Genomic DNA, 72,089 nt, shown 5'->3' on the forward strand with positions numbered 1-72,089 from the left:
TTGTGGACTCATGTTCATTATAATCAGCAGCCTCAAGCATAAGAATTCCATTTTTTGGGTGGTGGGGTTTGGAATTTGTTTTCAAATAAGCTGTTGTTCATTTGTTCCTCAACAACGCTTTGCAGAAGAACAATGGGACAAGAGTGACAAGATCTCCTGGCATGAACTACCCATTTCAGAAGTCACCTTGTTAAGTATAGATCTGATGAGAATTTGCAGACTGGTTTGAGCTGAAATAAAGTGAAACAATGCAAACAAACTCTTTGCGCCAACGTTGAGCAGAAAGGCATCTCTGAATACCCAACAGGTTGAAGTTTGTTGCTCTACAAAAGTGCCGGGTTCACCTGGACAATTAAAGATAATTAGAACATTAGAATTAGGATATTAGAATTAATTTACAGTCTTGACTGATAGCTAGGGCCATAACAACAAATCAGGAATCAGGGGTAGCTCAGTGGTTAAGATATTAGACTACGGTTTGGAAGGTCCCAGGTTCAAATACCATGACCACCAAGTTGTCCCTGTTGGGCCCTTGAGCAAGACCACTAACCCTCAACTGCTCAGATGTATAATAAAAAAAAGATGTAAGTCGCTCTGGATAAGGGTGTCTGCTAAATTCCTAAATGTAAATCGTTGTTGGTGCCTTGAGCAAAAAGTCAGAGCAACTTGCAAGCATTCAGGTATGAGTTGGCAAGATGCACAAAAAATATATATACACCGATCAGCCATAAAATACCAAAACATTACGCCGAGTATTGTGTAGTTTCCCCTTGCACCATCAGGAAGCTCACACAATGCATCAGAAGACCTCTAGGGGTGTCCTGTGGTGTCCGGCATCAGGACATTAGTGATGATTCCTTTGGGTGGCGTGGTTCGCAGGCTGAGGCCTTAATGGATTGGACTTGTTGGTCGTATCCGACGCATTTTGCTCAGTCGGATCGAGAACTAGAGAATTTGGAGGCCAGATCAACAAATTTTTGGCCTGCTAAGCCCTATATGACGCAAGCTGTGACGCCCATGGGCTTTCCCATAGGATTGGACAGCAAGGGATAGCCTTTGGTCCCCACAGGCATAAATAAGCCTTGGGTGCCGATGCTTCTCATTAGTGTTATATCTGAAGCCATGCTAGCATATTTTCTCTCACTTAGAGAATGTTGGCCTTTATGCTCCTGGTTCTATTATTCATGCACATTAGTGGGTATCATGCTTTCATCAGCAAAATTGCTAAAAAAAAAAAAAAAAAGTGTAGCGTAGCAAGCCGTGATGCACCACGAAGTGCACTAAGGCTAACACGAAATCTGCTTGTCTCAACATCTGCGCTGCTGCTTTTCCCGCTCCTCAGTCAACATGTAAACACCCTGAGGGGTATTGTTCATGCATCTTTCTGACATATTGAGCACACAAGAGCCACCTCTACTACCCCCCACTCATCCTAGAGGTTGTTGTTTTCTTGTAGTTTATCCCCAGGATGCCAGCGACAGGATATGAGAGATGCAGAGATGGCAGGAGGAGCGGCGGGTGTTGAGACAATACACAGCCGATAGTTATCTGCAGCAACATAGAGTCGCGCGAGCAGCACACGGCGCTTCAAGCAGCATAATTCACAATGGCCTACCGAATGCGTTCGTCTTTATTGCCTGCACAAATATCCCAGCATGTCAGTGCGACAGCATCACGGGGTCACTGATGGGGCTATTTATGAGGGGCTTGGGAACTCAAGAGTGGGAGGACTGGGAAGAAGGATGAAGTGTTCATGAAACATAATGGGCTCGTGAAGCAAAAATAGATTTATGAAACAATCATGACCATCAGGAATGGGAAATTATGGAACACGACAATTTCATATAGAGGTTATAAAAAATTCATTTTTTTCTGGGGGGAAATCTAGGCAACATCAGTGGTAAATTGCTGTGACAATTTAAATTGTACTGTTGATCAATTTGAAGAAGTAACAGTAACACAACCTCCCTGTTCACTGTTATCCAATTACAGTAGGCCTTGGTATGATTTACTCTGTAGATACACCACTTAAAAAAATAGTCACCATTTTAGAAGAGTAAAATTATTTGGCAGCATCCAAACAAAGAACTAACTAGGAATGTTTGAAATTATTTGAAACTGGTTAAGAACCCTTCAACACATTATCAAAACCAGAAAAGATAGTGCTAAAAAAACATGAATGGAGATCACTTAAACACTTAAACACTTAAATTGTGAAACTGTGGTTCTCGAAGAATAAGGAATAATTTTTACACAATGGTGCATTATATAAATATGTACTTAAATGTACATCTGTGTTTATACATTCTATTATAACCATTATGGGTTTATATATTATATTATAAATTAAATGATTGAGACACATTGAGGCACTAACAAACTGATAATCTGCCTAAAGAAAACTACAATTAAAGTCTAAAACAGTTAACCTTTAGTAACACTTTCAGATCTCACAGTATGGTAAGATAGATCATAAGCCAGGATTAAAGGTTAGCCAACTATTGACATGAGAATTTAATTCCAACAGATGTCTTTTATAAGAGCCTGCACATTAGAAGAAGATTGAGATGAAGGTAAAACGGATCAAAGTCTACTGTTTTTAATCAGGGAGGGATCACAGCAAGTCTTGAGAGAGGCATTTAGGATTAATGGGGAGATTTATGATTAATCTATCTCTATCCTTATTGCTCCTGGGTGGCAACAAGCGGCAATTAAAATCTACTGATTCCTGATTAAATGTCACTACTGTAGATGACTGGTAGACTACAGTATGTTGGACAGTTTTAGAGATGTCTTTTTTAGAAAAAAACCCAAACATTTTGGTGGTGTGTAGACAGACACTAACATGATTATCAGGTTCAGACACAAAGTTGTCTAAAGTTAGCTATGTAATATATAATGCATACAGTATAATGCACCCATCATGCATAGTGGCCACTGTACAAGCCTCTGGAGGCAGCGTTATGATTTGGGGTTGATTTAGTTGTTCAGGTCTAGGCTTACCCATTACGTTATGAGACAATAAAATGACGTCTGCCGACGAACCTAAATGTGCTGAATGACCATGTTATCACTCATACGGAGTGCAGGCACGCAGGTATGTGAGAGTGGTTCTGGGAGCGTGAGGAGTCATTTTCATACATGAACTTGCCACCACCATGGCCACTGTTTTGCTGTGATCAAAGCTAAAGGTGACCGAATGAAATGTGTGAAAAATGTGCCCTTTTTTTATGTAAGGCAGTATATAAAGAACACAGTTGCTGATGTATTATTATCCTCATATCATTATTAATATTTTGCTGCTTTGTTTATAACTTACCTTGGAATGCTAAGTAGAATGCTAAGGTAGGTGATGCCTGATTATGCATGTTGGAACAGCAGGGCCGTAATCGTAATCACTTGAGTAAATATCTGTGTCTGTGTATTATTTTGATGTCCAAAAGTAACTCAAATAATTAAAATTAGGAAGCCGAAAAGGTCATAAACGTGTACAAAGAAGACAGAGATAAAAACAGTTGCCTTAGACGTCCTTGAGTCGCCTTGAACAATTGCAGTTTTAAGGAGGTCTTGAAACACTTTAAAATCAAACCTCGAAATGGTCCTAGTTGGTCTTGTCAAAGGCTTCAGTGGGGCTTGAAATTACTTCAGAAGAAATCAGGGGGTTTTAATGAGTCCTAAAGACATCTCCAATATATCTTTTGGTCCTGGAGGCGTTCTGTAGGCCTATCCGTGCCCACTGGGTTATCACAAATGTGAAGCACCGACCTTAACACTTACCTATCTTGACACTTACCTTTTCAGCAGTGCTTTTAACAGATGCAGAATATGTCAACCATATAGACAAATCCTTTACCAAAACAGTTAAAGTTCTTTATTTGTCAGAAGCAATGTCTGCATTTTCTTTTTTAGGTTTAGTCCAAAGACCTGGCTATTAACTGTGCAGAATGTCAACATATTTCTACTTTGCACATAAATTGCACATGTTTAAATAAAACAACATTCGATTTCCAGAGGGATAGAGGAAAGGGAAAACTAATGAAACAGAGTAAAACACACCACACCAGGAAAACAAGCCTTGAAGTTTAGGTCCTTTGGGTGCAAGCAGGCTTAAGTAGACCCTGAATTCTCCACATGTAAAGAGCGAACAGCGGAAACTCATCTGAAAGAGGGAGGATGTGTTTTTCCAACTGGGCTTGAAGGTGGTGCTGCTCAGTCCCTGATGTACCCGACCTAGTTCGAATCAGCTGCTCTAGGGTCCAAAAAAGGTAAAAGGAGTTCTCGTACCTGACCCAGTCTATGTGCTGCGGCTGCTGTCCCTCGGGCACTTTCTGAAAAACAGCAGAAAGGGTTTTAATGATCAGCAAAACTCACGTAAAACGAAATGTTTGGTTGCGAAGCAAGGTTAGGATACGTAAAAAATTTACAAATTTAAATATTAACATTGCCATAGTTTCGTTTCGACAGGTTTCTTATTTATTTACGTCATCAATTCATTATTTAGTAAACAGGATGTAACCTTGAAAAAGAGTATCAAAAGCTTACTCTTGGTTCTGTCCATAAAGCCAACTGAGTATAAATAAACAGAAGTCAAGCAGAAAACTTTTTAATCTTTTGAATGAATCCCAGAAGGTTCTTGTTTACTTGCTTGCAAGTCTGAGCTGATCAAAAATAATAACGAAGACAGCATATGAGTTTGTTTTATATACAGTTGGTTTCTGTACTACCTCGCTAACAAAACCGTTAAAAAGTCAAAAGGGTAGCAAGAAGACAGACAATTCCAAAACCCCCAGTCTATTTCATTAGATAAGATGGCTGTTCAACAGTCAGAGGATTTAATTTCTGTCAATTTCAACTTACTGGGTACGTCTTGACCTCAACACTCCATGCAAAGCACTATCTGCCCTCTTCTGCACACATGGCATATCATTGGTACACGAACTTCTAAACTCTACGTTGTGGTGCATATTGTTTCCTGTCCATTTTTTAAACCAACCAATCCATATAAAAGAATAAATAAAAAATAAAAAATAAATAAAAAAAACAGTTCGACCCACTTTTAAGCCAGAGGCTACCATAGACTCTGCCCCTTTTCTGTTTTACCAAGTCTCATGAGAATGCCAAAGCCATGCTCCCATGAATGCATAGATTGATTTTCTTAGTATAGCCTAATCAAGGTGACAAAGATGAAAATGTTTACCCTGGTGTTTAATTACTTCAAGAAGTAGGACTGTCCAAGGTTAACCATACTGGGGAAATAAACAACAAGCTGCAGTAAAAGTGGACGTATTGCATCAAATTGCATATCCTCCATTTCTTTAATGGAAGATTGATTGGCTTTAGTGGAGTGACATCTCCACAGGACATCATTCCACAAACCATGATCCCCATTCTGGATTTCTGTCCCATTTTCCTACACATCTGGAGAGACATCTTCTTCCAAGCTGCTGTTTAATGTCGCAGAACTGCAGAACACAGAATGTACTGTCTTCTTCCACATGTAGTGCATGTGCTCACATGCCCCGAAGAACGGCTAGTGCTAGTCTAGTGAACCACGGGGAAAGTAACACTATCCTTCACAGGATCTCATGTGGCCATCTCCAGGCCATCATCGGATTCAAACACAATCTCCATACCACACCCAGAACACTTTTCTATCACACTACCAGAAGCTTTTGATGTGGATGTGGATTTTGTTAGTGCTATGATGCAAAGCCTCATGTAGAATGTATTTTTAGATTTCACTTGAGTATAATAGATTCAACGTGTGTCTTCTCAGACGCTTTTCTGCTCACTTTAGTTGTAAAGAGGGGCTATAATCGACAGGACAGCACCATCATTCTCAGTAAGGTTGCGCGATATTCTGAACTTTTGAAGGCATCTCTGTATATTTATATAAGTAAATTAAGGACGAGACAATATATATATATATATATATATATCAGTGCACTTTGATTTTGTGCAAAACTGACAGTTGTACAATTTGTACTGTCTTGTCGAAATATCCTCATAGCGTTATACTTAAAAGTCAAAAAGTACAGTTGAAAAAATATTCTACAGCACAACATTCTACCGCACCGGTACAAAGAGGAAATAAAACTTTGTGCCGTGAAGCCTTCACAGCTTGAAAAGTCTTTTGCCATAAAATACAGCATGCTTCAGGCTTTATTCAACCTACGGAGTCCCAGAGGGATCGCAGATAAAAAGGAGACATATTGGGCCCATGTCTTACTACTTTGAGGGTGTGAAATGCTTTAATTCATTATGGTGTATTGGTCAATTTGTATGCATGACATGCTGAGATCTTGTTAATGTCCTCCTTAAAGTGAAACTTAGTGAAAACGTGCCTATACATAATATTCATGAGGTCTGTCCAGAAAAAGTCCAGCCATTTTTAATACAACAAGACTGGTTTGCTTGACATCGATGTAACCTGGCAGCCAAGGAGAGTGGACTGGAATGAGCATTGGTGAACAATGATGACTTCACTGTAGTAGTCAGCAGGGAGTGTGTAGTGTGTGGCTGTCACATGCAAAACGACTGAGTAAGTAGAGCAACGTATCTGCATCAAATTTTGCGTTCCTCCAAAAAAGAAACTATTTGAAAGATTTAGAAGGCTTTTAAGGGCCAGTGGAATGACTTCAATGTAAATAAAAGAGTGGCACAAAGGCTTCAAAGATAGTTGAGAATCTGTTATAAAGTTTAAAGTGATCCACATTTTGAAAGGCCTGCAACAAGCAGAACACCTGAAAACGTTGAAGATGTACGGCAAAAACTAGAAGCGCAATTAGGAGTTTATTATGCACTTCCAGTCAAAAGTTTGGACACACCTTTTAATTCCATGGTCTTTTTAAATTTTTATTTATTTCTACAAGGTAAAACATCATAATCTTTGGTATTGAACATTTGGTATTGAAACGAGCTAATTATGCTCCGTCAAGTTTTCATACCGGCTCTTAACTGATGTGCTGTTTGTTAAGTGGTGATTTCTAAATGAAGTTCTCCTCTGCAGAAGAGGTAAGTACTGGTCTTGCCTTCCTGGGATGGGCTTCATGAGGTTCATCATGGGTCTTGATGGGTTTTGCAAATGTAAAACAGCAGAACAACTCACCTTAATGTCCTAAAATGACAACTGACTGATGCTGTTGTAACCTAATTACCCAATTCCATGTGTGTTATTTCATTAGTTAATAAAAAAATCAAGTATTGTTGTAGATTGTAGGAAATAAATCCAAACAATTCAAGGCTGTCTAAAGGACTTTCTCATTTTTGGCATGCTTTTGCCCCGCACTTTCAGTCCAGTCCCTGGAGCTGACCAGAGGGGGAAAGAGATTGTTGCTGAGGTTGTTACATAAACAACCAATTTTGATCATTTTGATCATTTTATGAAGAATTATGACTTATGCACAGCACAGTAAAGAAATAAGACTCTCTCTCTGTATGTATTTAGTTATCTCAGTGGCTCTGTCTACCTCATTAGTAAACTTAACCGCTTAATCAAAGCAAGTAGGCCTGCTGTTATTTTTGCTCAGAGATTAAAATCACATCTTTCTATTTCATTTAGATCACAGTCCGTTTCAATAAAATAGCTTGTGACTTAACATGTGGCTCTGACACACAACTGAACAATTAGCTCACTTTGTAACCTTCTTCATCTTTAAAAAATATATATAGAGGTATAATTTTTGGTCATATTACTATGATGCTCTTCCTCAAAAATCTTCATGAGAAATTTTCAGAAATCTTCTTGAACATGAATGGCATCATCATCTGGAGTTTAATTCACAGTTTCTACATAAACATTTTTGTTGTTGTTGCACAAAAAGATTATAAAGGAATATAATATATTTTTACTTAGAATGCACTTTTAATTTTTTTTCCCTAGGAATATACCTGTGGTCTGTAGCAGTTAACTAAAATCATATATTTAAAATCAAATCATAAGGTAAATAAAATAATAAAGTGATTTACCAGATGCTGTCCTGTTCATCTCAGAGAGAAATTTAATTATTGACATTAACAATTTTAAAACTTTCAAGATAAGAGTTTCCATTTTCTCCCTTTTCTTTTTTTTTTTTGTCTTCTCCCTTTACCATTTTTTTCACATTACAGATCTTGGCTTTGAAGCCTCCTGCACCATTTTTTCTTTCATTATATGAAAAATGTTATTCTCATGGGAAGTTCTCCCTCATGCCCAGGCCTATAATGTGACTGGTTCTGCTCTACAGGTTTTATGATAAAGTTCCAACTGCGTGCTCCCGACTTGAACCTGCTGATAGCTTTCCTTTAACTTACTGTGTGTAACACCTAATATTGAACAAGCCCCTGCTGATTCATCAATTGTGCAACAAAAAAAAAAAAAAATCTCACTTCAGCACATTTGTTTTTCATTGGTTCTCTCCAGACAGCTTCTACAGAGACCAGTGATGAATGGACTGACCCAGGCGTGGGCATAAAGAATAAGACAATAAGAAACTACAGGGCCAAGGAGTTTAAACAAAAGAAGCAGGACATGTAACTTTAATGACAATAAAAAAAGACACTATCCCAAGAGGGATAATGATTTAAGAAAAAAAAAAAGAAATCCTGGAGGATGCGAATTAGAAGAAGAACAACAAAGGTAAGAATTTGGCCGTAATAAATCTGTGGGCGAAATGTTATATCTTTTAAATCTGGACCTCCTGGGACGCAGTGCAATAAGACTGTGCTTCAGGACGACTTATGGTGAGAAACAGGGGAGGTAATAATAAGAAGGAAAGCGTGAGAGAGATCGAGAGCGAGAGACCACAGAGAACAAACAGCAAATGAGACAGAAAGAGAGAGAGAGAGAGAGAGAAGGAAGATGGATAGCTTATTTTTTAATCTCTCCAAAAATGAAAATTGGAAGCCTTTGGTAAGCTTTGGGTAACAGAAGTTTTTTTCCCTGTATAGTGCAAAGCATGGTTAGATTTCTATAATTGTCAAATGTCTACGCTTTTGGCACGAAATAGACTGCCTACTTACACAGCCACCGCTATACCTGCTGCTTACACCTAAATGTGGCATGATAACAAGCCAGCCGCTCTCACTGCCTCTTCCCTTCACTATGGAAACGTGATGAGGCCAAGGGATGAATGGCAGCAACGGCGTATGTCACTGCAGTCTTACTGCTAAGTCACTCCATCTCAACCCACTATCTCTGGAGGAGTGAGAGTGATATGACAGAGAGCAAAAGCAATATAGAAAGAACATGATTTATTTCCCCAAGTGTATGCCTCCTTCTTCTAAACCGAGGAGGAATACGAAAGAAAAGAAGAAAAGAAAAAGAATATCCAAGAACCAGCAGGAAAAGCGATACGACAGAATAAGCAGCAGGATGCTTCTTGCTTATTCCCACTTCAAATTCAACCAATTTCAATCATGCAAACCTGAAAGATTGATCTAAAAGATATTTAGCATTTATCTGGTGCTGTAAAAAAAAAAAAAAAAACCTTCATGCAGGGTCATCAGGCAGAAGGGTGGACCTCTACTTTTTTTTCTTCCTCTGCAGAATTAACGCTCATCTAAATGCATGGGCTGTTCATTGTGCCTAGGACCGCTGTTGCTCTGCTTCTGCCACCTTTAATAGGCCAGATACCGAGATGGAGAAGAAGGAGCAGAGCAAAGCCCTGGCAGGCTGCAAACTGGGACAAGTAGCACACGCTTCATGGTTATTGAAAAAAAAAGGAGGTTCAAACACGACTGCGATCCCAAAACACAGAGGTCCATCAGTCTCTTATGGTTCAAAGTCTTCTAAAAAGCTTGACTCTAATTTTTTTCCACATCTCCTTGACTGGGCTTTTTTTTTTTTATTGCTTCAAAAGCAACGATTGTATTGTGAACATAAAATGGACAGCCACTGGAACTGGATAATTTGTAATGTACTGTTTGCCTTTTTGAAGAACAATTGTTTATTGTTACTGCTAAGTACAGTATGTACACTGCCTGGCCAAAAAGAAAAAAATCTACTTCAAGATTTCATTAAACCACCTTTAGCTTTGATTACAGAACATAATGTGGTGGCCAGTTCATGCGTGAACAAGATTACAATTTAAAAGGAAAAAACATGTTAGATGTAAAAACCTGGTGTCTAGGGATGGATAATGGATAGATGGATGGATGGATGGATGGATGGATGGATACAATTTTAAATAGGAAAACAAGTTATTTGTCTAGAAAGAACCACCACCAAATAAATACATAAATAAATAAATAAATAAGTTTGCAGTGTATTCCATGATCTATGAGCAGCCATGCCATCTGTTGTGTCAGTTTAAACTTGAAAACTGAGTGTGCTAGCTGCCACAAAATGTACCGTAGAAGTGAGAATCACAAGCTTTACTATTTTTAACATCCATCAAGAATTTGTATTTCTGTACAGCTGCTGTCTATTGTTAAAAGCGCTTCACGAATAAAATTCAGTTGAATTAAATATTGGATAACCAACCTTGATATATATAATTACATTTTATATTTTAATGAAGGTTTATAGACTATTTAAGAGTTTTCAGTGCACATTATATTTATTATAATTAATATAATTAATAATAATACGAAATGATAATCTTGGTGGATGACATCCTGGATACAGTACGTGCTACTCAGTAAAAATGTAGCTTTTTGCAAAATTTTATTTTAAGTTAAATCTTAAACTCAGATTGTATTTGAAGTTATTTTGTATTGTTTAAAAGCTGCGCCTGATTTTTAAGTAAGTAAACTAAAGTTAAACTAGTTTTCTGAATAACGGTTAAATTTAATTAGTCATTACCTTTTTTAAAATGGTAACAAAATCTGGGAAAAATTCATCAGAATATTTATAAAATTGTGATGCAGAATCGCAATTTTAATCAAATCGGCACCTAGGTATTGTGACATCCTGTTGGCGGTGCCTGGTGTTTCTCATCCCTAATACTTTGCCTGTACATACTGTATACTGTAGCAGACAGAAGAAAGATGGTGGTACTGAAGAAGAATGTTGCAAATCATCACTACAGTACGGTATCAAGCCAAAGACCTTGCTGGAAGCCAAGACCACCAAACAGAAATTAGCCTATTTTGGCTTCGTCATGTGTAGCGAGAGGATACTCATGCTGGAAATAGCAGTAGAAGAACATGTTGACTTAATACGGTCAAACTGGATACCAACATGAACATGAGAAGAAGTGGTGATCAACAGGACTGTATGGAGGGGAGTAATCCAGAGAATGACTGAAAATTGACCTCAAATAAACAGATAATTTATTAATAATTGATTAATCACCTTGCCAGCTGGGATTATAAAAAATAATAACAGACAAAATAAAATAAATAAATAATCCCGGAGCCCTTTTGTATGGGAATGAATATACAACCTTATACTTTATAATTCTATATTGTACAGCTAGGTTTTTCCTATTTTTCTTATATTTTTTTTATATGTTTCATATATTGTATATTATATATTTTGTATTACACAAATATTTTATTCTTTCTTAGTTAAATTTACTTCTATTTTCTTTTTCATATTTATTTCCTAATAATAGCCTGTTATTTCAAGGTCACTGGCGGTCGTCTAAGCATTTTACTGTGTATGACTGTGTATGTGACAAATAAAATTAGAATTTGAACCTACTACACCACAGAGAAGCTCACTATATCCAATTGACAAAAACGTTTCATTTCAAACAGTGCTCCTTACTAAAGTGAGACCAAACCAGTGACTCACACGGTCAAAACCTGTAAAACAAAAAAAAAACAGCCGAGACCCAGGGGCCCTTGCACTGTTGAAGAATAAGGCGTGGGAGTTTTCTCCTCTGGTGCTGTGAGCAGAAGTTTCTGCTGCTGAGGTTAAGGTTAAGATTCACTGCCATTGAGTTGACCTTGCCGAAACACTCGGACTACGTGCTTGATTCCTTTCATTCTGTTACGATGCTGTGGCCGTTTGTTCGAGCGGGGCCTTTTCAATCCCTGTAGCTTTTCTTGAACAGGGGGGGATATGCTGTTGTTCTTGAAGGTCAATGTCTACAGCAGTTTCAGAGGAAATACACAATGTTCTAATGTAAGTCAAAAAATGCCTTTCAAGCTGAAAATGTCGCGTCATTTGGTACATACTGTATGACTGATGTTGAGTAAACAAGGTTTTCCTGGCTAATCCAGCATAATAGCTGAGTATAATAAAAGACAAATTTTATGCGATGTTCAATTTGCAATTGATTTTGTTCAAACAGCATTAGTCAAATGGTAGTACCAAGTCTGCCAAGTACTGACAAGTCACAATACCATTTCGCTGGGATTGATACTGACTACAGTATGTAAAATAAAAAAATTAGAATGCTTCATTTATGCAGCACTAAAAGTCTGTCTGGTTGTAAGAGAAAGTGTTGCCAGATTCTCAGCTTTCAAAAAGCCAGAGAGCATGTTCCATTTATTTGATGGTTGGATTTGCTTTTGTGCATTGTCCATTTTGCTAAATTTATTGAAATATCTACTGCCTATTAAATAGAGGTCCATGTACTTCCGAATAATATTCCCGTCATCAGCTTGACCTCCATCACTCCATTCATTAGTTTGACCTCAAACCCTACCATTGGCTGTTATAGATGCTTTACTGCTCACCATGGATATAAGGAATGTTTTATAGACAGAAATGTCTTCACATTACGGCTGTTTATTAGCGCCACAGTTTCAGAACATATTAGACAAACTGCCCACTCATGTTTAAGAGTTGTGTTTTCATAGTCTACTTTCCTTTTTTGGAGTAAGCTTTGCTTCGTCACACTGTTTCTTTTTTACACTCTGTCCAAACATGGTAAGCTATAGCGTTTATTGGCTCTGAGTGACATGTATAGCTGTGCCTACCAGGGTCGTGTGGGGCCTAGAGCCTACAGTAGGGCACGAGGCAGGGTACACCCTGGACGAGGTGCCAAGCAGGACACATACATCTGCACACTCGCACTCATTCAAACACCCTGGGCAATTTGGAAACACCAATCAGCCTAATTTTGGACTGTGGGAGGAAACCGAAGTACATGCATGGGGAGAACGCAGGAGAACTGGCACTGCTCGACAGGTATCAAACCTGGTCGGAAATCGAACCCGGACCCAGGAGGTGCAAGACGACAGTGCTAACCACTTAGCCACTGTGCCGCCTAAGTGTAACAGTATAATGGATTAATTATTCTCATAATTTTTTATTTTGTGATACAGTGCTGATCAATATATGCTAAACAGACATTTTGAAATTACAAATAAAGAAGTATATTTACAATAAAAACATATATACATATATATTTTTTTTACTATACCTTAGGACTGAATTGGACTGGTCATATACATTTTTAGGGGCTTCCATATGTGTCAGGCTGTTTTTTCCTTTTCTTTCTTTTCAGAAATGGATTTGTTGGCATCTATGTCTAATCACAAAATGCCATCTTCTTAACACTAGGGGGTGAAAGGGTATACAGGCAAGTGCTCTTTCTAAAAAGCCAAACAGCTCATTTTCCCCCTGGGGGACAACGTGTTATTTAAAAAAAATAATAAAAATCATCCCAGGCATGTCTAGTCCAGCATGTACTTGAGTGTGTGTGTGAGACTCAGACTCTGATAAGTGTACGATATGTCCAGTATATCCCCTTGTAAAGTCATCTCAAACAAGAACGGCCAACACCACCCACAAATTGATTTTTTTTTTCTTTTTCTCAGGCTGATATGTTTTTTCAGGGCACCCCCTCCTCCACCCAGGTCCAGTGTGATATGCCCACAACACAGAGATTTACAAGACAGCAAATCGATTCGACTGTCTCCAAGAGTCTATTTGTTGAGTCTTATCTAAGATGATCCAATCTTAAGTGTGTGGGTTTCAACCATTAAAGAAAACATTTCCTTTGTTGGGTAGAGCATGAACTCGTGGCTGTTCCCTTAAGAATCACAATTTCCAGCATCACTCATCAGCAGGGTCGCTCCAAAGGAAAGTCTGAGTTATTTCATCCAACATGAGGCATCTCGATTTTAGCTTGTACAGTACCTTCTCTCGGAACTTGATCTTTTTGGGAAATGTTGGTGAATCTATAGGAAAACAAAGTATGGTCTGCCATGAAGGTCAGTTAATAAAGTGTTTTATATAACAGTATGCCATTCACTTCCCTCCCATAAAGCAAGTGAAGCCAGACAACAGGAAAGTGCTATCCGCCCTCTTCCACATACATAAGCTGAAAGATGCGTACAATTGGCTACTTGCTGGTCACTGTTTTTGACAGATCATCAGGAGTGTGCAATCTCTTTTACCCAGAAAGCATAGTAAGATTTGCCTTCTTAGCTTTCAGGATTTTAACTAGCGCTCCCAATAAATTCAATACTCTTCCATGGCGCCATTTGGACACATCCTAGTAGCATTTTAGCAGACCTCACAATGTCATTACTTCTCACAAGCACCCCTGAACCACCTTCCCAAAGAATTAACGATCTCCAACCATCAATTATGGACATTTCTGACACAATCTGTTCGTCTGACAAAGCGCTATTTCACTCCTCAAGTGGAAAAACCGGAATCAATGTGTATAATGATTATCCTATACAGTGCTTGTTGATCTTCTGTTAAAGCATGCCAATAAATATACAGCTGTCATACAAAGTACATAGTTAAAGAACTGCATTAGTTAGTATATCAGTAGACAGCATAATACATTGCTTCAATCAGTTCACAGCATAGCAATCAGGTATGCTAATCCAGTAATGTCGCTTATTTATGATTGAACAACACTTGGTCATTTGGTTAACGTCTTCAATCAAAAGGACAGACAAAAATTGTCCTCTTACTGTTGACCGTGCTGTAACGGTTAGTGCCAGATGGCCTAGTTTAAATACTGTAGGTCAGAAACTGCTGATCATCTGCGATGTTCTCTAGAGTCTCTAAAGATTACACAGAACAGTGTGAAAGGAAAAAAAAATAGTGTATGGCAGTTCTTGTTAATCAGAAAGGTCAAACAGGAATGGCCAGCGTTGATGGGATGCCTGATGTTGATTCACATAACCAGAAATAATTGCAACGGTAAGCAGAAAAGCATCTCGAAACTCCCTGAAACTTGTGATTTATTATAACAGAGAACAGTCGAATACTTGATACAGCTTGGTCAGAAGGTGTTCAGGTCAGAAGGTACAGTATTTGCCAGCTCTAATGGCTCTCTGGACCTCTGTCGCCCTCGGCTTGACATCAGGGACGATCTGGCCATTTTGATTCATACACATTCACATTCCATACAAACTTAAATAATTATTTTGATTGTGTAAAGCTACTTTGCGACAATGACAATTGTTAAAGGCGCTATACAAATAAAATGTAATTGATGGTAGCTCTGGCAAATAATAGGTTTATATCCCAGCCGTGGTAAGATCTAAGGCTTAACCCACACCAACCATAATATTTTTCTTGCCAATATACATTCCCTGATCGTTCCAGAATCTGATCCTTACACAGACTGAATTATAGACTGTAATATTGTTTATGGTGTTTATGGAAAATGCACTTAACAGCATGCTCAAAACAGCGTCCTGCTGATACAGTGCTGCACAATTTTTCAGAGCTGATGGAAAAACAGCAGCCACAGGTAAAGGCGGAGATGACTACTGCTCTGCTGATCCTGAATACCTGATTAGTAAGTACGGTTCCTTTTATTCACTTTCTGATTTTACGTGCATCGTTGTGGTTGCGTCCCAGAATACTGTTATGGAGTGCTGTTACAGTATGAAGATGGGTATTTTAGTCACTGCAGTTTCTGCCGAAGTGTCCTGCTTCACAAAAGGACACAGAACCCCGGACCATATACAGTATATACCAGTATGGCTGATACTTACAAAGTCACACCTCCATACCACCTTTGTTGCACCATTTGTTGCTCAGGTCCAAACAGACCAATATTAGCACCTACTGTATGCCAACTCCGTCCTAGAGCACATTGAGAGGTGTGTGTACAGGGTGACCACACTGAACACAATTACAAACATGTCCCAAATAAAATCCCGCAATGAACTGAGTTTAAGCATGCAACTCAGTCTTCAGGTCTTGGGACAGTGTAGCCAGGGCTGATCCGTGAAGGTGACTGAGGAGCACTTTAGCTCTGCTCAAGTTGGCATGTAGCGGAAGGAATGCATAGACGGCAGCTGGGCTTGATGGTGTCACTGACCAGGTGCTCAGAGCCAGGTCTTCAACAATATCTTTTACTTGTCCTTGGCTGCGACAGCTGTCTTCACCAGTTCACATCCTGTCATCATGTATCCAAAGATTCCCTCTTTGGATCCTCACCCATTTGCCTATCACTCAATTTAGATCAAGGTAACCCAGCTTTAAGTTCCACATGAGTACACATCTCTGAAGATCTCACCTGGTCGATCGATTGCTCCATTCTGGTTAAAAATACACCGCAGTATGTCTTCTTCCTAAGACAACATAAAAAAAAACCCACCTGGACCTGATAATACAGATGGACTTTTACTGCTATATTATTGAGAGTATCTTCAAAACCAGCATCTGTGTGTTACAGCACCTGCACCACCACAGATGACTGGAAAGCCCTTCAGCGGGTGGTGAAAGCTGACCAACGGATCATCGGCATTCAGCTGCCCACCTCTGAGGACACTTATAGGCAGTGGCGTTTGCAAAGGGCAAAAGCCATTCTCAGAGAGCCCTCTCATCCATAATCATGGAGCTATTTACCAGACAAGCGCTATAGGTGCCTCATCACCTGCTCAAATAGACAGAGAAATAGCTTTTTCTCCTTTGGCTGGGAAACAGCTGATCATGGTTTATTTTACTGCACTGCTTAATCCATATACTGCACTGCTCTATGTATAACCTGCTCTGCTTTATCCATTATGCCTCTTTAAATGTGTCAGGAAAAGGATAAAGCTTTCCCTTTAAGATTTCCTCCAAAGGCAAGTCTTCAGAACAGAGGTCTTTGTGGCTTTAACAGAGGTTGGGTGAGGGAATGACCACCTTGCTCTTGATCTCTGTTCTACTGAAGCGTGCCATTACATTAAAGCATACCTTTTACTGACCATCTAAAAAGAGCATTTATTTAAGCACCAGCAATGGGAGAATAATTTATTACTTAAATTAATTCAATTTAGTTGTTTAATTAATCACACAAATTCCAAAATAAGCAATTAAAAAAGGGGATATATCATTTACTCACTTGGTCAGAAGTAATACTTTGGAAATAGACAATAAATAATTTTAGATGTGTCCAAAAATGGAATTGTTCTCCTAAGAGAAACTCTCAGCGAAATAGTAAAGAGAACAGCTTGGTCACTTTGGGCTTATTTTAACTATTAACCATAAAACGTAAAGTAATTCCTCAACGATGCAAAACTTTTTCCTTTTTTCCAGCAACCATCTAGCCAAAGCCTCCACCATTTGGTTTTCAACTGATACTTTTTCAGAACTTGGACAAACTTTGGATTTTTCCAGGAACAGGTGTATTTACACCGAGTTCCTGTGGTACTTCTGTGCACTCAAATAATTACTTAACCTCTGATACTTACTCCAGAGCTAATAAATCAGGTTTGCACAGAAACAGTTTCCCTTATTTCTTAAGGAATAGTTTACCAGGCTCTAATTTTCAGTCCAGATCTTGTACCTGACCAGCTTCAAAGGAATGTTTTTGTCTGTACCGTTAATCATCAGTGACCTATGAATCGTTCATGCAAAAAAAAAAAAAAAAAAAAACTTAAGGCACAAACCAGTGAGAATCAGGCCGTATAGAGGTGATGCTGAATGATGAGAGGGGAAATGAGGTTGCTGCTGATATTGTTACATAAACAACCAACGTTTAACTTGTATCTTTGGGCACTTTTTTAGGTTTCATTCTGTTGTGACTGAATGTGAGCATGAATTGTTTGAAATATGTAAAAAAAAAAAATATGGCAATACAACTACACAACATTTGGACTTGCATCTCGTGTAAAAACTCTTTCTGGTTCCTATACCATGACCAATAATTATACAATCTGAAGCATGAAAAATTTAAACCGTAATGATGGACATGCTGTAAATAAGCATGCTTAATTCAATGAAAAATGATGACTTGAAGCTGCCTGTTTAAGTAACACATTTATTTCCCTTTCTTTAATATTTAATCTATATTATTATAGTAATTTAATTAACAAAAATTTGACTAATTTGCACACAATTTTGTGTGATTATATTAACAGCCACCTTTTAGAACCATGTCAGTACGTCTGAAGATAAATCTCCGCTATGTGTTATTAAGTGCTAAATGTGTGTTTAAACAGACCGGCATCCGATCCATGGTGTTTTGCCTACTCATACCCAGAGTTCCTGCGATAGACTCACTGATCAGGTTATTTAAAATGACTGCTTACTGTATGCAGCAAATTCCTTCAACACTGCTTAATTATTAGAGGTTCAAGTAAAGATCAAGTTTTACTTTGTATACAAAATATGGAGTCTAGTGTTGTGATAGACGTTCACACCTCCTCCACTCATGCTGAGAGCAGGAAAACATCTTGAGTTGAAGGTGAGCCAATGAAAGCAGCCGTATCCAATGTGGCTAATTTTCCTTACTTTTGAATAAACACAGCATCTTTGTTACAAATATTTAATTAACATACAGTACAGAGGCCCACATGGTCATAGTGTAGACACAGTATGTTCTAATGACTGACATTATACTTGATGATTCAAGCCAATGATGGTTTTTTCTTCCCATAACACTTCACCCCATTAATCTGTGGGGATAAGAACATGCCCGCTGGCTGGAAAACCCTTGTACACCAATGCAGCAGGGCCAGTGCCAACGCAAACAATTCATACCCTCAGCTGTTACAGCCTGTTCTCATGGTAATTTTTCATACACTTATTATTTCTTTAGTTCATTCCATCCATTTAAACTGAATTTGACATCATCATTGAATTAATATGTACAAATGAAACAGCTGCTTCGAGCTATTTCAAACTGACAGTGCGATCGATATATTAAAGTGCAGTTATCCGGGGTAAATTATATGACTTGATCGTATAATGATGATGAGTTAGCCTTCCTCAGGAGCACGAGTAGGATAAAAACGTTTTTCCTGAACCTACAGGGTTCTTCATTCTTCAAACAAATGGGTTTACGAATAAATCCGTTCACGTCCAGCTTGACGAACGAGTTCCGACTCATTCAATCTTCAGTCGCAGCTTTATCCGAGCAAGGTCACGGTGGATTTAGTAGGCAATCTCCATTCCAGCATGTGTTTGAACAGTGGGAGGAAACCTGACGAGAACATGATACACTCTGTGCAGACAGTAAGCCTAGATCGGGGTCGACCAGAGGACTCTGGAGCCATAAGGCAACCTGGTACGCTTTTAACAGTCAATCACGTTGCAGCCATCGAGACTGTAGAGCTTGCACATATAATATGAACTTTTTTTTTTTTTTTTAAGAATATTAAGACGTCTTTCTTTCCGCATCTAGTTTTCGCACAAATTTACAGTATGGCTTAGAATTTTCTGTCATCATCATACAGTAGTGACTAACTCGAGGTTTAAAATAAATAGGAACTATTATGCTACCTGGGTTTTAAAAAGGAAGCCCCTAGTTAATTAGCCTGTACTGCTGCCAGTGTGACAGTAGGCACTTAACTTCAAGGACAGTAAAGCTCATTTTAAACCCGAGGCGATAATTGCGCTTCTCCTTCACCGTCGCTGTGACGCTTGCAACACAATCCTATGCTAATCAGCCTAGCTTTTTAAACCAGCTGGAAGTGGCAGAGTAGCAATCAAGCGCACAAAGCATAATTTCGAGGTTTATTTTTGTTGTGATTGAATGTGAGCATGAATCGTTTGAAATATGTACAAAATACGGCGAAACGATTCCACAACATTTGGACTCGCATCCAGTGTAGAAACTCTTTCTTTTACCTACTACAGCCATAAGAAGACGGCACGACCAATAATTACGCAATCTGACGCATGAAAAAATTGAACCGTAACGACGGACATGCTGGAAATGACCATCCTTAAATAAATAAAATGCTTTATGTGGCCATGTGTATAAAGGTATCGTATTGTTGAACATGTTGCACTGTGGTCGTGGAAAAACACAAGCACACAAGTAATCTTTTATCAGAATGAAAGCTGATTTGCCTTGAAACTGGGAAAAAAGCCTCGAGGCTGTGAGACAGTCCCAAGAGTTTAAACCGGAGCCAAAGATCTAATGAGTTGTAGTGCGAAGAGGACGGATGCTTTGCTGCAGCTCTCGGAGGCTTTTCAGCATCTGGTGTCACTAGAATGCAGACCAACCCAAGGTGCACGCTTTCGGATGAGGCTTCTATCCAATCTGAATTTTGAACCGAAATATAAATTGACATCCTTTGAATAGCAGGGGTTTTCAATAACATTTAATTAAGGTTTTGGTTTCCTTTTTTAGACCGCATTTAAATAACCGCTTTTCCTAATTGAAAGTTAATCTGAAGCCACAAGGAGATTTTAGGGGCACGACTTTTACAGCACTGACAGTGGAGAACGGGTGTCCCCAAGCAACTACACAAGCACAGCGGGTTAGCTTTGTACAAAAGGATCATTTGAAATAACTATGTCACAAAACCAACATGCATCCCCAATAAGCATTGGTAGGCAGGCAGTAGTACTATATCCTGGGGAAGGTTTAAAGGTATCTAAAATTGGATGCTGCCTAACCCAACCGTCTAGTCTTGTCTTTGATCTTGCATGCATGACCTCGTTTGTCTGGCTGGTTTCAGCCATCACGGTAAGCTAATGGCATGAGGGATTTCCTCCAAATGAAGCGGGTGCTTGCTGGATCAGGAAATACCCCGTTTAGAGAGTCTTGCCAGCTTTTGATCACTTCCCTGGGAGAAATGCTCTTCAGTTTCAAAACTCTGGCAGAAGTGGTGCTGGTAAATCAAAGCTAAAACTTCTGTCTGTTCAAATAGGTTTTTGTTCTGTAACACTGGAAAAAATATTTGCAACCAAAATCACAGTATGTCAGCTTTCCTCAGATATGTATACATATTTGTTTAAAGTCGAAGATGTATGCAATATGTAAAATAATACAAACTAATTTTAGATTCATAATAATGATGGAATTTGAGGCCAAGGGCAATAAATAAATAAATAAATAAAAACAGTTGAGAGGTAACAACGCATCTATTTCTGCCTTTTTTTTTTTGTTGTAAAGTCTGCAGCAGATCAACTGAGTTAAATTTAATTAATTCCTTGCAAATTAACTGAATGTAATACTCTATTTTAATTGTAATTGCTAAATTTTGCGAAAAGGCTTTGTTCACAATGGTCGCAATGTTTTAGTGGCCTTCACTGTAACCGTGGGGAAAAAAATTATCAATCATTCATCTGCTTTGTGTGGTGTTAAGATAATAATTGACCGTGGTCAGGGTCTCTCTTTATCTTTTCTCTCCATGCCCCTTATACATGCATCCTCTTTAACCTTATTCTATAATGTAGTCACTATATGTGAAGTTTAATGAGAATGAAATCGTATTTTAAAAAGGATAATTAATTAATTAATAATTAAAATTATGGGAATAGCTGGTAATGGTGGAATTCTTACAACCATGCATGTCAAAATGATGATTTTTTATCATATTCTGCATAGTAGAAAAAAAACAACACTATTGCACATTTAATTATCACTACAGAGTTAAAGTATGCAATAAACCAGAGAATTTCAGGATTTGGTCATGGGCCATGTCAGTCAGTTAGATTTTTTATACGAACGTCAATTTTTAATTGACAAACCAGAATTTTTTGTGTTATATAAAAAAAGATTGATCTCTGTGACCTTTAATATTTCCATCATCTGTAAAACACACTGTGTCGTCCATGTGCCATGTCTAACAGGCTCCGCCTTTGGATTTTCTTTTGCTCACAGCTGTACGCATGCCAGTTTTCTCACCTCTTTTTTCACAATCCTTTTATTCTTTCTGCCCTTTAAATATTTCCTTAGATCAATTATCATTTTGTTCTGCATTGACCCTGATTATCCTAGCAAAGGCGACCAAAAAAACACTTCAAACTCCAGCTGTAAGCCTACTGAGAAAAGTAGTCAACCCCTTTAAAATTTGCTAGCTTGGAGTTTGTCTGGAAAAATGTTTCTCTTCTACAGCACAAGGTTTATCTTTATCAGAGGCAATCCTGGAGGGTGGTGAGGCATCGCTGCTCTGGGGACGCACACTTTTTAAAAAAATTATTTCCTCTGTCCTTGAAATGTCACAACCCCAATGAAGACTTGGTTACTGAACCGTCAGGGGTGAGCGATACTGACCTGAGCCGGGTTTAAAGCAAAGTTGTATACTGGACTTAAAAAAAAAAAAAAAGAGGAGCTGTGACTCTGGAAATTGAGCTGTGTTCCTGGTTTTGTACTACTGCAAAAAATGTAAAGCAAGCACTGGAACAATAAAGACTAGAGCAAAAAGACAAGAAGGTTATTTTCCTAATGTTCAACTGTTTGTTCTCTTGATAGCTTTAGATTCTTGTTCTTGGCTTACGGTATTTGGCTCTTGTAGCCCATCCACCTCAAGAGCAGATTTTTCACGCATGCTTTTCAGTTCGCCACGGTTATACGGAGTTACTATTTCCTTTAAGGCACCTCAGACCGATCTGAACATTTTGCAACAACAAGGCACTCCCACCCACTAGATTAGAATTTCATGCTTTTCGCCCCATCCTGTATTAACTCCAGAGATTTTTGTTTGTGCAACGTCCAGCCACTTTCAAACCAAAAGGCTTAAGCCAGCCCATCTGGTACCAAACTCTGTGCCTCAGTTAAAGTCTCAAATGTGGGCACGACTTAAATAGTGTCCAAAAAAAAATAAAAAATTTGAGGACTGTGCGGATTTTTGTCAGATGTTTTTGTTTATTCATGTTCTCATGTCTTATCAGATGGTTGCTATGTGGCTCTTGGACCATCACGGCATCACTTGGCCGTTCCCCAAAACTTCTGAAAGTTGTGTATGCCCTCGTCTGCTGATTGGCCTACTTGCAATCTTCTTATTCTTGGCAGGATTTTATAAACTATACGGCCGACATTCGATTTTGCGAGTAAACAAAAAAAAAAAAAAGCTTAAGACATACATTTTAAAGATCAGAGCATCTATAGAAGCGAATGGCTTTATAATGAGTGACTCCAGTTTCCAGACATCGCTCGTATCCGTCGAATTCGGCTTGCCTGATGAGCCTCGTTTAAAGCTCCTTAGTCAAATGCGGGCAAACACATTTGCGCTCGCTCCTCCCTGACACCATATCAGCTGCACTTTCCTCCTATTAAACGAATTAAGACAGAAAGAAGTGCATAAAAGTTTACCAGCTATTAGTCAAGAAGAGAAAATAGCGAGTGAGAGAAAGACTAAGAGAGACAATAAGGATGAGCCGGAGCGGGAGGCAGGCAGGGAGGGAGGGAGTCATGGAGGGAGGGGCACTGGTGTTTCACTCCAGCAGCTGCTGAAGGAAAGGCCAGCGCTGTTTGTGATAATTACTTCATTAATCCGTGGAGCTGAATAGATGCGTCCAGTCATGATCACTGGCTGGGACGTGAACCAAACAAAATGAAACAAAACATGATTTCTTCTATTGTTTCCTCTACCATCATACACAAAAGCTTCTCTTTCTGCATGCCGCATATATACAAAGGAGAAGCAGTCCTATCTTTTTTGCCATTGTCTGCCTTCTAAAATGACGTTCCTGCAAATCAATACAGGTTTCTTTGGACCGATCACCTTGATCGCCAGAAAAAGCCCACCATCCAGCTGAGTTTTCACAATTGCCACTGCCGGAGAACAGCTTCAGACTCTATAGCGCTCCTGATAATGTTCCTCCCGCACTTTCCCTAAACGTAGCCTTTTTTATACCTAATAATTTATCATGATTTTTTTAAATGATAAATATTGATCAGAAGGAAGACTATGTGACAACCTATAAAAAGCTTAAATGATGTTTGGTACGAACATGAACCAAATATCTACTAACTATTTACTTATTTCTGATGATTTCACTAAAGTTAATAAATAAAATGGTAATTTAGTTAATTTTTCTCAATAATAAACATACATAACTTCAAAACATAGCTTCAGTAATGTGTTCATTATCAGTAGCCGCTTAATTCTGATACATATCCTGATGATAAAAACGTAAAATGTTACTTAAGTACTATCACACTTGCTGGTGTGCTGTTACGTTATACTGAATATCAGTAGGGTTGGTCATAGGCACAAGGGCACAGCCTGAGCATGCTGATATCCAGCACAACAGCACAACCTTGAGTGTGATAATGCTTTACGGACACAGTCAGAGCATGCTGATATCCAGCACAACCTTGAGTGTGATAATGCTTTAAGGGGACAGCCCTAGCATGCTGATATCCAGCACAACAGCACAACCTCGAGTGTGATACTGCTTTAAGGGCATTGCCGAGCATGCTGATATCCAACACAACAGCACAACCTCGAGTATGATATTGCTTTACACGGTTTAACAGTTCGACAAACACCACTTTTTATCAACAGATTATGATTTGTTTGTTTGTTTACTCAGTTATTTTGCTCTGTTACATATCCTTCTGCGACTGGCAGAATGAACCTACCGCAACACGCACAGCTGGCGACCGACAGTCAGTGTAATTGAAGGTTGAAGAGGTTTTAAATTATTACCGGTACTATGTAGCCAAAAAAGAATAAAGAATAAACCATGGAGATGCTGGACAATCCTGTAAATACCGAAAGTTTCTCTTTATTTCCAATCATTCAGCTTTATAATATCTGTATAAATGTTAACTTCTGGGTTCCAGGGTTGAATCCTAAATAGAGATAAATGGAAAGCTAGTTCTTTAGGTACAGTAGGTTGTACAATCCCTTGATCGGGGGTTAGCCTGGTGTTAAAAACAGAAGAAAAAAAAAAACGACACAAATGGTTCAGAAGCGATTCGGAAAGACTTTAGACCAAGTGTTTCAAATGTGTTTTTTTGCTGAAGACGTGTCCATAACTGGTTTTGAACGTGGAAATATTTTTGCGCCGTGAGTTACACGGCAGCATTAGCGATCAAATTCAACTTATGCTTTATTCAGAAAGCTTTTTATTAGTGGTGTCCCGGCCAAATAGGCTCCTGTTTCATAGGCCACTTCCTTTTCACACCCAAGCCGCAGAAAAATAAATAAATAAATAAATAAATAAATAAGGGAAGTTAACAATCAAGCCGTTAGTTCTCTAATAGTGATATAATACTGTAAAGCTGATGTAGATTTTAGATTTATAAGACTGACACAGACCATGTATGACTCTCAAAATTTATATTACATGCGTAAGAATGTATGTTAAAATAAAGCCACTAGAGCAGATACAATGTGTTGTACTGTATAAACATCTAAATAATTGAACACAGATGAGGCTGATCATGTGTACACGCCCATCAGTAGCAGATACTAATGAATATTAATAAGTATGCACAGAGTTCTGTCTAAACTATTGTGATGAGTCTTCCTTTTTTTCTTGGCAGATTCTTGTGAACTGGCTCCGTGTCTGCCATGATGGTTGTTTTAAAGAAAATTATAACGAGGTCTAAGGTCACGTGGTCAAAGTGCCATGGAAGAGAGGTTGGGGGTAATTAGCATACTAAAAGTACAGGCTGTACAAAACAATTTTTTTAAATTACTTTTTTTTCTATACTGTACAGATGTGCAAGACCAAGGTAATAACCGTATCACTCGTCATTTTATACAGTTACAGTCTGAATCAATCTTTAAGCAAAAAAATGATTTGGTTATTTTTAGACATACTGATTGATACCTTTGTGTGTTTTATTTTTTTTTTCTTTGTTTGTTCTGGCAGGTGCTTAAAAAGCTAATTAGATGTTCCTCCAATTAGGACTGTACGAATCACTAATCACGGTTTTTCCCCATGGGAATTGAGATCACAATTCTCTTCTGCGATTCTCATTCTTTCAACAGACATGTACAGTACTGCATTCATTAAAAAAAAAAGTGCTCCCCACACATGACAACATGGCTTTTTTTTAATTTTTTTTTTATAATTTTCAAACCTTAAAGCGAAATAACTTAAAATCTGTTGGACATCAATAAATACAATGCTAACATTTATAAATAAAAAAACATTTATTTAATGTCACAGAGATTGTAAGATAGGTAAAAATTAAGTACAGAATATACAGAAGAATAAAGGTTTTATTGCTCAGTCGTAACATAATTTTAGTATACTGTACTTCCTTTAGCTTTCACTCTGTTCTTAGACTCTCTGTGTAACAGCTAGAATCAACACGTCAGGTTTAATGAATAATAATACAGGTTTAATGAGTGTGTGTTTGCATGCGTGTGCGTGAGCCATTTACCTGATCATGATAAAAATTGAAAAAAGAATATAATTAAATGCATGCTTTAATAAAATATATAGTGTACTATAGTGTAGTATTCGCTGCTACAGCAAATGCAAGAACGGAAGAAAATGTAATGCTTTGACACAGAAACAGGTCGTCAGAATGTGACTCCCTTTCCAGCTTCTGATTATTTGTAATATATAAATTGATGAGTGACTCCATACTGTATGTTCTGACAATAAATGATATAAATAAATAAATGTTTAAACACATCATCCAAATGTAAAATTACATAACCATACTGTACATTTGGTTCTTTCCTGTGTAGCTTTTATAATCCGTTTAATTTGTAGTTTGTCTTGCATGATTTTATATGCATGCATCTTTGTCCCTTAGCCTAGTTACAGTACCTTGTTTTTTCACCTTTCATAATTTGTCAGGTTTCATATCACGTGGACGGATTTGATTTCCAATTTCTGGAGCTCACCCATCATCATTCTAGGAGAAGTCTAAATGCAAATGAAACTAAAAACAAATGAAACAGTGCTTGTCTTAACCGGCTGTATTCAAACCACCAGCAGCAGCAGCAGCAGCAGCAGCACATGAGACATAAACAGGATCCTGCATGTACTTGGGAAATCATGCAAAGTTCATCAATCCCACTGCAATCCCTAGCTTATTGACAATTGCTACTGCTGTGACCCTAAGTAATGCTGATTGACTATTCAGTGCAGTGAAACTCGTGTAATCTGTCCTGCATTTCCAATCATCACTAGGAAAAGAAAAGAAAAGCCTCAAAAACAAATTCTAAGCTAAAAATAAACGTCAGCCTCATTGGCCACGCTCTCACTGCTGTCACCGGTTGTGAAGGAAACAGTACTATATATATATACATATATATATTCAGCTCAATGTAAAAGCTGCTGCTAGACAAACAATATTGCTTTAGTTTATTTCTCTGTAAAGTATACTACTGTACAAGATGATTAAAACGTGTAAAAGATGATACCTACGCCTTCTGCCTTACGATTGGTTAAAAGAATTCAGCTTCATCTATGATTGGTTAGAAACCTACAGCATGAGGCCAAGAATCAAATTACTGTGTTTTTAGTGCTGTTTTTCACAATGCTTGTTATTTATTAAATCTCAGTGTCAGTGTAAACCACATTACTTTACAGAGTGTCCCCCAAAAATTCACATCACTTCAAATAATAATAATAATAATAATAATAATAATAATAATATTGAATAAATATTTAATAGGCTTCAAAAAAAGTAAATATTTATTTAAAATTCTAACAACATAGTCAAATGAATGTAGAGTTTATAACCGATTTTACACGTCAAGACACACATTTTATTATTTTTTTCCTCATACACACTTCCATAAATTTTCTATTCATTTTTGATGCTGCTTTGAGACAATGACCATTGTTAAAAGCGCTATATATATAAATTGGATCGAATTGAAGAGTCGGTAGTCCAGCTCCTGCCAATCACGCTAAATCATATCTTAGCGTAACATTCTCTCCAGCGCCTCAATGATTCTCTGCTTGAGCTCCTTTAGGCGTGTAGGCAGATTGGGAGATAAAGGCCAGTCTTTTCACACAGCCGCATAATTTTTTTTTAAATCATTAAACTTATCAATTGAATCAATCAATTCAATTAAACTTACTTCGATTTTACACATCTCGTTAAAATTTGAGATCATTTGAGCGAGAATTGGCCATGTTGTTAGACTACGAAAGGATGTCACATTTTTTGGGACACCCTGTATAACTGGATGACTTATAAATAATTAGATATAAAAAAAATATGATCATTATTATGATTTTTTTTGTATTATGTGAGGTTAAGAAATCCTGCCTTCTGCAACATGATGAGTTACAAGAAGTCGGTCTAGCGTTGCTCAATTGATCGCATTAAAAGTAATCAAAATTGCCTTGAATATGGATCAATGCAATTTTTTGTAAAGGCTGAAAGTTATATATGGATACTCTGGAATTTATGTAGTTTGTCAAAAAAGCTTTGTTTTTATTACAATTATAATTAATTTGATGTGATAATTATTGCTAAACATCCTCTTAATGAGATAATTTGTCCAGTTATTTGCTATAACAGTAGCTTAGACAAATACTTTTAAATTCAAAAATGGCGAGAGATGAAGCATGTTTTTAGGCGCAGTTTAAAGTATAAAAGTAGGAGAGTTACTTAAAATACAGTATGTTTCAAATTTATTGCCTTTAATAAATACATCCTCAATTTAACACTGTAATGTGAAATCATTTCAAACTGCATCCTAAAGCGAAACCAGACGAAATTCTTTATATGAGAAAAATCAGTTTCCAATCTTTTTTTTTATTTATTTTTTTATTGAGACGCTGTCTGTCTGCATAACATTAAGTAAATCGAGGCCTGAGTGTGTTACAATTTAACTCTCCACGCTTGCGCTACTGCAAATGTTTGCTCACCAGGCTTGTCCTAAAACAAAGTTTATCTCTCCAGGATTGTAGCGAAGCAAACACGAGTCCTCCAGAGTTGTCCTGAGGCATACATTACGTCCCTAGACAAAACAGTCCGTAAACAGTAGCTCTTCAGGCTTTACCAACCAGCAAACATTAGCTCATTTGGCTTGTCCTAAAAGCACAGCTCAGGGACCTGAGATAGGACACTGAATAAAAGACGCGAGCATTTAGGGAAGATCAGGGAGTGGAAACTCGGGGAAAGTAGGCCAGGAGTCATTAATTCTGGTCCTGGAAGGCAAGAATTAGGCCATTTCCTGGCTCAAAGACAGCTCACTAGTGACTTAGCAGATGGTGTGTTAATGAAAAGAAATCGCCAATCTCGGCCCTTCAAGACGGTCAAAAATGACCCTCGTCGTAGACATAAAACTGGTTATCGAATACGGATAAGTACAAGTAGCCTGATTTGCTCCGTAATGAAGACAGATGGCAGATATTCAGCCTGGAGTAGAGAGCAGGATTTCAAGCACTTCTCACACAAGCAATCTGTCAGCGAGTGGAAAGAAGGAGGGATGAGTCTGCAGCACATATGATGCCTGTTCGTCCAACAAAACATCACACAAATCATTTTAATAAAAGTTCAAATAGTGGTCAAGCACTCCTCCAGGAACTTTCACAAAAGTGCCGGTTTACCGTATTTGGCTCGACATGACAGTAACAAAACAAACGGGGTTGCTAAAGGGAGAAAAAAAAAAGAAGGAAAAAAAAAACGCAACTACTTTATATCATTTCTAAAAGGAAGTCCATTTGAGATGACCTGCCAGCTAATCAGTATTCAGACAACATTAGCACTTTGTTGCAAGGCTGTTGATGGTAATTACAGCTCAGAGACATTTACATTTACTGCTAATTTTTTTCAACCATGTCAGAACCATGGCTGCTGAAAAGATGCAACCCGGTTTCAGGGTCAAAGTACCGTGCTATGTCAAGGCAAAGACAAAAACCAAGGAAATTTTAAATGACTGAAACTGGGTTAATAACTGTTTATAACATTATTAAAACCTGGAAAGAGTACTGAAGTGCCAACTTTCTGGGCAGAAACAAACACGCTGCATCACCATAAAAAAAGGCATAAAGTATAAAAAAGTTATGATAAATAGAGAAAGTAAGAGCATTTCCACAAACAATGTAATAAGAACTCACAGGAATGAGACTAAACAGCTGTGTCCATAAGAAAAAACAATCGTTAGTGAAAGTACATAAAAAAGCTTCAATTCGCTATCAAGCATAAAGCTTGGACTGTGGAGCAATAGGGAAGTGTAATGCACCCATCATGCATGGTGTCCACTGTACAAGCCTCTGGAGGCACGGTGTTATGATCTGGTATTGCTTCAGTTGGTCGGGTCTAGACTCAGCATTATTATGTGGCAATCAAATAAATTTAGCTGATGACCTGAAGGTACTGAATGACCAGGGTATCTGGCCATATTCTAGTACTCCAATTGTAAAAGAGTGCGCCTGAGAGCATGAGGAGTCGTTCTCGCAATTGAATTGGCCACCACATTATCCTAACATTAACCTCACTGAAAGTCCTTGAGGTGTGCTGGGAAAAATGTTACAGATGTTGGACCAGGGTGATCCGATTTTTCATTCTGATAATGCAATAAATGTAGCAGAAACATGTTTTTAATCTAAAAGCACATTTCGGTGTATAATGTAATGCCTTGGTGAAGCTACTTGGGGCAGCAGCAGCAAGTGCAGCACTTTTATAGTTTAACTAGCGTGAGTATGTTAGTAGTGGTAAAATTTTGTAAGGTTGAGTATCTTCTGCCTTGTTTACAGTAAGTTCTACTTCCTTTATTGTCAGACAAATACACTCCCTGGTCAGCAATCGGAGAGTAAATCACTTTAGAAATAAAAAAAAATAGATCGGATAAAGATTAAGTTTTGTCTTAAAATTATTCCATCGTGTTAAAATTCACTTATACCACTTCAGTGCTGTTTACATGAACTAAACCCAGTAAAAATATTTATTTAAACTTTTCTAATTAATACCTACTGGTGCAGGTGCACATTTACAATGTAATTTAATAGATGATAAAATCCAGCACATAACTCTTTACAACATCGCTTTCAGTCAACATTTTGACGTCACTTACGGTGCAGGTTAAACTTCAGGCAGATCTTCAAGTACTGCAAAAGTTGAATAAAATTCTGTCCGGCAGTCGATTTAAGACGCGTCCACAGTTTGATGCAAACTTGCAGTTTATAATCTGGCACAAAACTGCTCATAACTTCTTTTCTACTCAACAATTTGACTGGCAAAATTCCATTAAAATCTGTCCAGCCAGTTTTGCGTGATGCTTCGACAAAATCTGGCTAGACAGGCATAAACAGACAGACATACAGTACAGAGACCTCCAATGTATGAACAGTAAAGGTATAACACCTTTCTTGTATTTATAGAAAGTGAGTATTATTTTACCTAGCTAACGTTAACAATTAGGAAGCTCTATATAATTTACTACAGTTTATATGACGAATATATGTTAAAATTAATAGACTTTTAGTGTCCTGTAGTGTTATATGAGGAAAACACCGTATTACTTGTTATTTAAACAATGAGGGAATACCATTAGATTAGATCCATCCTGTTAGGACAGGTCTGAAGATGTTAAATGTTGTGTTTGTGTTAATAAAAATATAAGATTATTCGTTTATTACATCAGTGAAATTTCTATCGCACTCAGATTTTGTTAAACTCTCCCGATACTATTCTATCGATACCGCTTTACCCACAAGCCTCAGTAGTTGTTGGCTATGCCAGTTCTCTTCTCTCATCCTCTCTCCTTTTAAAGCAGGTGTCACTGTTGGAAACTTTGATGAGAGGATGAAGTAGAATTATCTTTGTAGGCACAAAAAAAACCACTGAGAGTGAACTGCAGCGACGGCAATCAGCTCAGCGTGATGTGGATCTCTCTCTCTTGCTAACCTGGTTTAGCCGTGCGGCTCTCGGTCTGTCCGCGGTATACCTGCTTGCCAGCTACTCAGCACTTCCAGTATATTTGCACACATGCACTCATACTACAGTTATTTTTGGAGAGAAAGCTCTTTTTTACCAAAACTTTCCAAAGAAAAAGTGACACAAACCACCAGCATCTCAGGTTCTCTCAGTCACCCGGGCTACGGATCATAAGTGCGCTTTCAGAGTCTGTAGAGAGTGCACTGTGTTTGGCTGCTTCCTCATTCCAAAGTACTGTATGTGACAAGTTTCCTACCAGAGTGGAGCTCAGTGGGAGATGATTCTCGTGTCCTATTTCCTTGCCTGTTTTCATTTTTACACTCTCACTTTTAATGTAAACTCAGGCGACACGCTGCGCAAACAGTCATGAAAACGCAGCTTCCCGCATTCCTCCTGATCCATGATTTGCAACTCGCGTCATGCTCGACGTTGAGGAACTTTAACGCCTAGTTAAAATGGGGTCAATCCTGGTAAACCGCAGAGGCATGAGGGCGAAAACATAAAAATAAAAACCCGGAAAAGGATATTTAGAAGAAATGCTGATAGACGTAACTATCAGACGTAATGGGTCAAAAGATATCATCGCCACTCAGACATGAGTAACAGGCATCACATTAACTGCAATGCGCATGTAAAACTAACAACAATATTGCAGTCAGAATGTTTTTGTTAGTTAGATGTGAGTTTCTCACTAAATGATTGTGTTATTAACCCTCTGTATTCAGAACCGTCAAAGGATGGATTTTCTTTTTCAAGTAAAACAGCACCAGTGAGCTCATTATATTTGATTAAGCTATTTTTGTTGTTGTTATTGCTTTTGTTGTAACTAGTGGAGGGAATTTAGAGGGTTATGTTTTACAGTAGGTAAAAACAAGATGAATTTGAAAATAGTGTGTCAATTGGGGCCGTTCGAGTCAAACAGGTACAGAATAGCAGGACGCAGTTATGAAAGTAAAAACTCCTTTTATTTCTCTATATAATCCCCTACTACATTAATATACTTATCCCAGTGTTACACTAGTGTTTGGATACCCTCAAGGTAGAACGTTTTCTCAGTATGATCGGATTTCCTGTCTGACTCATGTCTGAAACGCCGGCCTCCCAGGAACTCCTTTAATAGACCAAACATGTGGAAATGTCTTTAAGCAAGGTCAGGACAGTATGGTGGATGTAGAAATAACTTCCAGACGAGCTTCTGTAACATTTAAGTGATGTCGGTGAATGATTGTGTGTACAGTTCCCACAGACATGCAGCAAGTTATCCATCAATTTTGAAAGCTCAGCCGTTTCCTTCACTGGAACAGATGCAGTGGGCTCTGAACCGGCTCTGGTTACTGCGGCAAAGAGTCTCATCAACGTCCTGTGTGCCTTCGTTCATAAGAAATGGTATCCTGGAAAGTCCCAGACTGACTTGAACGCACCCCCTTTTATAAATCAGCTCTCATATATTCAGCATTCAAAAAATGGAACTCCATCCTTTGGCCCAGTTTCTTTTAGGCAAATGTAAATAAAGCCCTGACGAGTGGTCTTACCTGACAGGCGTTCCAGAGATCCTCAGCTAAGCAGACGATGCGGGAAAGCACGAGTTGAACTAGTAGAGATCTGAGCGCGCTGGCGCCTCCTAGACAGATCAGACACTCCGAAAGATTGCCCTGCACCGCAAACTGCAAGGAAAAACAAGACAAAACAAGACATCACTGACAAAAAAAAATTACCTCTCTGAACAGACAAATCACAGAGACACAACTCAACTCTGAATCAGTTATGAATCGTGTAAAAAAAAAAAAGTCAGGCAATTATTGCAATGTGACAAATATGCTTTCCACATGCCTAAAGTCGTATAGAAACGGCTGCGTGAATGCAGGCGCACCGACTTACGTAGAACCTATCTGAATCATTTCTCTCCGAAGCATTAGATCTGTCATGAATACCACTTCCAACCATAGCAAAAGGCTACATTTATTTTTTTCTATGCATTTTAAAACAGGCCATTCTCTGAGCTATTAGTTGCCCATGGCGCCATTCAGAAATGAGCTAGGAGAGAAAGAGTGAGATTCTGCATATATATCTATATTTAAAAAAACACCTCTAAAAGGTTTGTGGCAGCCGTAAATGCACCGGGGGTAAATCGACACTGCGAACTGAGCACCTGAGGGGCGATAAGAACCCGTTCGATTTCCTATTGAACAAACAGGGACGGCTGATGATGGGGAGGGGGAAAAAAAGGGGGCCTTACGTAACTGAGAACATTGCAATGCTCGTGTGTCTTAACGTTTTTTTATTTTTTATTTTTACATATAATTCAACACAACACAGCAGTGAGTTTTCTGAGACTGAGGCTAAAGTGGCTTTTAAAGGTCACAGCTCGAACTTGAACAAAAAGGCCAAACCACCTACAGGCATACAATGAGCGCTAATTATAGGACGTTTATTTAATACTAGATGTGCCCACAACGTCGTGGAATTTAATTGCACGCCCATGAGTGCGTAAAAATAATAATAATAATACGGCGAAATCTGTTGAATTTTGGAATGAACAAAACTTTTATGTCTTACCGTGCAGTGCGCGGTATAAAAGGTGCACGATTGCATTTATTAATTAGATTTTAATTGCGCACTCATAAGCATGAATTAAAAAAATGTGCAGCGCCATCTAATGATATTTTCAAGGTCAAATTTTTTCTTTTTTTTAAAATAAGTGCGTTTTCCATTCCATTTTAAAGAAGCATATATTTTCTATAAAAACCCTATTAAAATTCATTCAGTAGTTGTTACATGATGCGTGCACAAACAGATAGACCAAAATTTCTAAAAACGGACCATTTCTAAAAACGAGCTAAAAATAAATTCTTTAAAAATGTAAATAAACACGGGGGCATCAGCGAGCCACACGGCCGCAGTGCTGACGGATGAAAGGGGAAGCCTTGCAAATGACGAGGAAATGAAACAGGAGAAAGCAAAGAAATTTCCAATCCCATGCTCATCATCAGAGAATGTCACTGGTTTAATGAAACGCTGGGAAAGTGAAAGAATTGAAATGACTTGCAAACAAAAAAACCCTACCTAAAATAAGAAATCACTCCTCACCCTTTATCTTCTTTTTTGTCAATACACAATATTTGTACAGGTGTGTAACCTTATATTTAGTTTTTTCTTTTTTTCTTATAAGATTCTTGGGAGTAACATTTAACCAGCAAAATGTTCTGTATAATAAAACTGAAACACAATTCAAAAGAAAAAGTGAAGCAAGTGTGAAAGATCTAATAGTACACATAAGAAATGCACGCACATTTTGTTTTTAAGCTTTGTACATTTTCGTGGAGTTTTTGGGAGACCTGGCAACCCGGATATTAAAGCTGTGGTATTTTTTTTTTTTTTTGGCTTTTTTAAATTTGATTCAGCAGCCCTAATGTTTACTGTTTGATTTTGAGGTATTAAAAACTACAAAAAGTATTTAATAAACATTAAAATCCATTAAACATTGAAAACTCATAAACTCAAAAAGTCAAGACGCAATACTCTCACAAAACATGAGGATTTGTGAAAGATGCAAGAGGTTTGTATTTTCTGTATATATTTTATATAGCTATATATTTAAGCATTTATCAGTTGGGAGTTTACCAAAATCATTTAAAAAGGTTCAACTCGATTCTGCTTAAAAAATTGACTTAATGATTCAAATCAAATCGACCAACAAATGAATGACTGAATTGTGTAATCGCAGTAGTTGCACAGCTCTTACACAAACGCTTTGTATCATTTATATGAGCTAACAACCAGTTGAACGAGGAACCTGCTAAAATTAATTTTTTTTTCCAACATTTTTTTTTTCATTCGCTACTCCGAGCTCAACTGAATCTTGACTCTTTAACTTTAGGAGACGAATCTGTTCCTGCTGAATGATTAAGAACACCAAGCTTATTGTGTATGTTCATCACGCTCGCGGTGTCAGTCCTAATAGAACCATGAAGCCTAATCTCAAAGCTCTTGATAACCACAAAGACATGCAGATCCCAGACTCAGGAAATGACATGTCAAGTTAAAAAGAGTTACAGTGTTATTGTAAGCGAGCTGCTATCCAATCAGCCCGCTTCCCTCTTAGACAAGGGGACGAGTTTTTTTACGGCACATTATTTGCTGCTTCATTCGCGAGCATTCAGCCTCCACCTGCGTCCACTCAACCTGCTGGGGATTCGGGATGTTTTCTTTGTTTTTTTTTTAAGGAAAACTTGTCGTGTACAATTATCAAACCATTTTATTTATGTGCCAATATACTGTAAATCATAAATATAGCCTAAATCGTGGGAATGATTCAAAGCTGCTAAGACTAAAAATTGTTTCTTTAGGTTGATTTGATTTGTTTTGTGTAAACTAAAAGGTAATTTTTGTGCAATAGGCTGCCTTTTGTTCTTTTACTTGAAAAAATCAATCTGATTCCTCCCAATACCTCATATAAGAGGATGTGATCAATATGCAAACCTGCCGAGCTCAATTTTCAAGAGCTACTGTAAATTATTAAAAACTACTAAGTATCAGCTAAGAGTTAATGTCTTTCCTAGCCTTCTTTAACTTTTAATAAGGAGCTGTGTAAGAGATAAATGCAGCCTATAGTCTCTCCTAATAGTTTTAAATGTACCATATATAATTTGTATCATTGATAAAATGTCAATCATCGTTCAGACTTCTCTCTGTCCTGGACTTACATTATTATTGTACATGATAAAAAAAATATCTAAATATTTATTACTGCAGAAAACTGCAGCACTCACGTCAGCACTGACCTCATTTGGATGCGCATGTGGTGCTAGAGCTATTGCAAAGATGCAACGTCATGACATTCAAGTTCAAGAAATACGGCATTAGCGAGGCTGGACATGGTTGACATCTGAACTGGGACTCAGTCACATGGGATTACATCACATCGACACAACTTTCAATCAAGGTGCACTGAAGTGTGTGCTGCTTCATACGTAGGATTGTTAATGATGGTGGTTAAAACCGCTCACTATGACAGGGCTGTGATTTCCTGTGACGGACTGCAAAGGTCACCTCGTTCTCAGGTCACAGTAATCATTATAGGCATCGAGCCTGACGGAGGGAATGAAGATGGTGCCATGGTTACCGGAAATGAAACCACGCTTAAACGCAAAACACACTCAATTTCAAGTGGAAAATGAAAAATGGTGATATGGGGAAAAATATCTATAATGCACAAGCACAATTTATATGATTATATAGTGGTGGCCAAAAGTATTAGGACAACATATTCTATGTAGTATAGTTCTCCCTATGATTACAGACTTAAATCCAATAGAAAACTGACAGATAGTAGTGAAGAAAGTAGTAGCAGACAGGAAACCTCTTCTGTCCATGACCTTCTGGAAGCAGACAGGGATTGAACAAGTGACCCCAGAGTACTATCAACATCTATTTGACTCTATTGTCAGCTGGGTCCAGCAGGTTTTAAAGAATAAAAGACTACATACCAAAGGTTGACAGTTGTATAGAAAATTATTGCATGAAGAATTGATTTTAATTTTTGAAAACATTGAATTTCCCTTGCCCCAATATTTTGGCCACCAGTCTATGTGGAATCATTTTTTTTCTTTCAGCATCCAGTCATGGTATTTTTGATCGCGAGAAAAGGTTATCAATTCGTCAGTGAACTTTACAGCTATGAGCTGTGGTGTATTAAGAGAAAAAAAAAAGAGTCTGCCTGGCTTCTTTATTTTTTCTCGATATGTTTAACCGCAAGCTCACTGCATGTTGTTCCTCCGTCTGTTATTTGTCCAGGTCTGATTAAACCATCTAGTCAAAATTGTTCTCCCGACAGCCAAGTTGTTTCTCGGTTGATGCATGGACAAGGCTGCAATCAATAGGAAGTAGGGTTTATTTTCTTTCTTGCTCTGATTGATGAGCTTATTTATCCTTCAGGCAACAATGAAAAAAATAACGGCCTGGACATGAGACCTGCTTGTCTCAGGCTACTGATTTGCTCCAATTACTTGTACAAGTTTAAATTCTATTACACATTACAAATTCAATTCTTTGATATGCTAAAAAAAAAAAACTAAGCTGAAAAGCCACTAAAATCGTAATACATCTTCCACTGAAAGCAGTGATGTCACGAGTACTTCACCAACATGAGCACCAATGATTTTCTGTCTCAACAACTGACAACAACTTGTTCTGGAGCTCATAGGTTGGGCCAATACATTATATTTCTGTTCTTGAGTGTTTAGTGAAGCCTTATCAGTCTTCGTTTGAAGGAAGCCACTGACTTAGATTGTCCAAAAGCCAGGGACGTTCATTCGGTCCACCACATGGGTACTAAATCCAGAACTTTCCAGTATTTTTACCGCATGCCTTTCTTTCGTCTTCCTTCAAATGAAGCTTGATGATCACTGGTGTATGAAACAATGGGGTACAGAACATTTGACCAGCACCTTCATGTACCCTGGGTTGATCTGTTCTCAGTTGTCTAATCCTTAAGGTTTCTCAGAAGAGTGGCCTACAGTATGTGAAAAGAAATGGCTGGATGTTATAAAGGAGAAAGCTACTGTACATGACCTGGCCAGGCTAGAAACATAAACAGCATGTGATACTTCTAGTTATAGACAACCGACTGTCTGCACACAGGGCAGGTGTACAGCGTTTAAGATCTCCCCAAGAAAGAAGAACTGCTTAAAGGGATAGTTCAAGTCTGTCTTAAATCAAAATTCAGGTGCATACACCTGATGTACATCACAATAGGTCTTGGTTCTTCCAAAGTGTTCCTGTGAAGTTTGCCACCAAGAATGCAAGTATAATGTAAGTAACCAGAACAAATTCCACACTTGTTTCATGCAAAAAATGCATTTCCAAGACCAGAGAATCATATGAAACTTCCCACTGAGCTTAATTGAGTTGTATGTTCAAAATATGTTCAATCCTGTTCTGGTTAGACATATGGCTAGTTCAATCTGGTCCCAAGCACATTTGCAGAGGTCTTGCGGAGTCCATACCTTAAGTGGTACAAAGGGGATCTACCCAATAGGAGACAGGTGGTTTTAGTTGGGTGTACATCAGTTTGCACAATTGGTTGCCACTATTTTAAGAAGATTTTCAACTGACACAGGAAAAAATACCTTAATGCACTGGTGCATGTACATACTGTAGTTCCAGTAAAGGGAGCTTCTAACTTTGTTGAAATATTCTGGGGAAAGACCACATACTGGTGTGATGGTCTGGTGTGCACATACTTTTGGTCATCCAGTGTGAAAGATGCTTGTCAGAATTGAATGGGGTTCAAGCATGTGACAAGAGAAACACGTCATAGTTGAAAGTCTTTCTGGCTTTTTGTCGAGAGGGCAAACACAGTACGCTGCATCAGCAATGATAGAATCAGGAGAAGATAAAGATTCTGCCTACGTCAATTCGCCCTTTCCAAGTACATGCTTTATTTTTTTTCCCATGGTCGGTCTTGTTACACTACTGAAGTAATGTGCTGCCTTTCAGCCTCGTTAACTTGCAACTCCAGCCAAGCATAACATGTTCGAACTCCTCCAACTTTTCAAATCTGTATGATTGAATCGTTTGAATGGTCATGTTGTGAAAAGTCTCTGGCCTCTTACAGCTTCCAGTCTGCGGGCACTTTCTTCTCATGCTTGGTGAGTCCGCACTCTCCGCAGTCCAAAGACTAATTGGCTTTTCCAAATTGTCCATAGTGAATGATTGGGCTTGTGGTTTACTAGAGAAATGGGGCATTTAGCAGCATTACTTCGCCCTTTAGCAATAACTAATGGTGTGAAGGTCACAGGTCATGGCAGCCAATCATCATTTGCAATGTTGATTAGATGGATGTGTAGTGTGGTGTATTATATATGTGTAGTTTTTAGGAAAAAAATAGGACAAGATCCTAAAACCACAGTGTTTCCCCACACATAAAGTGTTATATTGAAGGTCATTTGGTCACTCTCTTTAAAAATCTGTGTGAGGTAATGAGGTAATCGTTTAACTAGTAGTGGACTGTACCAGTTTATTCTGCTACCCCGAGAGCGGTGTACTGAGAGGCAGTAACTGCAGTCGATTCCAGCTGCCGTAAAAAGAATTAAAAACGAAAAAGGAGGGCGCATGTGCTGTGCAGAGACACTTCTCTTTTAAAAATCCAGGAAGATTAACCCTTAAAAGTCAAGCGGAACAGATCAACAACACACCTGCATAGAAGGTCCTTACTCAACAAACTGTGCATTTATGTTTTCTAATCTTTCATTTAGAGCCATTACTTTTAAAATATGTCAATTTTACTTCTATCAGAATATGGGAATGGCTTTGCAAAAATGTAGACACACATTATCATTATTATTATTGCTATTATTAGTCACAGAAACAACCACAAAACATGTCATCTTATGAATCTGGGTTTTTTATATAAACTTTGGTAAAAATTTTGGTCTAGGCAGCTGGTGGTGTAGTGGTTAGCACTGTCGCCTTTGCACCTCCAGGGTCCGGGTTCGATTTCCAGCCAGGCTCGATTTCTGTTTCTGTGTGCATGGAGCTTGCATGTTCTCCCCGTGCTTGTTGGGTTTCTCCCACAGTCCAAAGGCATTTAGGTAAGGTTAATTGGCATTCTCAAATCGCCCGTAGTGTGTGAATGTAGTTATGTGTGTGTGCCCTGCGATGGATTGGCAACCTGTCCAGGGAGTACCCCGCCTTGTGCCCTAAGTCTCCTGGGATAGGCTCCAGGCCCCCGTGACTCTGAATACAGGATTATACCTATACAGATATAGATGATGAGTAAATGAATGATCTTTGTCTCTAAGACCTGTTTATTTTTTTATTCTTTGCTTTATATAGGTGGTTAAAATGAAATTGAATTAAGTTAATCATATTGCTTCGATTGTGCTGAAAAAGTCTGTCACTCTATATTGCACAATCCTGACCCCTATTTATTTATTAAAACATAGTGACATAGCAAAACCTGTCCAAAACTGCTCTGCTTTTTTTAAGGAATACATGCTCTGACAAACAGTGCACCTGTGCACCAAAGAGTACTTAGGTCTCAACTTTTTTTTTTTTTACCTCGTCTTACTCTTCACATATGGCTAGATGAATGGAAGGGATCGAATAAAGGAAAATATCGTGTTAAAATCTAGATGTATCTGTTGTTTGTTGTACGTAATGGACCACTTTTGTGTCTGGGCAGGCTACCATTCTGCTCTCTACCACTGCAAGTATATTTTCAGCCCTGTGGGAAAGACTGAACCATTATACACCATCTGTTCTTGGTTCTGGTTTCAGGTGTTCAGCTGACATGCATTATGAGATACTAAGTCGAAATGAGTATCTAAAATGATGAGGCTTTTACGCGGAAATATTATGAGAAGGAAATGAAGAGAGGGCGGGGGGAAGAGAGGAATAAACACTGTGCTTTTGTTAGACATCCAAGGGGAACGTCCTCAAATAACGTGGATCCTATTTGTCTCACTTGACATGAGCAGGTAGGTCCCATGCTAGCTTGGTAATTTCAAGGCTTTGGGACTGGAGTTAGAAACGTGACGTTTGGTGCAGAACAGTGAAAGAAATAAAACATGCAACGTTAATCATTGTAAGATCACATTTCTGCCATCATCATATGGTGTGGAAATAAACAAGCACAGCAATAGACTGTTACAGTATTAATATCTCTACTGTTGCTCATATATACATACCATATAAATATGAATACAATCAAACTAAGCCAGAACATCACCAACCTTATTAAGCTGACTACTGCTGAGCAGCAGCTCGAGCAGCTCCTCCAGCAGCTCTTCTGCTCTTTCCAAAACTTTCTGCTTGCCGACTACCCTCTCCAGGGCCTGCGCGGCCAAGCGTGAAGCCTGGACGAAGCGATCCAGCTGAGAAACGTCTCCTAATCTTCCTCCTCCGGCCTCTCGGTGCGCCTCCACTACAGATTCCATCATGTTAAGAGCTGTGTCTTCTATAACCGCGTCCTCACTGTCGATGTGTTTATTTCTCCCTGACCCACGTAATGCACTTAGGTTGTGCAGAAACTGCATGTGTTTAGAGAGTACACATTCTCGGGTATCTCTGAGGAATGATGACTGACATGGCCGGGTGGATGTAGGGAGTGTGGAGGAGACGGGAGTGTCGGCGGGGTCAGGCGTCAAGGAAAGGGTCTGGGTGTCGCAACCGGAGTCGTTTCCCGAAAGCTGGGCTTCTGGGAGATCCTGGGAGAGGAGCTTTAGCACATCTTCACCTGGAAGGAGATCGAAGTCTGGACATTTTAATTAAACATTTTAAAAGAACATTTTAATTGGGTCTGATGCCACTGTAGTGTTTTTCATAAAAATTATGCGTAAAGATACATGCGGCAAAATATACAGTACTTATAATTTGAACGCGTGTGCGCATTTGTTGACGGGGCACAGCTCCAGCTGCACGTGTTCCCAGTAGTAAAAAGGACGTATTCAAAGTTTAGTTTTATTTACACTCAGACGAAAGTGATAGTGAATGGGGAACGCGTTAAAAAAAAGTGGCAGATCATTTCTGAGAGAGATTTAATAAAACTGCACCAGGTAACACAGTTCGCCGTTCTGGTAGTTGGGTTATGTGAGCAAATCGTCTCCTTTTTCGATTACATTACTTTCGCATTGTTACATACATGATGATAAAATTTGCCTTATATTTACAATCGAAAAACAAGATTCCTCATAAGTGGAAATGTCCTTATTTCATTATTGCGTTTCCATTCTAGTTTTAGCAGCTATACAACACTACTTTCCAGAGAATCAGCATTATAAAGATGTGATGTGAAGATAGTAAACTACGATGTACACTGCGATCCATTACAGAGCCAATGTTGTAATCAACAACAAGCGGGCCGCAGAGAATACGAGTATGAAGTCCATTACCAAGTAAACATTCTTGTTAAGTCATTACCATCCTATAATCATGTTCCTGCACATTTATCTTCCTCCTGAAGGAGGGAAAAGTAGTGGATGAGATGTCAGTGTGCAGGGTGCTTCGCTAAACAAAGATTTAGTACAAAAAAAGTGTTTAGACTGTTGTTCGACACAAAAACATAGTCACGACTTTAGCTTTGAAAGCAATTGTAAAAGCTGATGCTAGAGACCAGCAGATACAGCAGACACACAACCAGCCGTTTTCCTGATGAGTCTCACTAACAAGTGATTTTCTTATGGCTACACAGCTGTTTAGTTTTATTACACTGTGTGAGTGGAAATGATCTTACTTTCATTATTAAGACACACTACATTGCCAAAAGTATTCGCTTGCCTGCCTTCATATGGATATGAAATTCCGATTCTTTATCCATTGGGTTTAATATGATGCGCAGTCATGGTGCGTTGGAACATGAAGGGGACGTCCCTGAACTGTTCCCACAAAGCTGGGAGCATAAAATTGTCCAAATGTCTTGGTATGCTGAAGCTTTAAAAGTTACTTTTACTGAAAGTAAAGGGGCTAGGGCTGAAAAGATTCCTCGAGTATATTCGATTACAAAAACTGATCGAGGCAAAATCTTCTGCCTCAAAGCTTCGATAAATTGATTTTAAAAGCTTGCATTGTTTTTGTTGACAGCGCACTTTTGATAAAATGCACTTCCGGATGCCAGCTGCCAGTAAACACCAACGAAGAAGAAGCGCTTACGTCACCCACAAAGTGGAAGGAGACGCAAACAGTTAGCTGTGTGTTGATTTGATGGCGCGTTCTGTTGCGGGCTTAAAAATGGAAGGGAGCGATAAAATTATCAGCGAGCCAAGAGATGAAGAAACTAGCAAGGGAAAACGACAGAAATGGTCAGTAAAGGCTTTGGTATGTTATGCCTGAGATGTAGATTTTGAAACTTTTAGTTCTGAAAGTTTAGTTGCACACCTTAGTGTTTTTGTATAATTATTTATTTCAATGTGTGCCTTAGTTCTTTTGATACTTTATCATACTTAAAAATACTTAAAAGTCATATAAAATACCTTTTTTTTTAGTTTTTGCATCTGAGAAAAGGCTTTAAAATAAAAATGTATGGCACTGTAATGCACTTAATTCTTCTCAGGCAACTTTAATACCTTTAATACTTTAATAGGTTTCGCGCGATTCCCGGAAGTACCATGCATCATGATTCACGAGTTCATGATTCATGAGTTTTGGCGCTGCGATTACGTTTCCATCTTTCTGCACGAAAAATTAAACATGTTTAAGCCACCTTAAAAACATGTTTAAACATGTTTAATTTTTTTGGCGGACCTTGCAAAACTTCGTGGAACTTCGGCGGGCAGTCGCGGCGGCTCATGGCACCTAACACCGCATCTCACTGCGAGTCTAAACACATAAGTGAGATAGGGGTATAAGGTATTCCTTGTATTGTGAATAATGACAATGTTTATTTTTAATAAAATGCTGTATCCATTCAAAAAATAAAAATTTAAATGCTGTTAAATTAAGCAAAAGTACATTTTATCCGATTACTCGATTAATCGATTACATTTTTGGTAGAATACTCGATTACTAAACTATTCGATAGCTACAGCCCTAAAAGGGGCCGAGCCCAATTCCTGAAAGAAAAAAAAACCCACACGAGTTCCAACATGACTGCGCACCAGTGCACAAAGCAAGGTCCATCCAAGTCATGAATAAGTGAGCTTGGTGTGGAAGAACTTGAGTCCTGACCTCAACCTGACAGAACACCTTTGCGATGAATTAGAGCTGAGACTGCTAACCAGGCCTTCTCGTCCAACATCAGTGTCTGACCTTACAAATGCGCTTTTGGAAGAATGGTCAAAAATTCCCATAAACACATTCCTAAGCCTTCTTAGAAGAGTTGAAGTTGTTATAGCTGCAAAGGGGGGCGGGGCCAACATCATATTAAACCCTACAGATTAAGAATTGGCAGATGGGGCACAGCTCCAGTGAATACTTTTGGCGATATAGCGTAGCTCTGATTTCTATTAGGGATTTCTGACTCTACAGCATTGACTTTCTTATTTGTTTTCTGTCCACATTTCTTTAGAGAAGGTGATGGTTCAGTACTAACCGGTTGGACAGCTCTAAACCCAGTTCCAGTTATTTTAAATCTCATCTCTGTAGATGTTGTCTTTGCTCAATGCAGGTCAATAAGTAGAACTTTCTGAAATGGTGAGTCAAATCATTGCAGTCATGTTTATACAAATTATAGAGCATTATAGTTTAAAAACACAATATTTTACACAACCTCACTAATCTAATCAAGCATGAGGTTGATCACATACAGTAGAATCAGAAAGGATGCATATTTTACGGCATTATAGGATTTGGTTTTAGCTTTCTAAATTTTGAAAATCTCCCATTCGAATATATATATATATATATATATATATATATATATATATATATATATATATATATATATATATATATATTCAGTATATATTCAGGATCTTGCCGAAGGCAGCCCACACTGAGCTCCGCTCTGTTTGCTTTGATTATCATAAGGTTTCTCTAGGACATGACTGGAGTCTCCCCGAGGGGAAATTCAGCTACAAAAGCAACCACAATTCACAGTGCATATCAGAAAACCGAAGTCGAAGGAACTCTACCTAGACCTCTGTGATTATTAGATAGATAGGTAGACTGTAAATTCAATTTGACTTTTGAGCCCTGTGATTTTCAACGGCACTAATGTTTACTGTCTGATTTGTCTCAAGCAGTTATATTTCATACAGGTTACCAAGGACTGAAAACTGCTAAAAGTGTCTAATAAACATTAAAATGCTGTGTAGCTCGTGTTGTTGATTGTTTCAAAGTTATGTCTCGAAATCTTTTCCTTTCTTGTTTGTCTTCAGTTCCATGCTCCAGGTAAGTAGTTAACTGTATCACTGCTCCTTCAAAAGATGGGAAATATGCAGTTTGTATGTTCACCCATAAAAACTTTAAAAGAAAAAGAAGAAGTGATTTTGAAGGGTTTGCGAATCATCCAAGCGGTTTGTATTTACGGCTGAAGCAGTGTGGTTTTAAGGACCCAGGAGATTTTGGAGCATTAAAGATTTGTAAGTTTGCCTAAAATGTTAATCGATTCTGAATCAGAAAAATGACAAAGGTTGAATAAATTACAAGGCCACTTTAAGGCCTTGAATGTTCTCAGAAGTGCATTGGGACGTTTGGAACCAAAAGGACTTTTTCTAAAATTCGTAGTACAGCCAGACTCATTAACTGTGCTACAAGGGCGTTAGATGTGATCACAAACCCAGTGGTCTCCCTAAAATAGCTTTAGAGGTAAAGAAAAAATTAAAAATTAAATTTTTTGGGCTGAACTCCAAATTTTATGAAAGAAGAAACCAGATACTAATTAACCAATTAATAACTTTGGAAGGTGAAGTATGGTGATGGTAGCATCATGCTGTGGGGTAGCTTGTCGGTGGCTGGGCAAAATTGAGAGAAGGACAAAATTATTTTCTAGAATAGAATCTGCCTTAGCGTGCATGCGACTTTAGCCATACTTAAACTTAAAAAGGTCACAGCCCAGTCTGAAATAATTTATCTACATACACATACGATGTCCATCCAAAATGGCGCCAGTGAGGTTAATCATTTCACTGCACATCATGTGTATGGCTGTGTATGCCACATAAAATTTTTATTTGAACGTAATGTCTAAAATTGAGTGCAAACAGTAAAATATATATAGCCTATCTCCAAAATCTAACGCTGGATGATAAAGATGTTAATGATGATTCTCCATCAACAGCTTTCTTTTTGTCATCATGATTATTGTTAGGTGGTGCGGGTTAGAGTGCCGCACCACAGGATGTAATAATATTTATAAGAGCTTTTATGCAGGGCTTCTGAGGGAGTCAACGAAATAATGTATAAAATTACTTATTAATTAGTGAACTAAAAAGAAACAAAAGAAAACTGAAAACAAAAAACTAACAGAGCTCTGCTGTCTTCTAAGCATCCTCTCTGAATGAGTCTACTCTTTCTGAGGGCTTATGTGTGATATGTATGTTTCTTTTAAATTTCAACTTAAACTGAGACTGAGAGGGCCCACCGGAAAGATGGCCTGCCTCTCTCTCTCCATCACGCCAATTCTTTTTGTAGACTCGGTCTATCTTTTGCCTTTGCATTTGTTCTTGATGCTCGCTTTCTCTTTGGCTTTTCTTTTCTCTTTGGCTGGGCCCTGATACTGTACCTTACCGGTGCTACCTAATGATGAGGTCCTTAAATAGACACTCCTCCATATATAGTGAGTCCGTGCTGATTGCGGCTGCTGCATCGGTGAATAGCAACTACGTGTCTAGATGACCGTGACTCTGCCTGTTCAGGTCTTCGCGAAGTGGCTGCGTGCGGATCTGCCCGTACTGAACAGTGCACAGTGTTCTCTCGCGGTTCTGCCCCTCTCAAAACCAGCATCGTTACAATTATAAATTATAATTCCTTGTTTACGACGACATATAGGATATGCTCTGTTATAAAAATAAATCAGACAAATAAAAAATAATAGAATTGAAATGTTACAGCTTATGGTTTTATTAGCTCTGATTAGTTCTGGCGGCCCTCCTGCAGTACCATCATGGACCAGATCACAAAACACTAATTTATTCTAAGGCAAATGTTTCAATGTGTTTTAGAAATGCAAATGTAAAATACTATCTGCTTAGTTTCTATTACGATACACGACAAAGTTTGCTTTTTCTATATAAAATAATAATAATAAACTTTATCTCAATGAAATCGGTGCCCACTAGAAGTATTCAACTAGAAGCACTAGAAGCAGCCTACGCATTCATGGCACAGGAAGTATAAAAATACATACTGTACAGGAATCCCAATATAAATACCACATGCTTCTATTGCATTCATGCTATTGTGACAGGGCTTTAATGAGATGCACAGAAAGTGCTGCACTGTATGAAAATGCAGCTCGCGAGGCCAAGGTACGTACCATTCAAGCACTTCATAACTGAACGTACAATTACTGTACAATCTCTCTTAAAAGAGCACTTACAGTACAAATAAGCATTGATCACATAGGCAGGAAAATATCAAATCATTTTTATGTGAGTATTGAGTGCTCACATGCTTCAGAGATCAAGAGATGCAGCATCACATACACAGAATACAACACTGCATTATTATTACCGCAAAAAATATATATATATACATTATACCTGTACAGCCGTGGACAAAACTTTTGAGAATGACACAAATATTAATTACATTATATTACATTTATGAGTAGAATTAATATTTGCAGTGTTGATCCTTCTTTTTTAAGGACTCTACAATTCGCCCATCAATCAACATCTGCGCCACATCCCCTGACTGATGGCAGCTCATTCTTGCATAATCAGTGCTTGGAGTTTGTCAGAATCTGTAGGTTTTTGTTTGTCCACCCGCCTCTTGAGAATTGACAACTTTGTAACACATGTACAGCACTCAATACTAACCAGGAATCTCCTTGCATGAATTCTTGCAGTAGTGAGCCGTGGCATGGAGGTGGCATTGTCTGTGGCACTGCTGAGGTGTTATGGACGTCCAGGCTGCTCTGATAGCAGCTTTCAGCTCTTCTGTGTTTTTGGGCCTGGTGTCTCACATCTTCCTGTACATAATAGCCCACGGATTCTGGTTCAAGCACTGGGATACCATAATCATTAAACCAAATATTAGTACTTCTGGCAATGTGGGCAGGGGCCAAGTCTTGCTGGAAAATAAAATCAGCCTCTCACTAAAGTTAGTCATCAGAGGGGAAGCATAAAATGTCCCTAAACACCTTGGACCTGATAGAACACAATGGACCAACACCAGCCTCTGGCATGGCTCCCCAAACCCCCACTGACTGTGTAAACTTTACACTGGACCTCAAGCAACTTGGATTCTTTGCCTCCCATCTCTTCCTCCAGACTCTAGGAGCTTGATTTTCAAATGAAATTCAAAATTTACTTTCATCTAAAAAGAGGACTTTGGACTATTGAGCATCAGTCCAGTCCTTTTTGTCCCTAGCCCAGATAAGACGCCTCTGAAGTTGTCTCTGGTTCAAGAGTGGCTTAACACAAGTGATGCGACAATTGTAGACCATGTCCTGGATACGTCTGTGTGTGGTGGCTCTTGAAGCACTGACTCCAGCTGCAGTCCACTCCTTGTAAATCTCCCACAAATTCCTGAATATTCTTGAAATTCTTCCCCATGATGGTGTAGCCTTCTGTACCAGACTGAGAGACCATTTAAAGGCCTTTGCAGGTGTTTTGAGTTAATTAGTTAGAGTAGGAGTTAGAGTGTGATACCATGAGTTTCCAATACTGAACATTTTCACAATATTCAAATTTTCATGGAGACATGGAATTTGGGATTTTCATTAGCTGTAAGTCATAATAAACCCTTAAACTACTTTGTCTATCAGTCTGTGTGTAATGAATCCATATATCTATCAAGTTTATGTTTTAAATTGAATTATTGTTTTCGATTATATTTTTATTTATTAAGACACCTGTATATGTATATTATATATAATTTTAAAGGTGGCAAATAGTTTAAACCAAATTGATATCTAAATCATTGTTGGCCTATTTAGAAAATAAAACAGTTATCTATTTAAATATTTACTTATTATTCTTTGAGTTAACATATGAGTTGAATAATACATCTTTACAATGTTAGGTGTTCAGGATAACATTTACACACACACACACACAGTTCAGCTGTAACATCATGCCCACCTGTTGCCTAATATTGAGTAGGTCTCCCTTTTGCCACCAAAACAGTAATGCACTGTGTATTCTGGTATGTGCTGACCACTGTAGCCTGGAAACATCCTGCAAGACCTACAGTTTTGGAGTTGCTCTCACCCAGTTACATTACATTACTTAACCATTACAACTTTCCCCTTCTCACAGTAGCTACATTTTTTAACTCACATTACAATGACGGTTGGAAATGGGTGGGATATATTAAGCAGCAAGTAAATCTTTTTTTTTTTCCAAAAACTATGTGTTAAAAGCAAAACAAATGGGCAAAAGCATGTGGATTTAAGTGACGTTGACGAGGGCCAAATTGTGTTGATGTGTTGATGTTTATGGTCTGCAGTAGTCAGGACAAACCAAAAGTGATCCAAGGAAGGAAAACAGGTGAACCAACGGTGGGTGGCCGAGGCTCCGTGATGCACAAGGCTGTCCCAATCCAACAGAAGTGACAGAAAGGTGTCAGAACACACAGTACATCACTGTTATATGGCAAGAGCTGGGACTTATCAATATTAGACAGGTTTTCATAATGTTATGGCTGTTTAGAGTGTGTGTGTGTCTGCAGCCCTCACCTCTAGTGATAGGAAGTTTTAATAATTTTAGTGACTCGGTTCTTTGAATCTCGTTCATTTTGAGTCATTTAGTTAATTTCGTTCTTTTGATCAGAAATAAAATAAAATGTTGCATTTTCAATAAACAGACCCCCAACACGTCTACATACACACATTTTGGCTATAGTTCCAGTAATGAAAATATTACAATGCAGCTAAGGATTATAATAAAGCATATTATAATAAACAGAATGAGCAGCTCACCTCTCATATCTTCCAGTCTGAGTCGTTCGTTCTATTGAATCTATTGCACCGCATAGGGTCTATGGGAGTCACGTGACAAAGGAACGAACGACTCGGGACTTGAAGATTCGTTGAGGAGAACAGTTTAATCCTGTTTCCCGGGTACTGCACTGCATAGCGTCAGTGGGAGTCACGTGACGAAAGAACGAATGACTCGAAGTAGAAAAGTCATCGCTCTATTCTGTATCCTGTACATAACCTACGGAGGTTTTGCGATGTTTTGCGCATGCGCGCCCAGTAGAAAATGAGCGAGTCACTCCACGAGACTACTCCCTACCTCTCCCTGTCTCCGCGCCGCGTCTCTGCCTGTGCAGCAGTTTGCCGAGCATCAGCTCCTGTTGCAGAGCTAAAACCTCCCCTTTAAGCTCTTCTGCTCTACTCCTCCAGTTCTCCTCCCGCTGTTTGAGTTTATCCGCTATATCTTGGGCGTGTTGCCGGCCGCTCGTCCCCGCAGGCCTGCTCTTTATCACGGCCAGAGCCACGCAGAGTTTAGCTCTCCTCAACTGCCAGGCTTTAAACACACAAACATTTATCCAGAAGTAAACAAACATTTCTTTTCACATCACTGATATTTGACGAGTTACAACCAGCATCATGTCAAAACGCGTTTATTATTATTATTATTATTATTATATTTTTAAAAAGATGTCTGTCAGTCAGGTTATCTCGCACGCGCTGTGTACCTTCAGCGCCGTAATCCGCCATGTTGTAAGCTCCTGATTAATAATCAATTCATATAGGTGATGATATCGTTAATGAATCATCTTCTCAGCGTGTGGAGTTACGGAGCTCATACGTCAGAAAACGTGTGTGAACCGGGTGTCACGTGAGCGCCTCGCGCGCCAACAAACGGTCACTCCCCCACTCTACCGTCCTATACTCAACGAATATTATATATATAAAAGTATTATAGCAAACACAAGAATGTATACTAGCCTATTTAGTAAATTAGTGTGAGTGGAGTGAATTTGGGACGGGTTGCCAGGTGTGTGGTTTTTACAGCTTGGTTATTGTGTAACCTGTCATAAAGCAAATGAGCCACGAAGGACACTTATTTGTTTGTTTGTTTATTTGTTTGTTTGTCCAGTTTGGGTGAACCACACATCCATAGCGTCTGATTCCTCCAATGTGTTTGTCTGTACAGGATTGGATTCTTACATGGTCTTTTGCAACTGCTTTAATGTTCAATATATAATCTTATCTTACCTTAATTGTGGGATTTTTTAAAAAGTCAAGATCAAGCCTTTCCCATCAAGATGAAACCCTTTGCTGAAATGTCTTGTCACTTCATACATCATACATCAAAGTGTAACCATATACTTACGACATATTTTTTATTAAATAAATAACATCAATATTTTGTACAATAATTTAAACACTAAAATTATAAAATAATAATTTATTATAATTAATACTATGAAATTCCATGTCACCCAAACTACATCATTGTGTAACTGTTACTGCTGTTTCTCATGCATGAGGCAGATGAGCCACGAAAGGACACTTTTTAAATAAATGAATGTATTTATTTATTTATTTATTTATTTATTTATTTATTTGGCCAGTTTGGGTGAACCACACATTCATAGCCTCAGATCCATCCAATGTGTTTGACTGTGCAGGAATGGATCCTGATATGGTCTTCTGCAAATGTTAAAGCTCATCATCAACCTTATTCTACAAAAATGGTATTAAGTGCTGTCATTTAGTTTTGTTACAGACAAAATCATTTAATTGAAAATAACAGGCACATTACTTGTTTATTGTATACACTTTAAATGATGACATACATTTTCTTGCTTTGATGTTTAATATTTAATTGTAGCACTTTTAAAGGCCGAAAATGTCTTGTCACTTTGATCATACATCAAGGTGGGACCATATACTGTACTCTTCATCTAAAAATATTCTTTTTCATTAAATAAATCTGATTGCCAATAACATCAATTTATTTTAAATTTAGTAAAACACTAAAATCATAAAACAGTAATTGATTTATAGTTAATCATATAAAATAAATCTCAGTCACCCCAAACTATGTCATTAAATGTTACTGTTATACAAAAACAGTTTTATTTTAAAATATATTTAAAAAATAAAGGAAATATATTTTGAAGAGAGAATATAATATATTTTAAAATAAAGTAAATAACACCAAGAGAAATAACACCATTTATTAAAGCATTAAGCTCTTTTGTCGATACATAAAGTTATTGCTATAAAGGATGTTACTCTGCCCATTACAGTTGTAAAGAATGGTTACTTGAGTTACTGTGTAAAAAAAGAAAAAAAACCATTGAGGCATATTTCCTTTTGAAAACCACAATTCACATCTTTATTTCACTCCCACACTAGCCTCAGCTCTGAACCATGTTTTCCGCTGCATACAGTACATACTGGATGTGCCTATCTCATACACAATCAACGTTGTATCTTTATAACATTTCTGTGTAAATGCGTACAGTATATGGGTATATTGATTAGTACAATCCTGTATGGTTCTTACCTCTATCATTAGCAACACTGTAAAAAGTGGGACTGGGCTTAATTAACAATTGTTAAATTAATATTAGTGACAAGTACCTAATAAAATGTATTAACTGCATTCTAGAGTCTAATTAAGCTGATTTAAACAAATGCTGATTATTTATTAATTCAATTTCAAGTAAATTTTTGTCAGTTTAAATCAGCGAGGGAAAATGGGGAAATTTTAATTAGATTTTTCTGGCCATGTCACAACTAAAGAAATTTTGTGAATTTTACTCATTTAGAGACACTAGGTTCTACTGCCATACAATTTTCGCCCAAGTTTTTACATCCGGACAAGGTGCCACATGCTGCAGGATCTGCATTTTTCTTAAGGTGAGATTTGTTAAGTTAGTAATAAGTATGTACAATTAATTTTGTAGCAGTTAATTTTTTTCTTTACAGACAGTTGTGAAATATACACATTTTGTGGTTAAATTCAGTTAGGCTATTTCCTCTCAGTCTGTTCTAAAGCAAAGATGTCCTCTTAGTCAGCTCTGTTATTTTGCTAAACGTCGAGCTTAGCATGGTAGTTAGTTCAGTGTGTGAATTTGATTACAATGTGTGTTATATAGTATATAATAATCTTTAAAGAGGCAGCCGGGCTAGTCAACGTTTCAGAGTGTTAGCGTTAGCTTCCCCTCCCCCACTTTAACAAGCGATTAGCTGACCTTGACACTGAGGGTCTAACTGCAGCAGTTAACCGTTGCTCTAGAGGTGAGTAATTAACTTAAAGATTTACCTTTTGTGTTTTGAATTGTGCTTAATATAAAATATTAAATTAAAGGGGACATGTGTAGTAACAGAATATTATATGTATCTTTATGAAGAATATGGCCCATCTTTGTAATAGTTTTATAATGCTGTTTGCTAGTTTTAATGTTAAAATAAAAACTCTTGATGTTTCAGATGAAACATATTTTGCAGTATATTCTTTTTTGATACACACAGTATACAGCTACTGTCCATTTAACCAGCTTCTGATGCTGTACTTAAAAAAAATGTTGGAGAATGTTTATTGTGTCTGCAAATAAATATCAATGTTATAAATGTTAAATGCTATTCCTGTTGTTTTTATGCTAACCCAGCACAAGCACTTAAGTAACTTAGAAATATTACAATTGTTTCAATGAAGTCACATCCAATATTATTATAAGTAGATTTGATTTTTAATTTAACTGTATTTAGGTTCAGATGAAGATTTATCTGTAAAAGTAAATGAGGTTCACTTAAATATTTAATTAATGTTAGTCAATTTCTCTCAGATATTCAATAAAAATAAATCAATCTCTTCCAGATTTCTCTCAGATATTCATTAAATGTAACATGTTTTTTTTTCTAGTAAAGAGTTTTACCTTTACTTGATTTAATCATTAAATAATTGTCCTTAAAATGATTTAATTTAGCTTAAAATATTTATGCTGAATACATAATATTTTCGACAGTTGAAACAGTATTTCTTAACAATTTTAATTAAATATATATTTTGTCTTACATTTAAATAATTTATCCTATGTTTCTTACTCATTATTATAGTAGTAAAATTTACTGAAATATGTTAGGTGTCACTTTGTTGCAGTAATTTTTTTTTTAAGTAAACCCTAGGTCAGATTTTTTACAGTGAAGATGACTCCACCAGCAGAACTGCTTCTCACTACACGTTGTTGTTATATAATATGAGAAACAAAGTAATTGACATGTATCAGTCTGGAAAGGGTTACAAAGCCATTTCTCATTCTCACAATGAGAGCTATTATCCACAATAGGAGAAAACTTGAAATAGTTCCTTCCCCGGAGTGGCTAGCCTACCAAAATTACGACTCATCCAGGAGCTCATGAAAGAATCCAGAACAACATCTAAGGATCTGCAGGCCTCATCTGTCTTAGTGTTCATGATTCAACAATAAGAAGTAGACTGGGCAAAAATGGCATCCATGGAAAAGTTTCCAAGGTGAAAGCCAAAACGTACCAAAAAGAACACAAAGGTTCGTCTCATGATTGCCCAAAAACATCTTGATTATCCCCAAGACTTTTGGGCAAATAGTCTACAAATCCTGTGTCATGACCTTAAACAGGCGGTTCCTGCTCAAAAACCCTCCAATCTGGCTGAATTAAAACAATTCTTCAAAGAAAAGTGAGCCAAATTTCCTCCACATCATTGGCAGTTATTGCAAACGTTTGATTGCAGTTGTTGAAAGGGATGGCACAAACGGTTATTAGATTTAGGGTGCAATTACTTTTCCACATAGGGCCAAACAGATTTGGACAGCTTTTTTTCATTAATAAATGAAATCATCATTTCAAAATTACATTTCGTATTCGGTGATCTTTGTGTGATATTTAAAATTGTTTGATAATCTCAATCATTTAATTTGCAAAGAAATATGAAAAAAAAAAACACTGTATATATAGTGCTTGTCACAACCTCCCACATTGTGTTATGGTAAAGTGTAGTGCTAATGGCCTGCTGTGATTGGTCCATTTAAAGTAACAAAGATCATGTTTCACATCTAAGCAGAATGTAATTGGGTCATTAGTCTACCATAATGTCCAAGTTAAGTCTGCAATGTGTGTTTTACTCATTTGCCGTTGTCACTTTACAACAGGTTCTCCAAAAGCAGAAACCTGTTTCCTTTAAACACACTGTGATTATTGCAATTTCTTTCGTGTAACCAGGAAACTGCATGACTGCACTGATTATTTAATAAATAAATTTTCCTATAGGAACTGCTATAACTGATGCCATAAACAATCACGTTGGTCTATTTCAAATGTGACAGTGTGCTGTAATTTTTTATTAGTTGCTTATTTGTGTTTTTTTCTATGACAGAAGAATGTAAGGTTTATTAGTTGGGAACTACAGTAACTATTTACCACAGTGGTACTAAAGCACAAAACAAAAAAAAAGTAAAAAAAAACTTTAAATTTTCAACCACGCACACAGAAAAGATAACAGAAAAAAACAAGCAGTCACATCTATCCATGGTCTTACCTTCTAGGCATCGCCATTTTAACTCTTTTTGCTTTAGTAAGTTCTTAAAAAAAAACTTTTTAAAATCATCATTTTTGACTGTGTGTGATAAACAATCTTGGTTGTTTTAGATTGAGCAGTGTAGTAAACCATAGGTGGATGTGGCTAATGACATCGTGCTGTATTTTCATCATGTGGTATCTCCATTTTTATTCGTCTCGTTATTATCTGTCAGTTGTTATCAGTTGGCAGCATTTGACGTCACACAACACATGCTACACATCCGGTGTCGTTACAACAGCTGGCAATCTGTCGGATTTGGGTTGCCAGTCTGAACTGAGTCAAATCTGATCAGGTTACTTTCAAATAAAAAGTGTAATGGAAAATTGGATTTGCCTGCAGTCTGAACAAGGCCTGCTTGTGTTCTCCTCATCTGTAAACTCTGATCAAACGTGGAAAAAAAATTTAACAAAGAGAGAGAGAGAAAGAGGGAGAGAGATGTAATCTCCATTCTTTAATATAATGCTACAGGGAAACCTATTTTTAAACCATGAAATCTTACTGCTATCCTTTATGTTTGACTTTTTTCTCTATTCAAATTATTACTGTAACTGGGCTAACAAACCAACTCAACCTTTTCCCAATGAAATTTTTGCTAAATTTTAGAGCAAGAAAAACAACAAAACAGCTCCACTAACAAATACTCTAACAAATGAGCACCATTTCACTATAATCCTATTTTTTGTGTGTCTCAGGGTGGACTTAAAAAAAAATCTTTGCTAACTCCTTAAAAACTTTAACTTTGTTCCATCCTAACTTTTTCACTTTTTTTTTTTCCCATTTTGATTTGTATAGTGCCTTTTGTGACACAGAAGCTCCACGCCTGAATCAATAATGAGAAAGCCGACAAGTAAAGCAAACCTCTCTAAGATCTTTAAAATAGAACCTTAAAAGCAAGTAGAAATCAAGAAAAGACACCCCTTTCCTTTCTGCTCTGGCCTCGGCAGTGGAACATGAGCTCCTAGAGTAGGAACATGATATGAAATGATTGAATGAAAGTTAAAATCTATTACTCCTAAATGTCATAAAGTAGAAATCACTAAAAAAGAACAAAACAAGAATACCCCAAAGAGGGCGTAAGGAATGACATTTCTATAAAGCACACTGATCTAGAGCAAGTAAGGGAAGTGTGGTCCGAATATTTCCAGAAATATTGGAGATTGTGTCCACCACTATGAGATTTCAGATGATTAAAGTGGTTACTACCTGTATTAAATCTTTGATTCATTCATATTTAAATATTCAGATATCTGTCTGACACCCTTTTTGTTTGTGATACACAATATGGCCATAAGTTTGCAGAAACCTCACTATGACATTCATCCATCCATCCATCTTATCCGAAGTCAGGTTCCAGCAGGGATTTCCAAACTTCTCTGTCCCTGGCCACCTCAACCAACGCTGACTGGGGATCCCAGCAGCTATTGTCCTTTGGTAGTTGGATCAACTTTCTTTTCATCAAAATTGATCAAAACATCAATAGATCAAACTTTTGGATTAACTTTCTTTTCATCACAAGAGTGTAGTACAGAAAATACCATTTCACCCCCACTGCTCACACTCTGGTCCCCCCAGCCTGACACTCATCTGATGTCCAGTAACTTGTGAACAAGACCCCAAGATACTTGAACTCCTTTACTTGGAGTAATGAGTCTTTCCCAACCTGAAGTAGACAATCCTTTGGTTTCCATATGTCATTATAGAAAATGCCATCCTAGATATAGACTTCATTTGCTGTTATAATAAGCACCGCCCTCCTGCAAAGTCATTCCAGTAAAGTTTTGGACATGGCTATTGGGATTTATGTTCATTCATCCACAAGAGCAAAACAAGCTGTCTGGACAAGAAGGCCTGGGGTGCGGGCAGCATGCCAGTTCGGCATTTTAATCTCTGCCTTTTTAACCTTGGTAAAACATGTCTTCATGGAGCTCAATTTGTGGACGAAATTTAGACCTTTTAGTTATAGTGATGATAACGCAAGAGCATAAACAGACATTCTATAAAAGTGTGTGCATGTAATTTTGTTTGCAGAGCCACAAATGCGCATAATGGCACTAGTACATTTGGTCATATAGTGTATCTCTATCCATACATCCATCCATCCATAACCTCTATATTCCAACTAGGAACCCTGGAGATTGGTGAGAATGGTGATTGCCCTTTTTTACGATTGTGGTAGGACCTCCGGTCAACATTTAAACACACATTCTCATGTTACAGGCAATTTGTGAACGCTAATTAGCCTAATCTGCATGTGGGAGGAAACCCACCAAGCACAAACATGAGAATATGCAAACGCCATGCACACAGACCCCGAGGCGGGAATCGAACCCGGACCCTGGAGGTGCAAGATGACAGTGCTAACCACTATATTAATGGCACTGTATCAACCATAGTGTATTTCATTACTTATAATACTTGAAGCTATTCTTATAATTATTGGCTATTATATATAATACTTATTTTTAGGGCTAATTAATTGAGCATAAATTACAAAACTTTTCTCCATGCATAGACTCACTTCCATCGTGTTGTATGTATATTATTGTGTGGTCTCAGGTTCGCATGAGACATATACAGGAGGTGGTGAGTGACAGATTAGAGCGTGAGCGCCCACAGCGTGCATGCGCGCGGCCAGAGGGAGCGAGCGAGCGAGCGTGCGGGCAAGCGCGAGAGCGAGCGCGCGCGTGCGCGAAGGAGCGCATAAAGCAGAGCGCGCGGCTCCGGGAGCATCATTACAACTTCTGAAGTGGACCAGCACACACACACACACACACACACACACAGAGTCACATAGAGGGAGAGCGCGCGCTATGCTGCACGGAGTCGCAGACGGACAGCATGACGGATGCGCGGAGATGCAGCGCAGAGATTCCCGAGCCGACCCTTTTGCGCGCGGAACTTTATAAAAAGAAGCATGCGAAAATGCGCGCAGTCGAACGGAATACCGCCACGTCAAGAAAGTGAAGGAAATATCGAAAGTTTCGGTGTTAGTTTGTGTTCCGTTCACGATGGCGCGCAGGAAGCGCAGAGGATGAGCGCGCGCACGGTGTGAGAGCCGCGATGGAGCGCTCGGCCGCCTTCAAGCCGACCCCCGTGGCGTACGGAGAGCTCCTGAACCTCTCGTCCAACTCCACGGACGCGAATTACACGGGCGAGCCGTCGGAGAAGGGCGCGAGCGTGGTGGCGCAGGCGAGCGCGGCGGTGTTCCTGTCTCTCCTCACGTGCGCCACGGCTCTCTCCAACGCCTTCGTCATCGCCACCATCTATCAGTCCCAAAAACTGCACACGCCAGCCAACCTCCTGATCGGCTCGCTGGCGGTCACTGACCTCCTGGTGTCTGTCTTGGTGATGCCCGTGAGTGTCGCCTATACCATCAGCCAGACGTGGACGCTGGGTCAGGTGGCGTGTGACCTGTGGCTGTCATCAGACATCACGTGTTGCACGGCGTCCATCCTTCACTTGTGCGTGATCGCGCTCGACCGCTATTGGGCCATCACGGACGCCGTGGGGTACTCCGCGAGGCGGACACGTGGCCGAGCCGCCGCCATGATCGCGGGCGCCTGGGTCATCGCCATATCCATCTCTGTGCCACCCTTTTTCTGGCGCCAGATCAAGGCGGACGAAGAGGTCACCAGCTGCCACGTCAACCAGGACCACATCTTCTACACCATCTACTCTACTTTCGGCGCCTTCTACATCCCCACGCTCCTGCTCGTGGCGCTCTACGGTAGGATTTATGTCGAGGCCCGGAAACGTATCTTGAAGCAGTCTCCGCACAAGCCGGGCAAGAGACTGACATCCGCCCATTTGATCACGCACTCGCCTGGGTCAGTGGCGTCCACCACATCGCTCACGTATGGCACGGCCGAGCTGACGTCGTACGACGGTACGGCCTCCGTCCCGACCAACAGTCAGGTCAAAGTCACCATGTCCGACGCGCTTCTGGAGAAGAAGCGGATCTCTGCGGCACGGGAAAGGAAGGCGACGAAAACTTTAGGGATTATACTCGGGGCTTACATCGTGTGCTGGCTGCCGTTCTTCATTTACGCGTTAGTCGTGCCTATCTGCACCTCGTGCCCGTTTTACCCGGAGCTGTTCGATGTGTTCACGTGGCTCGGCTACCTGAACTCGCTCATCAACCCCATCATTTACACCATGTCCAACGAGGACTTCAAACAGGCTTTCCATAAACTCATGCGCTTTAACTGCTGCCGATCCTGAGGACGAAACGGTCCGGTCAACGAGGAACGCGATGAGAATAGAAATCATTAGATTAGACTACGACTACAGTCACAACATAGGGTGCAAACAAATCACTGAGCATTTATCTTAAACACAGCCGTGAGATAGGAAAACTTTTAAGTGTCTCTGTGACATTACATCATCATGTTTACATCGTTTCAATCCAGTATTTAAGAGCTCCCATACAGTTTGCACTTTTTTATTATGAATGTTCTTGCTTTGGGAAAACACATCACATGGAGTTTGTTTTTGCATTACTTTTTATACATTTTTTTCAGCACACAGTGATGTGAAAAATATTACGCTGCGTTCTTTCTGATGCCACGTTTCTACCCCCTTTTAAAGTCTCAACCTGTTATTCAGCTCTTTTTCTTTCTAATGGCTATGATAATTTACCGAGTAATTATACTGCAGCGCTGCTGAGTTTGCCTTGATTCTGATTGGTCAGAAGGTGTGGGTCGGTTTGCTGTAACTGCAGCGTTGCCAGTGTAGATCTGGTTGTACGTTTAATACAGTATCCTTCCTATAATAACTACCACATGGCAGATGCTTTACATAAACTAATGATTTAATAATAATGATAATAAAAAAAATATAAGAATTGCATTAGAAACGAGTCATTACTTTGCAAAGAAAGATGTATAAAACGTGACAGGGGGAAGACAATATATTTATGGAAGGAGTCTCCAGTGTCAGAGCTTTGGAACTTGTCTCACAGATGTCCCAACTTGGCATTGTTCATTATAAGAACCCTGGGGTTTCAATATTGGCTCATTAGATCCAAGAGATCTGGTAGAGATTTTATCCCTTCCACCTTTAAACTGGGTTTGGGATCAGAACTGCATGCAGGCTGCTGTGTACAGTATGAAGCATAGTGTTTAGGAGTCTTGCTCAAGAACCCAACCAGGTGGTGATGGTGTTCGTACCCCCGACCCATCCTGATCAGCACCCAGGATGAAGCAGGATCATTTTAGACAGCTCGCAGAATGTTTGTTCTTGTGTTTGACATTTTTTAAAGGTCACCTGGACAATTAGCTCAAATCAGTAGTCTATGTTATGAGTTAGTGTGTGTTATTTAGTGCTCAATCTAGGATGATTTCTATGCATGAAGCCTTGTTTTTATATATATAAAAAAAAAAGATGTTAACAATGATCTTTGTTTGTAATTTAGTTCACAGTTCATTCAAATTGAAATATTTCTCACGCCACTATAAAGTAATATGCACAAACAGGCACATGGTCGTGACAAGACAGATAGAGTTTTTCAGGAAGGCTGAGAAGCAGGATTGCTGCTCTTAACAAAGAAGTCTGAAATGCACTGGATAGAAAGAATAGAAATAGAAAGGAAGGCACAATTCTGTTCATACTGGTGTAATAGAAAAACCATTATGCTTTAAATCCATGGGAAATGCTTGTTGATGGATGCACATGCCGGTGCACGTGCTACTTTTTATTTATTTATTTGCAAATTATTTTGTATAATCTGTTTATCTTTTTGCATTCTTGTCTTTTTTTTTCTTCTGCTCCTTCATTCTATCATTGCATTGTGGGTCGTTATTCGTGCGACACTCCCGTTTTGACAGCCGGTCTGACATATCAGCACGCCTACTGCTGAAAATGGAAACATCAGCTCCCCGGCACCTCTAAGGACGCCAGAGGTGTATTTGTTATTTAACGACAATTTTAATTCTGCAAATGACTGTCTGCGGCCGTGGAGCTTAACAGTATGTGTCACCTTGTTTATCACCAAAATGAGCACAAATGACATAAATGCAAACGAACTGTGATCACCTCGCCATGGAGCACAAAAATCCACCGGACCCGTTTCCAGCGAGGCTGCGGTGTTGAAATAATAAGCATCCGTCAACCAAGCAAAGCTGCTGCTGTACTATAAGCTTCTGCAAATATACTGTATAAGCAATGTTCTGTACCACCTTTGATGCCAAAGGTGCAGAGGTGCAGGTCAATGGAGTTAAAGAGCTGCTGCTAAATAATGAAAAATATATAATAATAATTATAAATTTTTAAAATGCGATTGCGATTAAAGGTCAGCCTGTTTTTTTCAATAGGAACAGAGATCTTTAAAAAAAAGAACTGAAATGTACCAGCGCACTAAATAATCGTTTTTGACAGCGTTCCTCCAAACCAGAGAGCCGTTCTCCTACCTCATCTTCATCATTCAGCATTCGCATAAGCTGTGGAAATAAAGAAAATCCCAATTCACACACCATCTTGAGTTTATTCTGTGTTTATTAACTCCGTTCAACTGAATGTGGGGATGAAAAGTAGACGAAACTGGACTCACAGTATGGCTTTGAAGGAGCAAGTAAATGTGGTTGAAGTGTATATTCTGTCCTGTGGGATTCAAAAGTCTGAGATTTCTTTAAAGGAAAATGTTCTTTCCTTATTTAATACCAACATTTTCATTAAATGTTAAATGACTTTTCTAAAAACTTGATTGAATTTATTGCTTTTTCCATTTTCCCCTTTAAACAAGCAAGCTTACTGTTCAGTATATGACCTCATATAAGAAGATGCCCATTGTCCGGCTTCTCGCTCGGCTCTGAGTTTAAGACATGAAAAAAAAAATGCATCATCTTAAGCGTATTTATCTGGAGCATTAACAAACGCGGGAGATCTCTGAGATCTGTGTTAACTTCTTAAGGAATAGTAAAATATGGGACCTTTAAGAACAGATTTGGACTTTATGGTATGGATGGCAAAGTTTGTGCAAAAAAGCTTATGATCCATTTTAGATCAAATGCATCAGAGCATAATGTGGTCATGTTTTTTTTTTTTGTTGTACCAAGCAGTGAAAGTCAGACATTTAGTTATATTTAAACAGGACGTCGTGCATATTAAATATTTAAGGGCTTGAGCATTTACTTTCTTTGAAATATTTCTAAAATCGAATGCTCTGTATATTTTTTTCATTTTAAATAATAATAAAAAAATCTCAAGACTTTTTAAACCCCACTATACGCTGTTCTAAATATATACTTATATAGGTTTATAGTTATTCTATTACAGTACTCTGTCGATCTTATTTTTTAAGGTGTGTAATAATTTGCTTAACATCGTTTTTACATTATTACACCATCAATGAATCACATTTTAATATACAGGGTATAAAACATTGCTCATCCCTAACAGTTTCACTGTTAAAGGACACAGCTTTAAAAAAGAAAAATCAGAGGGGATCCAGAGAACATACACACACACACACACACACACACACATGAAAACCTAGCACGACGATCACACATTAACATCCGAACTGACACGCCGGTGATTCCACATAATGACTTAATGTGCGCCTGGGATTTAAGCTCCGCACTCATTTTTTACACAAGAAGGGATGTTTAATGAAGAGGATTGTGAATGGAGTTCTCTGGGGACGGTCCTATCTGTTTCCAGATGCCAGAGGTGCCATGTGTCGTGTGCTTTAAGCGTGTATATCGTCAAGCACACAGAGCTCCTTGTGAATTGGCTTAATAAAGAGCGGCGTCGGCGTGCATGAGGGATGAACAGGAGTGATTTAGACCGGGACAGAGTAAACAATAAGATTTGCCCTTGACAGCCACCAGATAAACACTAACATCGAGTTAAACACCTGGGGAAAGCAGAGGATCATGTTTAACAGAGCGAGGCTGTTGGGGGGGGTGCTCGAATTCTGGATATTTTTCTACATAGGTTTTAAATGCTGTGTTTACCGTGTCGGAACTAAGTTTGCGTGGACTTGGAAATAAAAAGGAAGAAGTGCAAATGTTACTTGTTGCTTTGTCGACTACATTGGTGGAATGAACACAGGTTTCCAGGTGGACACTGAGCTCTGGTGACAGTCTGTGTACAGTATCTTCTACCCACTTTATGGTATAGTTTATACACATTTTAAGCAATTTACATTGTCACAAAGCAGCTTTACACAATCAAAAGAATTAAGTTTGTATGAAATGTGAATGTGTATGAATCAAAATGATATGTTTGTCCCTGATGAGCAAGCCGAGGGCGATGGTGGCAAGGAAAAACTCCCTGAGATGGTAATAGGAAGAAACCTTGAGAGGAACCAGACTCAACAGGGAACCCATCCTCATCTGGGTGGAAACAGATAGCAGGGATTGATGTGCATAATAATATGCGAGACTGGAAGTTCAGTATAAGAGGAGATGTGTAAGATTAAAGTCCAGTTTGTTCCTGGAGGCTCAGGTAGACTGTAAGAAATTCCAGTCCTGAACTATTGAGCGACTGAAGTCACAGGTCCTCAGAGAACAGCTGTCTGCATCAGTCGAGGACAGGACCACCTTCATGGAAAAGTGGAACCATCCCCAGTCACCACACGCATTCCAGGCAGACCACACGGGGCATCCATGTGATGAGATCTCCAACCAGAAGCAGGACTCCAGGATGAGTTAGAGAGGTCCAGCGGGCAGAGGAGGAAGAAGGAAACACAGACATGAGGGCTCCCTGAGATGTAAAGCAAACAATCACCTCACCGTCAGCAAACCTGAGTGATCAATGAGAGTGAGGAAGACAGCATCTAAACATACCAGTTCACCATAATACTCTACGTCCATGAGTCCCCCAGATCTGCTCCTTTACCTATGGCAAATCTATTTATAAAAAATGCTTGGCTAAATAAATAAGTTTTTAGCCTGGACTTAAACACTGAGACTGTGTCTGAGTCCTGAACATTAATTGGAAGACTGTTCCATAACTGCCCCCAGCTGTAGTTTTAGTAATACGTGGTACTGACAAGCAGCCTGCATCCTTTGATCAAAGTAGGCTTAATGGTTAGCATTCTCGCCGTGCACCTCCCTGGTTAAGGGTTTGATTCCTATCTGCATCAGCTGTATATACTCTTCCTGTGCTTGGTGGGTTTCTTTTAGGTACTGTGACTTCCTCGCACAGTACAAAGACATGCAGATTAGGCTAAATGGTGTTCCCACATTGCCCCTAGGTGTATCTTGTATCCTAAGTCTCTTGGTATAGCCTTCAGGCCACCAATAACCCTGGATACATCCTAGAGAACTTGTTCACATACTTTCACTGTGATAAACATCTGACATCATACAAAAAATACTTTGCTGCTTCACTACTTTAGAAGATTATTTTTTTTCCTTTTTCACTGTTCAGTTTGATGTGGAAGCATGATCTACCAAAAGCTCGTCAGCACAGGGTGTTAATTTTCCTGTCTTACAAAGAGATCTGTTAATGAACGGACATGACAGAGATAATATGCTGCAGGGTTTTTTTTTTAAGCTCATTAAGTGTAACATGATCAAACATTGTCATGATGATCCACACCGATCCATGAGTATTCAGTCTGACTAATCCAAAGCACAATGGAAGAATTGATCATGTTTTAGAAAAGAAATATTAAAATACAGCTTCACTGCAAGCACACGCTGAATAATTACAGTGTTAAAGCTGGGTGAAGAGAGAAACATGTGCTCCCTGGTTGTGCTGGTGGAGCTAACTGTTAGCCAATGGCACCCTAGCTAATTATATTAAATTCATAAATCTAACACCGCTCATACGCATAATTTGATTTCAGCTATGACGCTTTTTTGTAGCTTCCTAGACAACAGTCACAGATGGGGATCCTACTCAAGACCATATACAGTGTGTATATATGTATATATATATATATATATATATATATATCTTTGAAAAAAAAAAGTTTCCTATGTTTCTGTTTCTTACGAGTGCATGTATTGGTGAGATGAACAGTTTTGTTAAATTTTTTGTAAACTGCTAATGATATTTCTCCTAACTTCAAAATATAATTATTGTGATTTAGAGCATATATTTAAAGTTAATAACAACACACAACGCATTAAAATAACCCAAGATCATAAAGTATTTGCAGAGCTTTATTAGCTCAAATAAAACAAAATGCAAATAATTTGTAAACAAATTGTGTTAATGCTTTGGCTAAATAACATTAAGAAATTAGTATTTGATGCAATAACCCTAATTTGCAATTACAGCTTTCTTGAGTTTTGGCTCTTCACCAGTTTTTCACATTGCGGTTGGGTCACTTTACACCACTATCCTTGTAAAAAAAAAAAAAAAAAAAAGATTTAATGGTTTGTGACCCGCCATCTTCCTCTTGATGCCATTCCAGATGTTTTCTGGAGTAAATTCCAGTGGTCTTTTGTTTTTTCCAGAGCTGGATATATACAGTAATATAAAGTGTATATAGTAAATATAGTATACTGACTATAAATTGTGCCAGATTATTAACAAATATAAATTCTGTACATCCTAAATTCTTCATATTAATACATCAACGAAAGTTGTGCTGCTTTGTACACACTCGTTTCTTTAAGGTTCCCTATTTTACTACTTCTTTATGAAGCTAGCACAAATCTCAGAGCTCCCCCAATGTCTGACCCAATGTTGGCCTGGGTCCAACTAAAATATCCCTTAGACAATGCAATTTCTTTTATACCTCAAACTTATTGTCTATGTAAGTAAAATAAGGAGGCGAGGGTGTAGCTCAGTAGGCAAGGAATTCGACTATATCGATCACAAGGTCCACACCTGCACCACATACTGTAGCTGCTACTGTTGGGCCCTTGAGCAAGGCCCTTTCCCCTTAAGTGAATTTCACAGAATGGAAGTTCTCTTGAAGGAAATGTGGCTGGATTTGTATCAAAACCTTAAAAAAGGAAATTAAATTTTTTATCAAAAAAAAAAAAAATGCATGAATTCAAAATATATATATATAGTGTGTGCATGCACCAAGGAATTGCTAATTGACTTAAATTATTTATTTCTTATGACCAAACTTGAACTTAAATTCAATCTAGAACCGTTTCTCTGGAGGAACCCTTGAGAATTTTAGATATTGACTGTACAACTGTTTTTCTTATCAAAGTTGGTTGCACTGTAGTTAGAAATCCTTTGGGACTACAGAACACATAATAGATGACAACATCACCATGAGTGCTCATGCACTTTGCTTGTGTAGCAGCTTGACCTGAACGTGAAGGTGAATTGACTTGACCTTGACTTGCTGAATCGAGGCCTTGAGTTGGACCTGAGGGTTTCTGACTTGATTGAAACACTTCTGAAACATGGCCTTACATAGATTAGGTTATAGTCATTGTGCTGCAAAGAATTAAAGGAACAAATAGGCTTTATGAGCAAAAGTTTGTGCACCCTTAACCATCACAGCCATACTGTATGTACTTGTTGGAAATTGCATTACTGGCTTTATTTTTGAAAAATTAAGTAATATGTTGTTATTCGTCTGAGGTTGTATTTGCCTAACGCTAAGACTATAGCAGCACGGTGGTATAGTGGTTAGAACCTGTGATCTTGCACTTCCAGTGGCCGGGTTCGATTCCCGCCTTGGGAATTGCTTGTAGTGAGTAAATGTTGACTGGAGGTCCTACCATGGTTGCAAAAATGGTCACTATTGGCCTACATGGTCCCTAGTTGGACAACAGAGGTTCCTAGATGGATTATTAAGATCAGGTGATTTTTTTTAATGTTTATTTTGCAAGACTAACCTTTAGACACAACTGTATATATAATATATAATTTTTCTGAAATGACTGAATAATGTCCAAAATGTTAAACCTCGATCAATGTACTTATTTAGAGTGATTTAATGTGCACAGCACACACTGGGGTCATTTCCAACACAATGTAAGATATAGACCGAGATGTATTCGCTGTGTTAGAACAGACTAAAAATAAACACACAGTCATACGAGCTTACATAGTCATTTTAGTCCAAATTCATAAAACACGAGAAGATGCCTCGTATGCGCGAAACAGAAATTAATATCCTGCCTCTATGATGCAGATATGCCTCAGACACATGCGAGAAATTTCCACACTCCCACATGATGCGACTGTTACCATGGCTGCGTCCGTTAAAGGAAAAAAAAAAAAATTAAGTGCCAGCTTGATGGCTGACTCTCCTTTCTATTTGAGTTAGTGAGGAACTTCTAACCGTGCATCTCACATGTGACCTGATATTAAGTGAGTTTTTCCTCTGCCTCTGCTGTTTTAAACCATGCAAATTATTTTTAATGCCAGGACGCGGGCCGCATAATAAGTCGTGAAGCATCACGGTCGAGGCGATATTTTGTAAGAAGGTGTGAAAAGATATTACATTCCCGAAACAATTAGGGTAAATAATATGCTACGAGAGCAAAGAGAGCTTAAAGGTGCAACAGTCAATTGTATTTTTTTTTTTTTACTAATCATAAAAAAATATGTTAAATGCAATGATTTAAGCCTTGACCTAAGGAGGTAAGTGTGACATGGCTGAGAAAGGCCAGTTGTGACCTGGTCTGGAATGCACATTTGTATTTACAAGGCATTACTTTGCACCCGGATACACCTTATTCGTCTTTGACCTTCATTAAACAACACTGTAGTTTAATATACTGTATAAGAATCCTATCACGCAATGATGAATGAACAAAGATGCAGGTTGACCAAACTTTACTAGAGATTCACCCAAAGGTGGGAGCACTTCCTGGTCAGACATGGAACATGCCAGATGGACATGTCAATCATGTCATCCAATGATACCAGACCAGTTGTCAGTCAATCCCCTGACGAAATGTCACCTTGAGCGCTTCGGTTTCGTCTTCACCTGGATGCCAAGTTGTGGAAAGACAACATGTTTTCTGCAGCACTTCGGTTCCCCTGTTTCACGATGAGTAAGTGTTCGCCCACTTCTTTCCCTTCAAGGGAGTGGTTTAATGTATGCCGGAATTCTTCCAGGAAGTGATTGTGGGAGGTAAGGTTCGAGACCTCTATAGCCCACCTGAGAGCCCTCATAAGGAATTCAATGTATTTTTGAGCTCTTGGTCTGCTTACTGACCCTCTTTTGGCTTGCGATGTATAGTGAGATCCAATGCATGTAGAAGTCTCTGGAAAATGTCAATGGATAAGCAATGAGTGAGCCAGGGGCAAGGGGGGAGCTGCTGGTACAGGTGATGGCGTTGCAGAAGCTTGAAGCTGAGACATAATGAGACTGTAGTGAGCTGCACAAGTTGGTTAAGCGCCTGTATACCGACTTTGGTTCTGCAGGGCTGTTCTCATCTTCTTCCATGGTGCGTCCATGAACATGGGGAAGTAATCTTTTGTTGCAAAGGCTTGTATTATGTGGATCATCCACCATACAGTCAAAGGTATAGTCTGTCCTCCAAAAGAAAGTCTTCAAGGTCTTCCGAACATAAATACTGTATCTCTGTGGGTTTATTTTTTTTAGATTCTTTAACTTAAAGATAGAGAAGAAAACAATTGCTTAATACTGTTATGATTGAAGCGATATCAGAAACTGCATTTCTCAATGCAAATTTAACTATAACCCTTAATCAGTATTCATCTAACCATCTTTTAATCCATCTCTCTTCAAAAAATGAAAGAGAGCAAGCTTATAGGCTGTGAAAAGTTTGATAACTAATGAGCTGTCATTTTGGCACCGTGTCCCTTCAAACATTTCTAATTCATCAGGGAAGGCTGTCTTTTTAAAAAACTTAGGGGTGTTAATTCAAAGTGTAGTGCAACCTTTGGGGCGAGATTATGATGTGAGTCATGGCCGTGCTTTATGCACATCATCCTGCTGCCTGGCATTTTGACTGAGCGTTTCTCAGCAGAGGGCTGTATGTTGTGGAACGAGGCGGATCAATGATCTTCGAAATCATTTCTCAGCGTCACGAACAGCTCCCTAGCTCACTAGCTCGCCAATGCAGCTCCAGGGTCCTCTATTCTCTTTTATTCTCGGACAAGATGTGAGTTTCTGTCAGCATCAATACCAACATCCGTTCGACCGTACTTACGGCAGCAAAGAAATGGCCTAATTATACGTTAATGAGGTTTTTATGCATGCAAATGAAGCTAGTGTGAGTTCATGACATTGTCTCAGAGTCTTGTCTCTTTTACTCAGTTTTCACTTCTTCTTTGTCAGCACTGAATGGGTTAGCTATAAAAAATCAGACCACGTTTCCCATTCTATCGCTGAAATGTTCATTTAATTAAAATGTACTATTGAGCACTTCTGATATCAGTAAATGCCTAAATGTAAATGTAAATGTAAGGTTCAGTGGAATCTGGTCTTAAGTTTTTTTTTTCCACAAATACATATGTTTTTTCCCTACAAAATTTGGGTGCTAACACTCTCTATGCTTCTATAGAACCATTTTCTAGTGAATTTGGTTATTACATATCAAAAGTATTTCCATAAGTGTTATATGGCAGGGCAAGAGTAAAAAGGACTGAGGTCAGGACTGTATGGGTGATGTGGCGCTTATTTCCAGCAGAGTTTCTGTGACGTGCAAGTGGTGTTGGTGAATGATTGCATGTACTGTACAGTTCCCACAGACAGATGCATCGCTTCTGCAAGTAGGTTATCCAATGCTTTTAAAGGGTAAGAAGTTACACTCACTGAATGTTCACTAGGAACTATGATGGCACTATTCAAATGTTTTTTTTGTAAAGGTCTATCGATTGTACCTCCTTATTTTCAAGAAGTCCAGTTTGACTTGACTTGAAGATCTCCAATCTTGTCAGCCGAACTGTTACGTCTAGGTCGGGCCGTAACAGGAGTGAAAAAAAAAGGGGTTGAGACCAAAAGTGCATTTGCTTAGTGTTTATTTACAAAAAGGTGAATAAGCAAATCCCTAAAAGGTGGCTGTAAGCTTCAGAAGCTGACAAGGCCAAAACAATAAACAAAATTACCTCTACCTAGTACCGAAGTAAAACCACTTACCTGCACCAAAAATAAAGAAACAGAAATACGATTCTTCCCTTACTCCCTAACTAACCACAAACCAAGAAAAAACAAAGGGCAAACAAAATGGCGTCGACTCCTTACTAAGCCACTCAATAAAGAATTAAATACAAGTCTATACAAAAGTATTTACAAACCAAACCAACAAAACAAAGAGGGCAAACACAAAAGCATAGTCAAAACAAGCAAAAGGGTTGTACACGGAATAGGCGAACAACACCAAGCAATCATCAAAGGGGGAAAGTCTAAGAGTAGTCAGAGGCTACTAGGCCTTAGTCGTAGCTAAGGGGTCAAACACAGAATAACAGTCAGGATCAAGCATAGGATAAACAGTAAGCAAAAACACTGTCTGTAGCATGGTGGTCTGAAGGCCTTAAGTAGGCCTCTGGATCTCCTGTAGGACCAATCATCTGGGAGGAGGCGGGTCCAACAAAAGACAGACAGAGCAACAGCCAATAGTTTTCGGGCAATGGCAGAAGTGGGTGGAACCTGCAAAAACAAGGAAGAGACAACCCCAATCCCGTACAAAAGCAAAAAATGCCAATATCGTAACACCCCCTTCCTTAAGAATGAACACCCTGTTCACAATTATATTGTAACAAATTTTGCACTTCCTATACGATCAATACAATCTTCTATTCTAGGAAGCGGAAACGAATCTGCTTTAGTTAAAGCATTAACTTTTCGATAATCTGTACAAAAACGATAACTTTTGTCAGGTTTAGGAACTAGGAGACAAGGAGAACTCCAAGGACTGCAGCTAGGAACAGCAAGACCATTCTTAAGTAAATAATCAGTTTCTTGTTTTATAAGGGCACGTTTTGTGGGATTTATTCTACATGTATTTTGCTTCACAGGAGAGTGCTCACCAACATCAATGTCATGTTGAAGGACAGTAGTGCGAGAGGGCGTATCAGAAAAAAGCTTAGGGTAACTCTTAATGAGACTGACTATTTCATTTTGGGCAGATACAGACAAGTGACTAAGTTTAGATTAAATATCTGAAAGCCATTCTGAGTTTGGGAGGCTAGCGCAGGGAAAACAAGCTCGACCAAAGCTAAGACCATCGAACTCAGGAGAATACTCATAGGGTGACGATTCCACTGAGGCAGTTACTGAAATGGCCACAGGGAC

At 38.6% G+C, this 72,089-nt stretch overlaps 2 protein-coding genes across 2 annotated transcripts; one reads left to right on the plus strand and one right to left on the minus strand.

Annotated features, from left to right (window-relative positions):
- Positions 1-3,900: 3,900 nt before the first annotated feature.
- Positions 3,901-51,096, minus strand: mei4 (meiosis-specific, MEI4 homolog (S. cerevisiae)). Its single transcript, XM_053511019.1, has 5 exons — positions 51,075-51,096; positions 50,669-50,902; positions 41,564-42,066; positions 33,362-33,493; positions 3,901-4,328 (listed from the first exon to the last, which is right to left on the minus strand). The coding sequence occupies exons 1-5, from the start codon at positions 51,094-51,096 to the stop codon at positions 4,083-4,085; spliced, it is 1,137 nt and encodes a 378-aa protein (XP_053366994.1). The 3' UTR covers positions 3,901-4,082.
- A 7,622-nt stretch (positions 51,097-58,718) lies between these two features.
- On the plus strand, positions 58,719-60,555 carry LOC128510527 (5-hydroxytryptamine receptor 1B-like). The gene has a single exon (XM_053482888.1). The coding sequence runs from the start codon at positions 59,012-59,014 to the stop codon at positions 60,170-60,172; it is 1,161 nt and encodes a 386-aa protein (XP_053338863.1). The 5' UTR covers positions 58,719-59,011; the 3' UTR covers positions 60,173-60,555.
- Positions 60,556-72,089: the final 11,534 nt, after the last annotated feature.

This window comes from Clarias gariepinus, chromosome 2 (genome assembly GCF_024256425.1).
Source record: "Clarias gariepinus isolate MV-2021 ecotype Netherlands chromosome 2, CGAR_prim_01v2, whole genome shotgun sequence".
NCBI classification, from domain to species: Eukaryota; Metazoa; Chordata; class Actinopteri; order Siluriformes; family Clariidae; genus Clarias; species Clarias gariepinus.

Excerpts from the sequence above, each read along its gene's own strand:
- mei4 (XM_053511019.1), bottom strand. The coding sequence starts at position 51,096 with ATGGCGGATTACGGCGCTGAAG. Across the intron at positions 50,903-51,074 it reads GGCGGATTACGGCGCTGAAG|CCTGGCAGTTGAGGAGAGCT; the intron begins GTACACAGCGCG and ends GTGTGTTTAAAG. Across the intron at positions 42,067-50,668 it reads CGGCGCGGAGACAGGGAGAG|GTGAAGATGTGCTAAAGCTC; the intron begins GTAGGGAGTAGT and ends ATCTCCTTCCAG.
- LOC128510527 (XM_053482888.1), top strand. The coding sequence starts at position 59,012 with ATGGAGCGCTCGGCCGCCTTCAAGCCGACCCCCGTGGCGTACGGAGAG.